Consider the following 72,089-nt stretch of genomic DNA (forward strand, 5'->3'; position numbering starts at 1 on the left):
CAATCTGGCTAATTCCATTTTTTTCTGGACCTCACTTTCAGTCATTTTTGCTAACCTTCCTGCCCTTACTGTAGCCTAGCCCGAGAAGTAGGGGGAAAAAACAGCTTGTGAATTTTCTTGCTGTAGCTTAACTACTCTGCCCTCAGGCAAAGAAAAAAAAAAACCTTCAGCTGCTCTCAGCTAAAAAATAAACAAACAAATAAATAAATTGTGTCCCTTAAAAAAACTCCTTGTTTTTTTGTTTTCAGGCTGAGCCCTTTTGCCTGCCTGTTCTTCCTCAGGCAGCAAAGAAAAGAAGAAAAGGGGGAAAATCCCTGGTTTTCAAGCAGCCAAAAGGAAAAAATGTGTCCTTTTAAAATCCTGAGGTCTGTGCTTCTGGTTCAAAATGACCCCACCGTGCTGCCACCATGTCAAGGTTTCCCCCCACACTTTGAACTCTGCAGTACAGATGTGGGGACCTGCATGAAAGACCTCCTAAGCTTTTATTCTACCAGCTTAGGTTAAAACTTCCACAAGTTTAAAATTCCTTTCCTTGACTTTGGACTGTATTGCTGCCACCACCAAGTGATTTACACAAAAATTCAGGGAAGGGTCACTTGGAATCCCCCCAAATATCCCCCAAGTCCCTTCACCCCCTTTCCTGGGGTGTCTTGACAATAATATACCAACCAATTGACTTAGCAATGTAAGCACAGACCAGACCCTTTGTCTTCAAGGCACTGAAATCAATCAGGTTCTTAAAAGAAGAACTTTTTTATAAAGAAAAGTAAAAGAATCACACCTGCAAAATCAGGATGGAAGGTAACTTTGCAGGGTAATAAAAAGATTTAAAACACAGAGGATTCCCCCCTGGGCTCAGCTTCACAGTACAAAAACAGGAATAAAACTACCCTGTAGTGTAGAAAAATTCACAAGCCAAAACAAAAGATAACCTAACACATTTCCTTGCCCTACTTACAATTTCTGTGCTTTTAGATGTATTTTTTTCATCAGGAGATGTTGTACCTACTTGGTCTTTCCCTCCGTCCGGAGAGGGAACAACAAAGAGAGAGCACAAACAAAACCTTCCCCTGACCCAGATTTGAAAATATCTTCTTTTCTCATTGGTCCTTCTGGTCAGTGCCAATTAGGTTATTTGAACTACTTAACCCCTTACAGGTAAGGTGATTTAGTACATTTAATACAGCTGCCAAGGAGGGATTTTATCCTACCCTTCCCTCTATATTTATGACAAGCTGTTTCAGCAGCTCAGAATAGGGAAGGTCCCTTAACTTTTTAAACTTATAAAAAAGCTGAAAAACCCAAGAAAATGCCATTCGACCCCTGCCACACGGAGAGAAGTGCTGAAATTGTGCCTTCCCTAATGATGCTACAGTCAGTTGGCGCCTCCTTTCACTACCAGTCTCACAGTCCTTGTGTTAGATCCACCTCCTAAAGATGACATTTGACAGGAAAGTATGGTGCTGGGTCTTCATAGCCTCTGGGGTGATGCCCCATGTCTGTATGCTCCAGGTCTGTTTGCCCCAGAGTGGAGGAATGTTCTCCTCAGACTCACCTGTGTACCAATGTGCAGGTAGTAATGCTGGGTTGCTAGACCACAGGAGCATCCCTAGAGCAGGCCAGATCCTGCCAAGCAAGGGTCCTAAGATGAGTATGGAGACCAGAGATCTGGGATGCAAGAGGAGACAGTGGTCACCCGCTAAAGCAGTGCTTCCCAAACTTGGGACGCTGCTTGTGTAGGAAAAGCCCCTGGCGGGCCGGCCGGTTTGTTTACTTGCCGCGTCCACAGGTCCAGCCGATCGCGGCTCCCAGACATGGGGCAGTTCGCTGCTCCAGGCCAATGGGAGCTGCTGGAAGCATGTCACCTGATACTGGAATCCATCTGGGACGCTGCTTGTGTAGGGGTCTCAGAAAGACAAAAGATTTCCACCTTGTGCCAAAGCTATAAAAGGGGGTGGAACAGAACAAAGGGGCTGCCAGTCATGAGAAAACCCCTAGTTTCCACCTAAGATATCTGCTGAAACTAACAAGGACTGTACCCAGGGGAAGGATTGGGCCCAGACTAGGAAGGAGTCTAGTCTGTGAAAGAAGCTTATTGGAACATCTCTGAGGGTGAGATTTTACCTGTAAACAGTTTCCTAATGTATTAGGCTTAGACTTAAATGTTTTTGCTTGGTGACTTACTTTGGTCTGTCTGTTATTACTTGAAACCACTTAAATCCTACTTTTTATTCTTAATAAAATCACTTTTGTTTATTATTGAACCCAGAGTAAGTGATTAATACCTGGGGGAGCAAACAGCTGTGCATATCTCTCTATCAGTGATGTAAAGAGCAAACAATTTCTGAGTTTACCCGGTATAAGCTTTATACAGAGTAAAACTGATTGATTTGGGGTTTGGATCCCACTGGGAACTGGGTGTCTGGAGATAGGTGACCTGCTAAGCAGTTGTTGGTTAAAGTCTGCAGCTTTGGGGGTGTGGACCAGACCTCGGTCTGTGTTGCAGCAGGCTAGCGTGTCTGGCTCAACAAGCCAGGGTAAATGGGCTCAGAGGTAAATTCAGTATGTCAGGTGACAGTCCCAAGGGGATCTGTGTGACCAAACCTGTCACAGTGACCTCCAACAGAAATCTTGTAAAGGAGCAGCAACCCCTGGTTTCACTGTGGAAAAGTGCAGTGCCATCCAGGTTATTGGGAATGCCAGCCTGAGTGACAAGTAGCTGTCCATATCTCAGAATACCCTCTTCCAAATAGGGCTCATGAACCCGGAGCTGCTTGCTCTCACTGATGTCATGTCCTACATAACATTTCCCAGTCTTGTCAGGCTGCAAAAAGCAGGGGAAACTAGTTCTTGGATTTGCCTGAGCATTTTGTCAGCTTGCAGTTACCCCAGCACCTCTGCAGCCTCCTTAACTTGAAGCTCATCCCACTCCTGCTCTCCTAACCTTCCCCTCCAAAACCAGCAATGGTGAATGTGGCCACTGAACCCATCCTTGAGCTTTAGACTTCTTTCTCCTTCCTCCTGTTCTCCATATTATCATTGCTCTAGCTTCTCCTAGTCCGCTTATAGCTTGGGAAAACCAAGTATGAGTGACGTGGCCTCCAGTCCATGGTACCCATCCCTAACTCCTCTTTCATAATATGTAATATTACTGTTTTCTTTTTTCACAGCAGTTTTCTTCCAAAGTGCAATACACTAGTTTGTGTTTTGAGATTCATTTTACCGTGTTTTAAATATCCATTCTTTTCTCCTAATGTGCTGCCTTCTGAGGTATAGCTAGACAGAATTTTCTAGTTCCACTGACTTCTGTCAATCAAGCCACTTGTGAAGTCTGAAAGCTAAAAGGAAAGTTAAAAGCGAAGTATTAGGTTCAAATGGAGATCAGTGAATGCCATATCTTGAATTCTTTTGGTATTATCCAGACATTAATATATAAAAAATAATAATAATAACAACAGCAATTTCATATTTGCCAACAGGCAGAGATGCTTATTTATGCAGGATTATTTAGTGTGCCACTTCCACTTTAATGGGCTCATATTTCATCAGTATACCATGGCTTCAAAGCTGTCATTTTTGGCACAGCTCTTGTCTTTGGTGTATAAATTTAGAGATAGTTTAATTGTTGGCCAAAAAGATAATGTTAGTGTCAACTGGGACTTTGATGTTTCAGTAGAACTTCCCCTTAGTAGAAATTCACCCTGACATAAGTGCACTGAAATCATTAGTTACATCTGAAGTAAATTTGGCCCCCAGTGTGTGCATTCTCTAAAATGGATAAAATGTTGCCTAAAAACCAATTTTTTTAAGTGCTTTTGTTGTGACTGTAGCTAAAAAGACCATTCCCTAAACTGCTTGAATACTGTGGGCCAAATTTATAGGATATTTCAGACCAAAGTTGTGGAAATCTCACAGAAATAGTTGAACTCACAGGTCTCTCACCTTTAAAGGTGGTAGAAGTCTCACCAGACCAACTCATGTTCTGCTGTACTCTCATGAGAGCAGCACTCATCAGTGTCATATTTGAACTCTAGACATTGGTTCTGCCTCAAACCCAAACCTTGAATCTGATCTTACTCTGGACCACACCCTTTTTTATTCAACCCAACACTGCCCTGAACTGATGGATCAAAGTGCTGTTAGAATAAATTGCCATGTTCTGTTTCAGAGGTGGCTGCATTATGGTAACAGGTGGAGTGTTCCTTTTGTATACTTCATTTGCCCTCTTGTGGATCACTTTGGTATCAAAGTTTTGCAGATTCACGTTTAAAATGTTAGCTGTTTTACATTGTTAAAATACAGCATCTGCTCAGAGAAGAGCAGCTGACTTGTTGAGCTGTGGATGAGATATGGTTGCTGGTATAGCTGGGTCCTGACCCACTGATAGCTTTGAAGATCAGTGTGTGTACATATAACACACACACACACACACAGGATAGGACACCACAAGCACATCGCTCCTATTCTCCAACCCCTCCATTGGCTCCCATTCTACTTCAACTGACAGATCAAGGCCATCAAGGCCAGATCTTCAAAGCCATCAGTGGGTCAGGACCAGACATGCCAAATGCCTGAAAAAAACCCTGCAGAAATTCGGCTTGTTTTTGGCTTGAGAGTTGCTTGTTGACTGTTTTTTTCTTGTATCTTGTTTGGCTTGTAGCTTGTTGCATGTTGTAGCTTGTTGCTTTTTTTTTTTAATCGTCTCCCAGGAAGCAGAAGAAAAGAGGGGACAAGCAAGGGCAAGGGGCAAGCAGAGGCAAGGGGGGAGGGAGTCAGGGGTGCACAGCGGGCCCATCACAGTCCCAGACTGTATGCAGGAGGCATCTAGTCACAGAGTGTTGGGGTTCTTAGGGATTGGGTTTTTTTGGCCTTGTTTTGAAATGGGATTAGTTTGATTTTTGGCTTATTGTGAAAGTTGGGGTGCTTATTTACCACATGAAAGTTGGCAACCATATCTCATCCACAAATTTGAGGAGACTACAGGTGAAGATGAAGGTAGAGGTAGTGACTATTCATGATCTTCTGTTTGATGATGACTGTTCCCTGAATGCCAAATTTGAGTCTGACATGCAGTGGAGTATGGATTACTTCTCTTCAGCTTGTGACAACATTTCAAGGACTTCCTCAAGTTATCCTAGGGCATTTCAACATTGATCCAGAGTTTAGAGAAGATCTCATTTCTGATTCTTCCACCTGGTGACACCTCACCCATACTGGAGTTACCGTCTATGAGCAGAAGAGAACTGCTGAGGCAGAGCAGTAGTGCCAGCATGTCTGCCGTTAACCAATTAAGCCATACCAGCATCACTTGTTCAGTGTGCCACAGAAAGTTCAAAGCTCAAATTGGCCTGATCAGCCACTCACGTGTTCACAGAAACCAAACCAACCAGTGATGTCATGGTCATCTTCAAACTCGAAGGATGAAAAATAATTAAGAAATTAGATTATTGATTTATTGGAGGCTGCTACTTGAAAAAAATAGATTAGTTAGGTGACTTAAGACTTGTTAGAGTGACCATGCTAGAATGTAGCTAACAATAATCTTTGTTATAGGATTTACCAATGGACCTGTTATTGTTTGTTTTTCCTCGTGGTGTCTTGCCAATGGTCCCTGAAAAAAGTGTATCCTTGTCTGAGATACTGTCAGAACTACATAACAACCAGTAAGGAGTCATAAAATGTCTGCATTGCAATTGTTTTTCAGAAAAAAAAATTACAGTTAAATTTTTGGTATTCTCATTAAATTTGTATTCCTCTTTCAACCATCTTTTTCAAGTAATTATTATTGCACTGAATGATATAATATGTAGCAGAACTGATCTAATACAATAGTGCATAATAACAGACTTCTCAGAAATTCTCAATAAAGGATTTTTTTTATTTGGTAATGGATAGTCTTAACTTTATGTGGAAACTGCTGACATAGCAGCCACAAAATATATTCACACTTCCTTTTGCTCAAAACTATCTAGGTGGCCAGCATATTTTTTTTGTACATTTCACTGATGCATACCTAACTTCTGGCCTCAACGTCATAAAAACAAGCAAAAAACACTCAAAATAGGAATGAAAAATGGGGGAATTGAAATAACAGATGTAGAGTTTCAGAACTTCGTCAGTGTATCATGAACTGAAGAAACAAAATGTTAAATGCAAAATGGAAACAAAAGAGAACTGGAGGAAATTCTGCCTTTTTAAATGAGAGAAAGCAGAGATTTTCCTAAAACAACTTGTGAGATCTTGACCGTATAAATTCTCTTTCAACTTTGGAGACTATTCAAAAATAGAAACTTACCAAAATTTAATTGCATACATTGCATCCTAAACGTTCAAAACATTTTAAAAGGAATTTCAGACTTAAAATAAAAACTTACTGGTGTCCAGCACAATGTACCTCCCTTGTGAAAATGCCACAGTATTTTACAGTAATGATTTTACAGAAATAACATGGTTGTAAGTTGTGGTGGTTTGGACCACAGATGTCTGTTATATATGGGGTCCACATATTCATCAATCTGGACTATATGAGGTATCAAACACCTACTTTGATCATACAGTAATGTGGCTGTATCTTTCTGGGATGACCAAAAAAAGCACGGTCATGGTTACAGGGCTGATTGCACCTCTGTCCCTTCTTGATCTCTGAGTGCCTTCCCCCACCCCAGGGATCAGGCCTTGTGCTTTACCTGGTTTGGGGTGAGATTTCCCAAATCTCCTACTCTTGGACTGGGATATGGATACAAGGCCCCATTTCTGCCAATCACTTATTACCACATAACTCCAACTAGACATCTTCATTTCTTCCCTTCAGGAGCTTGTCACTAGTGCTATAGTGACCAATAACCTTTTAAAAACAAGTTTGTTTATTAGCAAATGGAACAAATCATTAGAGAACTTATTTTAAAACAACAAACAGCCTTAATACGTATTTAGACTGATCTAATCTTACTCTTCACTAGAAACTATGATAGATGGGCTTCCCACTTGAATTACAGGAAGAAAACAGGTCCAATTTACATTCTTTGAGCAAGCCCTAGAATTTTTGGTGCCTAGCCAGGACACCATTTGCCTTCCACAGAGATTGTATCCACCAGTCTGTTTCCCCTCTCACAGGGAAATTCACATAAAACAGTACTTAGCTGTCTGCCATCAATTTGAGAACTCCATTTTTCATTTTGGATAATCTATTATAGCCCCCATATTTGAAAATGGGGCTTGGAATCCAAAAATAATTAGTAGATTTTATAAAGCAACTTCAGTTGCTTTTGGCATTCATAAATGAGTCTATTTCTGCTATAAACAAGATTTCTTTAGATAAGAAATTAGTGTGCTCTTTTTGGAGAGAGATGAATACTATGATTCTTTGGTCACATATAACATCCCAGTTTAAAACAATTTATTATTTTTATGTTTCATTTATTACTTTTGAGATTACCACTATGTTTAGGCTAGATATATCAAAAATTAAGCAGATGTGATAAAAAAATCAGCATTTATAGGCTAGAAACACAAACACGTACAATGAAATGATCACCTTGCCAAATTTTAACCTTCAGAGATGTGAAGTTAAAAGAACTGCATCTGTTTAATGCTTATGGCCTTGAAATATGTTCATGACTTGTAGCAAAGACAGTTATGTCATTTACTGTGAGGACAATAAAACAGCTGCAGTTAGTTACAAGGTGAGCAAAAGTATTCTACATGCAGCTCTGGTTGAATCAATAGGATAGCTAACACTGACTTGGATGCATAAGCTTTATAACTTCAGAAAACAGATGCTTCCTCAGTGTGTAGGCAAAAAATGAAATAAAAATCCAGGCAAATAATGGAAACTAAGATTACAGGTGACATTAATGTCAAAGCATTTAATGTGATATAGAGAGGGGAACCTATGGCTGGAACCTCATTTTGATCTTAATTACTAGCGTGTATTTCAAATCATTTTTCTCCATCCTATAATCACAAATCATTATGCTTTTTCAGTCCAGAGGCCTGTATAGACTACATCTTTTCACTGACACTGGGGATGATGTAGTCACTGAGCACTCTTGCCCTGACAGGGAACACAGCCTGCTCATTAAAATGTATTCATATAACAGTAACAAGAGCCTGACAAAGGGCAGGATAACAAGTAGCTGACAAATAGTAATAAACAACTGACAGAGGGCAGGATAATCAGAGTTAAAAGAATGAAATTCTTGTGCCTCGTTACTGCAGCCTGAATATGGCAGAAGCACGTATCAATAAAAAAGTCACAAAACCTCCAAACACCATCCGTCAATGGATCCCTGAAATACGCTGGCACCACTCTTGAAGATGGAGTTATTAACGATGGATTATTTGGATTTTGTCAGCTAAAGCCAGACTCTCAGCATTTTTTTAACATCATTTTTTGTGTGTAATTATACTTGGCAGTTCCCTAGCCATTCCATGGAACACTAGTGCATTATTCAAGGACCATGCTCTGCAGCTGAATGAGCTAGACCAGCAAGTACACAAAACAACACATTCTTTTTCTGACCTCTCTTTCTCTCTCTATCTCTCTAGCCTCACTTATCTGTGGGACAGACAGACATAATTGAATGCCAAAGTCACCATTTTGCACAATATATAGGGACCCAATCAGTCTCCCTTCCCACCTCACTTTGCAGATTGTAGGTGAAACAATGCTTAAAAAGCATTACATAGGTGGTGGGTACCATAGGCTGTGGGAGGCTGTGCCTCCCCAAACAGCCAGGCGTGGCCCTGCCCACACTCCATCCCTAGCCCCCTTCATTGCCACTCTGCGAGCCTGGCTCCAGTTCTCCAGTGCTGGCCCCGGCTGGTGCTGGGGCTGTGCCGCCCGCCCTCCCAGTGCTCCGGGGCTGGGACCGCATGCCGCCTGCCCTCCAGGGCTGGGGGGACTAGCCTGGGGTGGGGGCTGGTGGCTGCGGTCGGGGGGGACAACTTTGGGCTCCAGTGGGGGGGCAGAAAGGGCGGGACCTCTGGCAGAAGAGGTGGGGCTGGGGGCTAGCCCTCCCATGAAAGCAGCTGCTGGATTTCCAGACTGCTTCTATATAGTTTCCCCATATTGGTCAGGGGAAATGCTTCCACAGCAAAAAGGAATGAGTTGTAATGTTCAAAGGCAGGTGGGATTTTAAACAAAAGAAAAGCTACCCAAAGGAAAGCCAATCACCAGTTATTTTAAAAGGATGCCACATGAAGTTAAACTGAATTTTAGCCAAATTGCTTTGGTGATATAAGCCAGTTATGGTTTGGATTATGGTATTTTATGTGAGTGTGTTTATATTCTCTCACAAAATATTCACATACAGTTAGTTGGATCAAATTTAGTTCCTCACAACAACTTGAACACACTAAAAATAAGCAAATCACAAGTAAAAGTGACACCCAACATAATGTTAGTCTCCCATTATTAGCTCACTACCATCATGATACTCAACCATACCAACATCCTGAAAAAATTTCAGTAACACCAATTTCAGCTCTATATTTGCATTCTGAATACAAAAATCTGATCACCCATCTGATATATATTTCTAAAGAAAATATCAGCTCATGAACACTGTTTTACATAGCTAGTCATAACATGTTATATAATGAAATAATAAAGTCAGTAGGCTCTAGTGAGGGTTGTGCATGCTGAGTGATTTTCCGTTCTTTGATATGTGCATTGAAGGAAGTAGTGTGGCTGAATTAAAAGTGAATGTGTTCAAGAAGGTTCTAGTGTGTATGTGGTTGAGTGTCTTGATAGTGGTGGGGTAATGTTTGGAGACTGCCATTATGTTATTCCACACTTATCTTTCCAATAGCTTTTTGAATATTTCAGATGGCAGTTTTCCCTCCTCTGCACTCTGTTCCATCAGCATCACACAAGGTTCTGTCCTTGTCCTCACCCCCTCAAAACCCTCTATATTTTATTGCTGGGTTAGCTCATACATTCATCTACCATTTCTATGGAGATATACATGGCTTCCCTCCAACCTGTGGCAAGGTGGACGAAATTGTACCACCTGCTTGCCCATCCCTAGAACTGGCACTGATGCTCATCTACTAAAATTATCTTCCCACTTCAAGGAACAGATAATATCAATTCCTTCACTGGGTCCCCATTGACCACTTGCTCAAGTTTGCACTTCTTGGCCTCATTTTGAAGGCCCTGTACAACTCTGGCCTGGGCTATGCCTCAGCTCTGTGTCACCTTTAAGTCTTTGTCCCTCTCCTGTCCTCTTCTTTGTCCATGCTGCTTCTTAAGGATGGAATGATCCCAGGGTGCCAGACCTCTACTCTCTGCCTATTCAAATCCTTCATGCAGACACTCTTCTTCCAGAAGTTGAGCAAAAAACAACCCAGCTCAGTCAGTTAAAAACAAACATACTAGGGTGATCACTTAATCTGAGTCTCAGAGCTCATCTTGCCTTATGTGTGTGTCTATCTTGCAAGATACTCAGGGCAAAGGCTGTCTTTACTTGTCCTGCATAGTACCTAGAGTATGATCAGTGTTTGATCATTGATAAGGAAAATATATAATATTATTTGAATCTAGTGGAGAGTCCAGTATAAACTCCCACAAATTTGGAGGCTTCAAAATCTGGCTTCAGAAGTGAATTTTGCCACTTGTATTTATTTCATAATGCCCTGTTAAAAAAAATTGTCCATATAAAGGAAAGTTCTCAATGAAACCCAGGGCTCATAATAGAGAAGACACCTGCATCTTCAGAATAACAATAATTTATTTTAAGTCCTCACAAAGAGCCACCAAAATATTAATGAATATGATCCTTGGGTGGAGAGCATAATGTTCTGTTCTACATGAACATCCGCTAATATCTGTGAGCACTTTGGATGTTGGCTTGTGGCATGTTCAGCTTTACTGCTTGTTATAATAAATTAATGAAAAAGCTGACTTCATGACTGCGGTTCTTTTAATTTGGCCAACAGGGATGCGTTGCAGCTCTGTTGTGAACTCATTTTAAAGATTACCATCTTGTTAAAGCTGTCCCTGTAATGCCAGGGGTCACACTGTAAATACATAATAATGAATGAGACTGCCTTGCTAAGCTGGTGTACTGCCTTGAGTCAGTAAGCAGGGCTAGCTCTAAATGTACAGACACGTTTTCCTTCTGGTTTGTAGCATGTCCCCTTTCAGACCTAGGAGCTTTACGAGACTGATTTTGTAATAGAGAGGGGCCAGGAGGAGAGGAGCCAATCCAGCAAAGCACTTAAGCATGTGCTTAACTGCAAGCACGTGAATAGTCCCATCGAAGCCTGTGGGACTACTCCTATACTTAAAATTAAGTGTATGTTTAAATGCTTTGCTGGGTTGAGTCCTCAGTGACTAAGTCATATAATAGCAGTGAAAGAAAAGGAACACTCTTGGTTCTTGTTAAATCTTCTAATAAAGGCAAATAGGCCTAGATTGTGAGTTGTGTGAAGCACCTACAACCCCCAACAACATCAGCGGCTCCACTGGATGCTCACCACTCCTCAGGATCAGGCCAAAATTGGTATGTTGTAAACTCTGCTTTCCAATGCTTTTTCACTGATTCCAGTGGACTCAGTTAGAGTCATCCACATTAGTGGTGACCAGGACAGAACAGTTGAGAAACTGGGGGTAAGTTTGAGTAATTTTTTCCTGTTGTCCCACCTAAGTTTTTCTTTTCTTAATTTCCATTATATCCCTTCATTCCACCCAAATAATTTCTCTCCCTGCTTGGTGTTTACACCCTGCCAAATATTTGAAGACTATTATGATGCACAATGGCATCCCTTGGCCAAGTCCACTATGTACATATTTAATTGAGATGTTCAGGGTGGAGGAGAGGGCAAAGGAGGGGGGAGGAAAATATTGTCTGTTTCATCAAAAACATTTGTTAGTCTTTCCTCATAAGCCAGTCCCTACCAATTCCCTAAGTCTTTTAGTTTCTCCTTTCAGAACTCCCTTCAGTTTGCCAACATTTTTCTGTTAAGTGATGCCCAGAATTAAGCACAATACACCAGGTGCAGCTTAAACAGTTCTTTGTATATAGTTCTAGTTACCACCCTGGCCTCTGATGCAAGGCTTGTGCAAATACAGCCATAATGTGCACTGGATTTTTTTAATGCTATGATCTCATTGTGATTGCTAGGGTAATCCTCCTTTCCTTTTCCAAAGAGTGAAACCACTTTTGCTTTTTCTCCAGAGTTCAAATACCATACCCCTCTAAAATTCTCTTTGACTTTTAAAAAACAGTTGTCAGCATGCAGTCAGTTCATCAGCTGGTACAAAAATCTGGACGTTTAACAGGAAGGGAAGACCTTGTTTTACAACACTGATGAACTCCTCCTATTGGCCCCCATAAGGCTGCTATACTGGACCCAAACCTTTGGGTCTCATGTGTTCTTGGCTTACTGGAGCTGGGCAGAGTTCAGGCACTGTATCTGTCATTTTGGGTATCACACTTCAGGTACAGACTGGTATCTGACACCCCTCTTGGCAGTAGAGGTGTTATGGACCAATTGGCTTGAAACTACTGTTAGCTCTCCCAGGCCTCCCCAGTAGCTGCGGGAAGCGGCGCGGGCCGAGGAACGTACTGGTCACCGCTTCCAGCAGCTCCCATTGGCCTGGAGCAGCAAATCGCGGCCAGTGGGAACCGCGATCGGCCGGACCTGTGGACGGGGCAGGTAAACAAACCAGCCCTGCCCACCAGGGCCTTTCCCTACACAAGCGGCATCCCAAGTTTGGGAAACACTGCTGTACAGCATACTCATTGTTCTACCAGAGCAGAGTTATTCTTTGATTGTCCTATAATATCTTCAAAAGAAGGTATGAGAGACATATAACCAGTCTCTGCTAGCAAATGGATGACTGAATACACACTGAGGTTTAGAGTTATACCTACAGTTTAAAAAAAAAAAACGATTCTGAGTTCCATGTAGACAGAGTCTCAAACCTGTCCCAGCTTATAATGATAACTATTTATAAAGAATGGGTAAGAGAACACTTGGAAGATCTGAAAATATACATATCAATTGGTGCGGATAGGAATCCCAGGGTATTATGGGATTAGCTAATAAATTTACTTTATCAGTGACAATGATTCTGAAGAGACAAGGTGGATAAGGTAATGTCTTATCTTTCAGGGGTCCCAGATTCTTTAGTGAAACAGCAACATCAGTGCCATATTCAGTACTAGCCCACCTCGAACTGCTGTCATTCTGGCTCCCATACCTACCAAAATTAAACAGTCCAACTCCATAGTTAGCCACCTTCATTTACACAAGAAAAAGAAAAATCCTTTCTGTGCATCAGTATGTAATCCTTAGAGTCTATTGAAATATAAAGCTAATCAATATGAGTGATGTTGTGGTAGCCTCAATACTAACTTTTTTTCCATTTGACTTTTAATTGCAAATGTCCTGGCTTTTGCTTGCTTGCTTTTTTTTGCCTGCTTGCCGTTTCTCAGTGTTTTGACTGAGACCAGAAGAACAGTGTGGTTCCCGAGAGCAGAGGCAAACTGACAATCTGGAAGCTAGACAGGAATGTGAAAGTGGAGATGTGAAGCTGGCAGCAAACTTCTCTAAAAGGGGAACCCTTTTCAGATGTAAGAGAATCCATATGGGTACTTGTAAAGGGCTCCACTCACCTTAGGTGGGCAGGTCTGGTAATTAGCTCTCATTCTGCATAGCAACCCCTATCTTTGGTTGATTGCACTTTGGTCCCTATCTCTCTTTCTGACTCAGCCCTCCAGCCATGTCCCTATATGGTCCCCGCATTAGGGATATCAAAGTCCCATTGGGCAAGCTGTCTAAATGCTACCTCAGATGGTCTTCCATTTCACCTGTAGATCCTGTGCCACTTCCCAGTGTCTGGTAGGGGAACTCAGGACCACCCACAACTCCAGGTTTCAGCCCAGGAATGCTGTGACTGGTAATCCAGGTTTGCTCAGTCATTGTTTCTCTGGGCTTCTTCCGGTCTTACCTCTCTATCTCATATCTCTGGGTTTACTACTGGAACTTCCTCTGATCCCCATGGATAATTCACCCCTCTCAGCCTCTTGCCAGACTGGGCAGGATCTTAGGGCTTACTCTCCCCCTAGACTGCCTCCTTGTCCCTTACTAACTCTCTTTTCCTCTACAAGAGTAACTACAAGCTTCTTTGTTGCAGCCTCCTCCTGCTCTCACTTTCTGGCTTTATAATCCTATCCAAGCTCCTCCCCCAGCTGGACTTTGTCTGCAACTAGGCCTTATCAAGCCCTGGCTTCCCTCCAGGTGCAGCATATAAGGTTAAATGGCCCCTTCTGGCCCACATGAACCCACTCAGGTCTTGTGTGGAGTGAACACTCCCATCATAGTACTATAGCTTCATCTGAAAATATTAAAACTTTAGGCAATGACCACCTTAAGTACTACCACTCACCCCTATAGACAATAGACATGCATTTGAGCTGCAGAACTTGGATGTAAACCTGAGCCATCTTAACATTTGAGTGGATTCAGATGTAGAATTTTGGATGAGCCCATTACAAAGATAGGGTTCAGCTGTGAAGTTCACAGCCAGAATTGTATTCCCACACCTCTCAAAAAATTGGGAGCATTTGGATTCAGGCCCATTCAAAATACAGAGGTTATTTTAGGTATCCTTCTAATACACAGATTTGGAAAGGGTTTTCCCAACTCCATACACAGATTGTTCAGGAAGAGTCCTACCCTCCTATCCCTACCCTCAGTCTGAAAGTAGGAGTAAACTCCACCTTAATAGTCTTTAGTCTTTGGGAGACCTTCAGAATAATGGGAACATGTATAGTAGAAGGAGTTTTCTAGTGGTGGAACTTCTCTGGGAGATTTCTAAATTATTTGAAAAGCATTTATGGGGGTCAAGAGGGCATTTTCTTTTCAATGTGAACTTGCAGTAGCACAGACACCCGCTATCAAGCAAGGCGAACTCTCAGCAAGACAGGAAGACAGTACTAGGGAAGGGAATTAAACTCCTGCAGTGATCTGAAGTCTCCTAAGAAAGGACATACTTTTCTAACTATGCTGCAGAGACACTCACAACTGAAAAAACAAACATTTTTGGCTAAGTGAGAAATATACATAAACATCTGTATGAACTGAGAGAGGAATAACAGAAGCCTGCATTTTGAAAAGTGCATGTGCTGAATACATACTAAAACTAGTCTGAGAAGAAAGTTCTACAGAAGAGTCTTTAGCTTTGAAAGCACCACAGGAGGGCACTTTTTGCATGGAATTTCTAGCATAGATATTCAGCAGAAGAATCCTTTTGTAAAAAATAGATTGGGTGTGTTTACATAGAAAACAGTAGTAATAGGTACCAAACAGTGAGATAGGTGAGAAAATAAGTTTTAGTAATAATAAATATGCTATTTGATCCTGCAAATATTTACATACATGCTTAACTTTAAGTTTGTGACTAATTCCATTGGCTATTTGCAGCATCAGGGCTAAAGCAATCAGTAAATACACAAATAGGGCAACATACCCATAACTGGGTGGCTAATGCTGGACTCTTCAGTCCATATTTACCACCTGTATAGAAGGCTTTGATATGTTTTACTGCAGTGCTGAGGGCCCACATAGCACACTAATGTCAAGGGGAGTTACAGGTGCTCAGCAACCAAACCAAATCAAACCCAGCTTTTATTCTGGTGACTAAGTATGAATTCAGGAGCCTAACCTTAGGCACAGAGTTACAAAAATTGTAGACATACTTTGCATTGTTACTGGCAAGGAGATTGATAAGATGACTAATATGTCTTTTCCACTCCATTTATTTCTGTGTGTGTGTGTGTGTACATGCACCATTTGTTTTTCTCCTTGTCAACTGTGGTTGGTTGCCAACGTTGTTCGTGAATCAGACTCTGTTTTTAAAATCACATGAGATGGCTGTAAGTTCTTGAAAGAAGTCCAAATACACTGGTCACCTAACTTGGCCAGAACTTCTAGCTACAACATTAAATTTGGTAGCCAATAGGTGTGTCTAAGGGCATTTCTATTTAACTCCTCTTGTCTCTAGATAGAACCATGTCTAATCCTGAAGGAAATTATGTAGCTTGACGGACACTGGGTTCTATTGTTGAAAATAATTAGCTTCCCTAACTCTTATTAAGGAATAAAGTACAGAATGTCCAGAGTATGTTCTCCCTTGATTTAATAACTAATGGCCTTGCTCCCCACCTCCTGCATCTTGTGGAGCTCTGCTTCAAAGATCCTCTCAATGTGACAGGATTGAGGGGATACTGGAAGCATGGAGCAGGGGTAGAGGAGTAGCTAGTAGTTCTATAGGCCTAAACTGTATAGTATTTGCTCAAGAATCTCTGCTGCTGCTGCTAAAGCGTATAGTTTGGTGAGAAGTTCTTACATTCTTAGGGCTTGATGCTGCAATGTGCTGAGTGCTCTGACTCTAATCCAGCAAAATACTTCAGCACATGAGTAGTCCTATTGAAATCAGAGTGACGGCTCATATGCTTTTGCTGTACTGGGGCTAGAGTGCTCAGCGTCTTGCAGGATCAGCATCTTGCTTTTAGAGCAAAGCCCATTTACCTGTCCCATGTGTTGGTGCAGGGGGCAGGAATGTGAGAATAAATAGTGGTCATTATATAGTAAACATGAAACTGAAGGAGAGTCTCAAGAATTTTATTTTTTAATAAGTCTGGTTTGGGGTTTGTTTGTTTTTTTGTTAGCCTCTAGTATTCACAATACCTTCTTATGAGCTTGAAAATAACATTTGGTTTCCTGTCACCATTGTCTTTTCCTATTTGGCAGGCATTTTCCTCCCTTTCTTACAGAGCACAAGCTGACAAGGCTGTGTTAGATATTTACTGTTTGTGGTTATCAGCTCTGATGATGCCAAGAATGATGGAAGCAGAATTCTGGGACAAAAAATTGTTTGTTCATTTGTCCTTCCTCTGCTGTTTATGTGATTCTGCAGCAGCAGAATAAAAATGTGTAGGGTCATGAATTAACCAGTTGACATCCTAAGAGCTGCCACAAATGCCATTTTTTGTTACTGGGGCAAAATGCACACTGAATCCATATATCAATACCATTTTGAAGGTTAATTTTCCAAAGAATACTTGACGCTTCAAATATATGTTGCCATATCCTGCTGAAGCAGAATGCAGCGAAGAAGAGGTTAACAACAGTGCCTGTTATTCTTTCCCTTACCAGGCGGTGGATTTTTTTAAAACACTTCTTATTTATAGGTTTTATTATATTCAGTTTAGAAACTGAAAAACGTTCCTCACATTCAGTTTGGGGCTGAAACTGCCTGCCCCAATTTTGAATTTTCTTTTCTAATATTATATTGTGACTGTAACCTTAACAATGCAGCTGAAGCAAGTTTTCTGAAAATTAGTTGTGAAATTGTAGCTTCTTAGTAACAATCTTAAATGTCAGAATCACAGTTTGTTTTTTATATATGGAGTTGGTGTGTGTCTGTGTGTCTGTCTAAACATAAAGGTAGATATTAGATGCATTTTAAGAAAGTATATTTTTATAGAAAAAAACAAAAACATATTTTTTGATTATTTATCAAACAACAGAAGCCAAACTGCTAGCAATTCTTTCCATATAGAGTATTTTTTCCCTGCAGTCAGATCCATAGAGATACTACTTGCAAGCACTTGATTTATTATTTCAAGCAAGGTGATGAAATAATATGTTGATTGCTTTGATTGTGACAAGTACAATAAAAAGGCGGATCATGTATACTTGTATGGTTAGCAGAGGTAGAGAAGAGCAAGAAGTTAGATAATGACAAGCAACAACAGAACTGTAAGACAAAATGTAGACAAAAACATCTACCAAAATCTAAAGTTTCTATCATGCTGGCTCCTTACTGATGTTCAGAATGATGTCAGCCTGTAAGAATGAATTGCTTCACTTTCTAGGTAATTCGGTGATACGTAAGTTCACCAAATACAATGCCTTTATAATAGCTATTAATCTTGGTGGAAAAAGTGCACTATACACTCTGGAATGTACTGCATCTATTCTCTTTTGAAACCTCATCTTTGTTCCCAGTAATTACCATCTGTTTCTAATTTATGATAGTCTTATTCAGTGGCAAAGACTACCGAGCTTCTGTACTCAAGATGAGCTGAGATAGTTTATTATATTTTTATATACTAGAACCATATTTTTTAAAAGCCGTAAATATAAGTTACCTTGTTAAGGAGGATATACTGTACAAATATTAATGCCAGTTTAAACAAAAATAAGTGTAACAGACCTTTTATAAATCTCCATGCAAACACTACACACATTTTTCCTGCTTGTTGATATGTGCCAAGGTCACAAAAAGTGTATAGAACTAATAACATTATTAAAATAAAATCTGTACTGACACTTTCTCAATTCAGTTAGCACAGTAAAAGTGATCATAGGGTACATTAGAAATGTTTGATTTTAGCACTGCAGGAAAAAGTTAGTCACATAGAAAGATACTACAAGATTTGTCCCCAAATGATTTCCATGCCTTTGAGCTAATTGGCTGCTCCTTGAAACATAGATCTGATTGCTAAAAAGCGGAGTTGCAGTAGTTTCCCTAGAGACTTCTTTCTTTCTTCAGTGGCTTTGATTAAGGTTCATAAACTTGCAAAGATTTTCAAAAAGGATGAAGTAGCTTGATCAACAAGTGGCCTCTGACCAAGGACTCATTGCTCTACCTATGGCTCTATTTAGCTTGATTACGCTAATCCAAACTGGGGGGAAAAATTCATTTGAATATTTGAATGTTTCACTCTTCTCAGCCTCCACACCATCTCCTTTCAGGTCCAAAAAAGCAAGGGCTTTTGTAGTCACTGACTATTTGAGACAGTCTTTGAAGGTTAAAAAAACTATAATTACCCGATTCAAAGGACATGATATGTGATCCTGAACTGTATATGCAATAAATTATTATTCATGTTACTGAGATCACGGATATTAGCTTAACGGTTATTTGGGGTTAGGTGAAAGAATTTTCTCCCTTAAAGCTAGTTGGCCATTAGTGCTAAACAAAAATTACTTCCTCAAACCAACCAGCCAAGAAACACTATCATTCTGGCACTTCAGATGATTTGAGGACTGATCCAAATCCCACTGCAGTCAATGGAAAAAGTTGATGGTGAATTTCTCAATTGGCTCAGTTAAACATGTCTAATGCAAGTATCCCAGTGCTTCCACACATCCTATGTGGATTAACAAAAAGAAATAAGTGTAAACAGCTTGCACTGACATTTTAATATTCAATTTATGGAGGCTTGGAATGCTACCCCAACCACCTTTTCACCAATCTATGGGGGACCCTCGCCACGTAAATTTATCTCCTATGAACAAGGGTGAGAGGCTTGCTGGTCACTGAGCAACTGCCACATCCACACCACCACCCAATAGCTCTGGGGGAAAGCTCTCATCAACAGGCTCTGAGCCTTGTGGGCCCAAGCACCACAGACTGTGTCTCCCTCAGAGGAGTGGATTGGCAGTGCTCCCCATTCCCTAATTGGTCCAACTACACTACTTAAGCTAGGAGGGGACACCAGGAAGTTGTCTGTGCAACTAGATGGATTTCGGCTGGCTGCTATAACAGACTCTTCCTTTGTCTTGCTCTGGCTTCTGGTTCCTGCTCTGACCTTCAGTTTTGGTTCCTGGCTTCTGACTCTAGCTCTGACCATTGGCTTTGGCCTTACCCATTAGGCCCGACTCCAGCTCCATCCACTAGGCCAGACCACTTATACCCTGGTCCTTGATTGGTCCAAGTGTATACTTAAGCCTGGGGGCAACACCAGGAAGTTGTCTGTGCAACTAGTTGGATCCTCAGCTGTCTGCTATGACAGACTCTGCCCCTTTGCCTTGCTCTGACTCCTGTTCTGATCCTTGGTTATGACTCCTAGCTTCTGACCCTTGTTCCTGGCTTCTGACTCCAGTTTTGCCCCTTGGCTTCAGCCCTACCCACTAGGCATGACTCCAGCTCTATCCACTAGGCCTGAGAGCCTATGCCCTGGTTGGAACAGTTTGCACAGACCTCCCTGACCCCTCCATGATCAACACCCCAGCAGGGATATGGCGGGAGTGGGCATCCCATTGCCCAGTGAACCCCACTGGACTGGATTGCAGAAGCATGTTGTTCATTTCCAAGTAGAGAACCATGTTCTGCAGGCTCAGGTGACACAACTTCCGACAGAGAACCAAGTCCTCCGAGGAAAGGAGGCCCATCTACAAGCAGGAAATGAACACTCCAGGCTCAGATTGTTGCCCCACCAATGGAATGGGGCCTCATCAGCTTGGTTTCATCAGAACCCTGCTGGATCCCCTTGGAATTTCATCAAAATTGAAATGGTCCCGCAGAATATTTTGATGTTGACAAATTGGTCAACTCAAATTAAAAAAAAAATTCATCAAAATGTTAACAACCCTACAGACAAATTTAATTTTCTCAGGGATTTCTCTATGACACTCAGCACAATAATATCTGAATGCTTCATTAACATTAATTTATTTTATGTGACCAACTTCTGCTGGTGAAATAGACAAGCTTTCATACTTACACACAGCTCTTCAGGTCTGGGAAAGGTACTCTGAGTGTCACAGTTAATACAAGGTGAAACAGATTGCATAGCATAAGGAATCAACACATGTTGCAAGACACCCTCCAAGGTGAAGTGGGCAGTTAATACCTCCAAAGTCATAGGACAAAGGAGGGTAAGTTGGTTTAATAAAAGATATCACCTCACCCACCTTGTCCCCTTAATATCCTGGGACTAACACAGCTACAACAACACTGCAATCACAAATGTTAATTAATGTACCTTCATGACACCTTTGTGAGATGAGGGTGGTTGGTACTACCCCCTGTTACGGATGAGGAACTGAGGCACAGAAAAACTAAGATAAAAAGTATCCTCTAATTTTGGGTGTCCATTAACATCCCTAGGATCTGACTTAATACTTAGCATTATATAGCACTTTATACATTCAATGGCCAGCTCCCATTGATTTCAGTTGAATATTGAGCACTTATGCAAATCAGACCCCAAGGACTCAGGTGTGGCACCCAGAAAATGAGGAACACACAATTAGTGACCACCTCTGAAATATTTGGTTTAAGTTACTTCGCTCAGCATCACACAGGAACTCATTGGCAGAGGCAAGGATAGAATCCAATTCTATAGGGCAGCATTCAATTACCTTAACTCCTACACTGTCCTTTTTCTTCCAGCAGTACCCTGACTTACCCACTACACATCTTCCAACTTGCTCAACAAATGGGGCAGACATCCTTGGTTTTCACAGTGGATTTCACAGATATTTACTAACAGCAGAGGAATGGTGACACTTGGAAATCTTGGGTTCCACCCTGGGGTCTGGAAGGGAATATGCACTATTAGGTACAGACCCTTTTGTCCATTCCTTCCATGCTAGATCTTTTCTACACCATCCCACCCCCATGTCCTTGTTGCAGTCCTGTCTCTTCCCCACCCCTGGCTCCCTGTCCCATTCTTCTTGTCTGTCCAGGCCCAGTCTCCACTCCTCAGTATTCTCATCCCAGTCCCAATCTCCTTGTCCAGACAATCCCAGCCTCCTCTTCCCTCATAGCCCTCTGTCCCAGTTCCCTTGCCCAGGCCAGGCTCTTCTGCACAGCTTTCAGTCCCAGTCTCCTTGCCCAGCCAGTCCCAGTCCTCCCCAACTCCCAGTTTCTCTTGCTAGTCCCAGCCTCTCCAGGGCCATTGTCTCAATCTATTGCTTTCTCTTTTCACCCATTCTTGTTCCCCCTGCATTTGAGTCAGACATTGTAGGCCTCCACACTGCCTAGGGACCACCTTGGAGGTGCATTGAAACCACAGAAGACACTGGCTGTTTGCTCTCAGTTCCAGTGACCAGCTGCACCCTGGCCCAGAGCAGCAATTGCTCATGCTCAGTTGCTCTGTGGGACTGATTCATGTGCAGTCTGGTAAGCACTAGGAGTTATGAAGGAATACAGCATGCTCAGTGAGGACAGAATCTTCAGATATTTTAGATAATAAACTTAAGACATCTCTACTGAGCATGTGCAAGCTGAGATTTTTCAAAGATTATACCTTGGCAAATTTGAGCACATCCTGTTCCACAGGAACAGCAAAAGGCTCATCCCTGACCCAAAGGCCACCCCCTCTGCCAAATTTCAAGTTCCTATTCCAAAGCCTGGTGGTGCTAGATAATATTTTTCTTACACAATAAAACACTATATTTTCCCTAATCCTGTTCTCAGAAAGAGCTAAACAATTTTGGCTGAAATTTTCAAAAAAAATATTCAGAACAAGGCAGACACCTAGCATGGAAAATTTCAGCCTGAATTGTTAAAGTTTTCAGCAATTGAACAAGGATTTCATAATGGGAAGTGTCAAGCAACCATAATAGTAGGCAGTGCTATCAGCCCTGCTTATATCATACTCTCCCTTAGCTCCCAGTTCACTTCACTTCTGATATTCATTCAAGGCATTAATCCTAATGTTCAAAGATATCAAAAGATTGAAACCTTCTCTCCAGGCGTGCTCCACCAACCTAGATACATTATTCTGGGACAATGTAACTATTAAAGCCCAAGATGAAACACATATGGCAAAGATTGTCACTTATTTTTGTCATGGTCTAAATTTCTTGGCCAAGGTATAGTCAAGGTCCAGACTCCAAATAAAATTATTATTATTATTATAAGTAATAATAATAATAAGAAGAAGAAGTAAATAAAAAGATTTCTGGGTCCATTCAAAAACATCTGGTAGTCCATATTTGGCCCGCAGTCCACCTATTGACTACCCCTGACCTAAGGGATGGAGATAATCTGTTCTCAGTCAAGGGTAGTTTATCTGTGCAATTGGCTACCAGAAGATATTAGAGTGAGCCAAAATAATTTAGAGCATGTTGCAAGGCCCACCTATTTGCTGAAGATTTCCCATTATACCTGACATGTAGATACACAATATAAACTTAAGTAAAATAAAGCTGAGCAGACCCCTTAAACCAAGAGAATGCAAAAGTACCATCTTCTGTGGGAAGACATCAATATGCAGATCTAATTTACCTGATCAGCATTTAGACACTATGATGATGGGTGCTATAGCAAAACCTTTGCATGAAAGACAAATAAAGTAAATAGAGTAACTAGAAATGCACTTTGCTAATCTCATAGGACCAAGCTGTAATACCCTTACTAACACTGAGTAGTAACTTATACTTTATTGGGAATTGTTTAAGAACACTTTACCAAATGCCCCCCAAAAATCACAATCCCACTGTTAAGAAAGAAGGCCATATTGGTTAAAAAACTGACCTGGTTTAGAGGGGAAGTGACGACAGCTAGTATATATATATATATATATATATATATACACGCACAAATGGAAGAAAGGGGAAATGAATAGTAAAGAATATAAATCAGAAGTTAGGGATTGTACAGAATTGATAAGGGAAGGAAATGGATACAAGGAGAAATCTATGGCCAGCAGAGTTAAGGATAAAGGAGTTTTTTAAATATATTAGGAACAAAAAAAATCCTAACAATGGTATTGGTCCATTTCTAGATGGAAATGGTAGTATTATCCATAATAACGCAGAAAAGGCTATAAATCTTTCTGTTTTGTATTTTGGGAACAAAACCAGATGATGTAGTCATATCAGATGATAAGTCTTTCCATTCCACTAGTATCTCAGAAGGATGTTTTTTACACAGCAGATATTAAAGTTAAACATTTTAAAATCAATAGATCAGGATAACTTGCATCCAAGAGTTTTAAAGGAATTGTCTGAGGAGCTAGCTGAACAGTTAATGTTGATTTTCAATAAATCTTGGAACACCGTGGAATTTTAAGAAGACTTGAGGAAAGCCAATGTTGTGCCAATGTTTAAAAAGAGTAAATGACATCGATCCTGGGCAAGATAATGGAGCAGCTAATATGGACTTCAATTCATAAAGAATAAAAGGAGGTAATATAATTAATGGAAATTAACATGGGTTTATGGAAAACAGATCCTGTCAAATAAACTTGATATCTTTTTTTAAATGAGATTACAAGTTTGGTTGATAAAGCTAGTAATGTTGATGTAATATACTTGGACTTTTGTAAGGCCTTTGCCTTGGTATCACATGATAGTTTGATTAAAAAGCTAGAATGATATAACGTTACTATGACACACATTAGGTGGATTAAAAGCTCGATTATTGATAGTTCTCAAAATGCAGTTGTAAATCAAGAAACATCATCAAATGGGTGTATTTTCAGTGGGGTCCCACAGCAATCAGTTCTCGGCTCTACACTATTTAACATTTTTATCAAAGACATGGAAGAAAACATAAAATCAACACTGATAAAGACTGCAGATGACACAAAAATTGGGGGAAGAGGTAAATGATGAAGAGGACAGGTCACTGAAGTTAATCACATGTATGTTTGCAGAATGTGGGGCTTAGCACTGGAGAACAATAAGTTCTGCAGGAATGTATACCGTCATTCTTTCACTCACCCAGGGTGTGAATCCTGTGTTTAGAAACTCTGCATTGAAGGTAAGCCATACTTTTGAAAATTTTGAATAAACTGAATTAATAAAATCACAAGACTAAGAAGGTCAAGATTCTCTGTTATTTAAATTATAGGTTGGTGAAGTTAAGAATGTCTAAATAGTGCAGACTTGATGTATTTTTACACATTTCCACAAGCAGGAATTTTAGCTAATGTGCCTAACTGGCTTCATCTTTTGGTAGTTCGTGAAAAATGATATGTAGCTGGTTAACAGTAAGTGCCAGAATCAACATTCCTTCTTTTCCTAGAAGCTGAAGTTTTAAAGATTTTTCCAATCAAAATGATTTATGCAAGGATTTATATATCCTGCAAAAATTGGCTTTGCCTATAATATTACTCTGTCTTTTTGAAAATTTTATTTTTAAATAAAACCTTTCATAGAAACAGAAAGCAAACTTTCCTTCATGAACTCTATGAAGCTCTGTTTTTATCCTGTACTTATCTTTTCCTATTAGGAGAGATTTTCTTTAGTACTATTCGCAGGCATATCATAATTCTCATCACTAGAAAAGCTGATAATCCACGCAAATAAAACTACCCAATATGTAGTGCCTATTAATCCCTTGGTCAGTAAACGAGACCAAGTTAAAATAAATGTTTGCATTCACAGATCCAGGAAAGCTTATTTCAGTTATAATTGCTAATTTATTGTACTTGATTCTCCTCTCGCTTACATCAATTTAACTTCATTGACTTAAGTGGTGTTACTCCTGATTTACATTGGTGTGAATGAGATCAGACTCAGGCCCAGTGCCTCTGTTTGTTTATTTGTCCACAACCAAGTTCTTACATCTCTTTTGTAATACTCAAAGGGGGCATAAAGTCTAATGCACAGCGGCAGTAAGAGAAGCTGATCTTATGGAGTGGATTTTATATTCACCCTAGCTGTTTTTCAGGAGGAGTGAAAATAAGCACAGGCTGCTAAAAAACATCTGCAGTGGCCCTAGATTTTTATGTGGGTGAGTGAGTGGGTCTGGGTGAGGGAGCGAGACAGACTCATATGAAGTAGATAGTCTTTTCAATGCATAGTTCCAAAACACACCACTGTTCAAACTATGGAAAAGGGACTATAGAAAACATTTAGAATGTTCCTAATATCTGCTATTTCAACTTGCAAAGAAAACAAACTGTTCCCAAACTAAAGAGCATAGAATGTAGTTTGGTTAGTCAACTTAGATGGTTCTTTTTCATTAAGATATCAAACACTTCCATTTAGTTGTGGCTACTTATAACTTGGGAGCCTTTATTAACCCTCAGTAACACTACTACTGTGTCACTAATGTACTCCCCAGAACCACTGCCACATCCAAGAGATGGGAACCACTCTAAATGATGCTAAGCCATCTTCGTGGGAAGTCTCTGGCTCAATATACAGGTGATTTTTCTAATACACTCTTTATACTTACCTCAAAAGTATTACTATATGCAATACAAATGTTAATATTTATTATACCCTCCCTTGTCTTAATATGGTTTTACTAAAGTCTACGGTGCAGTACAGTACATCTGTTTACAGAATTCATTAGCTTCATGTCTCAGACTTATTGGTACTGGCTTTTCCATTTTGGCATGAATATATTAAGAACTGTACAAAGACATTTTAATTTCATATTTGATTAAATTAGCTTTTATATTAGAGTTTGGGTTTTTGTTCTTCACAGAAATAGAACACACCTCTTCCAGCTATTGTATAAACATAATATAAGAGACAGACTTGTTTAAAAAAGAAAAGGCAAGTCTCACACATACCAAATCTGCTCTAATAGGGCTTAGAGTATGTGAGAGCTGAAATGTCAACACATCCCATGTTCTGTTAAAGGCACATACAAAATATGTGACTGCATAACAGGATCAGAAACTGGGTTAGCTGAACATATAGTGGAGCATGGATTTTAATAATTGTCACAGAGATTCCTTCCCTTTGACCATATAAGTAAAAAGATTTATCCTTAGCTCAGCCTATCTGTGTTACACAGTATTCAAAGAGGCAGTGACAAAGAGGCAGTGTATGCCCTCCCATTGCATACAATTTTTATTTTAAGAACTCCATTTAAGAACTATGGGCCTATCCAGAGCCCACAGAAATCAAGTGGAGTCTTTCCCTCAACTTGTGTCATTGGATTAGGACATATATCACCAGCAACTATTAAATTAAGGTTCTGATAGTAGAGGACTCTTTAATCAAGCAGACAAGGGCAACAAGATTCTGGAGCTGGAAGCTGAAGCTAAACAAATTCAGATATGAAATAAGATACATTTTTTTTATTAATGAGGGTAATTATCCATTGGAACAACTGACCTAAAGACATGGTGGATTCTCCATCACTTGAAGTCTCTACAAAGATGTCCAGTCTTGATTTAAAAGATATGCTGTGACTCAGCCAGAAGTTATGGGCTTGATCCAGGTATCACTGGGAGAAATTCTATGGCCTGAGTTGTGTAGGAAGTCAGACTAGATTATCATAATGGTCACTTCTGGCCTTAAAAGCTACGAAAATCATCATAAAGAGTCTTGTGATGATGAATGTGGACAAGAATTTCCTCTGTGCCCCTGGCCACTAATATCATTCTTATGATGACTTGGAGTTCCAAGTAAATTCTTATATTAAATCCTCACAGGTTCTTGTGTTAATGTGTGTATTCTCAGCTTCTGGTAAAAGGTGTCCGGATTAGTGTATGTGGCACAACTAAATATTTTCTATATATTGCTCAAGTTAAGGCAGTAGTGCTTTTATAATCTCAACAGCATTCTTTGCACCCTTTTAAACAATGGCTTCTGTGAATTAATGGTCATTTACTATCTCAAATTATTTACCATGCACATATTTGTGGAGTTTTTCACATCCAGTTACTATAATAAGGTTCCATTTGGCTATCAGTTTAGGATTTTGTTTTATTTACCCTCCTCTCCCCCAGTTTGAGTCATTCCTCTGGAAGCAAAGCCAGTTAGAACACTACCATGTAATAAAGCAGAGCCCAGTACATGTTGTGAGACACCAACAGACAATTTAACTAATTTGTTTTGATCAAAGTAATGCAAAACAGGTGTGTTTGTGCACAGTTTCTTTAGCTCCTCCACTTTTACACAGTGTCTCATTTTTCATAACTATCCACAGTCTTCATAAAGCAACTCATGGTTACTGAAGGATTTATGACTTGAATATGGCAAAGCACATAACCATTTCCAGGAATCTCTGTAACTTTGGTTTGTTTGAGGTACTGGCATTTCATGCTAGTGTTTACTTCAATATTATCTAGGTCTGAATAATTTTTCAGTTAGTATATAGCATGGCATTTCCCAGTATTTCAGATCTTGCATTTTCCTTACTGTGATTTTAAACCTCCTTGCTTGTCATAGTCACAACTTAGTCTAATATCATGTTCCTCACTCCAGACCATGGCAGCAACAGTACAAGTTGTAGCACCATATATTCCTACTAACACCCATATTACTTTCATGTGGAACACTTCTGGTGTACTAAAGATACCACAGGAAACTATTTCCCAAGAGCATAACGAATGTCCTACGTGACAATTCCCGCATTTAAGATTATTTGCCAAAACATACAATGAATGTGTCAAAAATACTGAGGGCTGGGTTCTGCCTCTGAAACAAAGCCCTAAACTGAGGGTAGCACAGAGCAGTACCACAATGAGGGGCTCATGGAGCAACCTGGTGTATGTGAGAGGTGTACAGGCTGCAATGTCTGAAAGGCATGCCCTGCCCCAGGCAGTAGGCCAACATAGGAAGTTGGAGCCATGACCTGCCGCCTTTGAGTCATTATGACACACAAAATGAGTCTGTGGTACACTGGCACGTCTGTATATGTACAGAAACCCCTCAGCAGAATTTGAAACAGCAGACCAGGAAGTTACCTATGTGGTTGGGTGGAAGAACCGTCTGCAAATGCAGATGATCAAACAGTATATAACTTATCTACTGAATAGAGTGCAAAAAATACTTTAAAAGAATTTGATGAGAAATCTAATAAACCGGCTTGCATTAAGGATACAATACAGGACATTCACATCAATGTCGGTTTGGGACCCTGAATTTAGGCATTTATTTTTAAAAATCTTGTCCTGATCCTATAGTTTCTGTATGAACACTGCTGTCATTTCTTGTTTGTCCATCTGTAAAACCAGATCCATTGTAAATCAGTATCTCTCCATTGAAATATTCGGAGCTTGTCCATTTACACCAGTTTAGGATCTAACCCATAGTGTTCAAGCAGAAGAAAACATTTTCTCCACATTCGCATCCCAAGCATTTTCATGGCTTTCTATTACCAGTGCAGACTCTATAGTTCTCCTTTCTTGCTCTTAGCAGTGGCTGTAAATTGTGTCCCTCAAAACGTATGTCTTCATTGCAGATTTAGCTTGGGCACCTGGTTTAGCCTAATTTGGATGTAAGCAGCCATATTACAAAGCCATACCCAAGTTCCTATGTCCCACTGGTGCTGCACTCAGCTGTGTGTGTCATTAGGACTTCTGGGGGCATAGTCCATGGTTCTTTTGTGCTGCAGTATGCTGAGCCACTGTCTGATTCTTCCCCAGTGAACTGTGGGAGAACTTGTCTGTCCTTCTGGGCATGTAGGGGAAATGTGGTAAGGCATTGCCCACTGCCCAGTAGGTGGGTTACCAGCCCAAGTGAAAGCAGTACCCAGGCTTTAACCCCCACCCCCACCTGTGCCAGCTTGCCCAGATTGAAAACACCATTTAATTCAGGTAAGAGACTTTGTATATGTGTGGACTAAGGGGAGTGGAGGAATAAGGGGCAACATCCAAATAAGACTGCAGGCTATCCCTTCAGTGAAGACATACTCTAAGAGAAGAACTGTGAGAAGGCTGCAGATGGTTAGGGAGAGCTTTTATCCAAACTCAAGGAAACTACATTCCAACACAGAAACCACAATGTCATGCCATTGCCACAGCTGTCTTGAATAAATGTTCAGTCTACAATATCCATGTGCATTTACAAGCAATGCATCAGTGAGGTTCCTTCACACCTTTCCTTTGCATGGTATTGATGTGACATTATTTTTTGGCAGCAATTTTTCAGCTGGGCTGAGGCTTTCAGAATTGCGTCACTCAGGGCTGTGTTAGAGGGGTGTTTTTGGTACTTTGTAATGCTGAACTAGAGGTACGTATTTGGATATATATATACAGGCAGACATAGAACAACATGCCAAAAGATCACAAAATATATTTCATGGCAGTCTGAGATAGTTATGCAACCATCTAGGGAAATGGTAACTTCCAGTCGGTTGTAAATAATTGACCACAGTTCATTAACCACTACATACAGTAGTGTGTACATATGTCCAATAGCCTCCTTTCTCTGTCTCCTTCTCACAGAAATCCAGACAGCCACAAAGTCACTGAAATACTTAAGAATTCTTCCGTTTGCATCATAACTGGCTGCCTAGCCCGACAGACCAACATTTTTCTACACATACACATTTGCTGTTTAGAGGGAGAAGTTAAATAACTTTAATGCTTGCAAATGGTTTCAAAATGGCACTTCTGATTAAGGCACCAGACCTTCTTCTCGGTACTGCTTCTGATTCACTAACTCACTGAGTGATTTTAGGTAGGTCACTTCAGCTCTCTGTGCCTTAGTTTTCCCACTATCAAAACCGGGATAATAATGCACATCCACCATTGCATTTCAAGATCAACAGATGAAGAGTTCTATACAGGTATTATGTTATTTTTCCACAAGCAAAAATGCATTACAGGCAGTGACTTGAAAGCTTCTTTACATTGTCCTGCTAATCAGTTTGCCTCATCCAGGGATGACTACTTCTAGCAATACCCAACTATGAAATCCAGAGAATACATAAATGTATGCTGACATTTGAAAATATACACTGAAATTTTGCAATTGTGCCTATTGTTTAATAGTTGCCAACATAAAGAAAATTGTAAAAACACACTAAACCTTCCAGTAATTGGTGTTTGCCAGCTGGTGCCTTGCCTCTGCCAGGGACCAGCATTTCTAGATACATCTCCTTTTCTTGCTATTATGATGTAGAGTAGAGCTGGGAATACTACTGATGTATCTGTGAAAGGCAAATATATATCATAGAAGGAGATACATTAAACTTTAGGGAATGATCCTCTTTTAATGTTTGATGCACCTTGCTGTTACCAGAGGGTGCAAAACTGTTGCTAGACAAACATTTGGTTGGTATCATCTTATGAACAATTATATTTTAAAATACTCTGTAAAACACCTAGAAAATACCCTGTCACAATTTAAATTCATTTCTTTATCTGAAAAATTTTATATTTAAGAGGTTCTCATAAAAAAATACTGCTTTATACTACAACCCTGGCTCAAAAACATTATTATTAGATTTAATGTTTTTAACCATTACTGTAGTCTACTATAACATTTTTTTATAGTGGGTTGCTGTTCTATGTTAACTAGAGCGACTTCATGTAGTGTGCTAAGTTTAAAACATTTAGCTAATTTTCTATTTCAATTTTACTGGTATAATCCAAGAGGAACTCTGTTGGCTTCATTTGTACCAGTAGTAACTGAAATCAGAAACTACCCTGGAGTTTTAACAAATATGTAACATGTACATATCTTTTAAAGTAGTTAAAAATTCTTAACTGTTTCATAATCAGCATGTTACATATCTTTGTTTTATTACTATTAATTCCAAATGAAATATTTGTAACATTTAAGTGTTAGCAATAAAAGTTCATGGGTGAAATCTTGGCCCTGTTGAAACCAATGTAAGTTTTGCCATTGACTTCAACACCGTCAGGTTTTCACCCCATATAGCAAGCTGTACTTGATTGTAAGACAAAATACATAGCATTGTCATACAAGAAAAGAAATTGTGTTTATACTCTCCTAAACTAAAGCTATGGAAAACTATTTTTATTTTCTGAATTCACATGCACCATGTGTTTTGTGAATATTTACAAAATACATGAATTAGATTAATGGGAAAATTTGACCCTTTCTAAAATTCTACACTGATTTTAAAAGATCATTACATATTTTTCTTATTTGGCACAAGCTGAAATTTCACCAGCAAATAGTGAGATTTCAGTAATAGCAAATTTGTACAAAGCAGCCTGATGAATAGGTAGTATTGTCATCAAAGAATGATTTTGTCAGTCATGATCACACAATGAAATTACATGTGGCCAAAATTTTCAGAAGTATCCACTAATTTGGGGTGCCCGATTTGAGACTTCTTAAGGTCACAAATTCTAAAAATGAGGGCATCAAAAGTTAGTGGATGTGTGAAAACTTTTGCCTTTCTGACAAAGGAGAAAATTCAGATTGAAACCCAAAATTCATTCTGTTGTACAGACCCATGCACACCAAAATGCACACAGACACACAAAAGCAACAGAGAGTCCTGTGGCACCTTTAAGACTAACAGATGTATTGGAGCATAAGCTTTGGTGGGTGAATGCATGCATCCGACGAAGTGGGCATTCACCCACGAAAGCTTATGCTCCAATACATCTGTTAGTCTTAAAGATGCCACAGGACTCTCTGTTGCTTTTTAGGGATCCAGACTAACATGGCTACCCCTCTGATACAGACACACAAAGTGACCTCCCCCCAAGGTGAAAATGCATTTGTCCAGCTTTAGCTATAAGTATCCCCATTTTGCATGTGAATAAATGTTAACTGTTAGGACTCATATGTAATAACATTTTAAGTGAGATGTTTTATTAATGATCTTAACTGATACTTAATTAGGAGCACATTATGTAAACAATAAATACAAATTTGGATCTCCTGTGACTAATGCATCAACATGTTATTAAGCACAACATTTGTGACCACACATGGTCAGTGACTTCCTGAGTGATTTTTGCATGCAGCTGAGAAAAGAATTTGGCCTTGAGAGAATGCTGTATGTATCTGCAGACAGACTTTGGCCTCTAGTTCCATATGTAAGCAAAATATACTTTTGTTAACTGTACTCCTGACAGCTCCTTTCCTTTCTACCTCCCTCCTTTCTTCTCATTCCCTGGATTATGGGCTCTTTCCTCAAGCCACTTCTGGCTGTGTCTTCTGGACAGAGTTCAGAGACTGGGAAAAGAACCAGCTATGCTGGTTGGTTACAACTTTATTGTTCTATCCTTGGGTTTCATGTCCCCATTTTAGAGGCCTTCAAGTACATTGTAAGCATATGCACTGTGTGAATTAATGAAGTTGGGTGGGCAACCATCCAGTACTAATTTTGCCTAAGTATAATTGACCCTAACCCCTTTCCTACAATTTTGTAATAGAACTGCATCCTGTTGGCTATATGCCATGGCTTTCTTAAAAATATAAAGTCTGATTTCTACCCTTAAGGATTTGAAATCCCTACTAACCTTCAGTCATTAGTTGTCAGTTGTTTTTCTGCCATTACCCATATTAAACAAAATATTACGCTCATGCAGTTCAGCATTTGACAGGTATTTCTCACCTACTTTGTGCTCCTTTTGCTCCTTTGCAATGGCTGGAGTATCTTGTGAAATATGTAACCATGGAGTTGAAGTAATTTTTTAATATATTCAGGTCTGATATCTAAATTCCTGATTCTGCAGACACTTAATCCTAAGTATTGTGCTTACTACCATGAATTAACTTCAGTGGGATTACTCAAGCTAGTAAACATTTCGCTTAGCAGTGCTTGTAGACCCTAGGTTGGTGCCTAGACTCTGATACTTGGTTGAGGAGCACACAGTGCAACTTGAGGGATGTGGGAAAGTGGCTTTGGCCTCTATCCTTGGCTGTGCTATGGCCGCCTTGCTTCATTACACTGGTACAAAGCTGAACTAAAGCTGGCATAGCCAGCCATGAGCTAACCACCTTATTGTGGGAAGATCATCTGGTGATATAGAGCCAGTATAGTGGCACCTAAGCCCATCTGTGGCTGCTGCTGGGGACGTGACCTGGCTACACAGATGGCCTCTTAAGGAGATTAGCAAATGGCATACTTTAGCATACCTGTTAGGCTGCTCTACCTTATGCCAGGATACCTGACTGGCACACAGGTTGTTCACTATGGATTCAAGCCACCTTTTATCCCCTGAGTTGTAGACCTGTGCACTCATAAGCCAGGGTCAGGAACATTTAGCTCTTATTTGTGCTTCCCCAATCCTGGGCCAGCTGTGCACCAGGCCTGTCTCCCAGCTTCTCTTACTTATGTCAGCTGCCAATGGCCATCTGTTTTCTCCTCTGCCTTTTGAGCAATGTTTATCTGATCCTTGAAAAATACAGAAAACTACTGTTCAAATTGGATAACAGCTTTTCTGTACTTTAGGGTTTTCTAGCACCCCTTCCTACCATCCATTCAGAAGTATAGCCCCCTTCTACTGCCTGCTGCCAATGATCTACCTAGGGTCATCACCTTACAGAAGCAAATGTATGCCAAAGAGAATTTTAATGTTATTTGCACCTGGCTGTAAAATAAGTGGGTCTTAAATCTTCTTCTTTTTAGAGAAGTGATTTGTCTGCTGTGTCTCTGAATTCAACTTTAACAAGAACTTGGAAAGTGAAGCATCTTTTCCCAGAAGTGTTGTCTCAGATAGTCAGCAAAGATAATATCCTAAAGAGATTAACAGTGGTGATTTTATATTTATATCCCTGTATTGCACTACTCATTATCTTTCATATTGGTAAATGATGCTGTAGGTTTGAAAGGCGACAGACCTGAAGACATTAGAAACAGAAATATTCTTTTAAAAAGTTACAACATGGACAGTAACACAAACTTCCTCTCAACACTGCACAAACATTCTCAAACCAAAACCTAGAGGTATATATTGCCTCTAGGAGTGAGGGGGCAGTTTGGTTTCCATGCTCATTCATTCATTAGCCTAGCAGCGCCTATCACCAAGATGCCTGATTTTTGTGTGAGATATGTACATCTGTCCGCAAGGAATTGGACTAAGACCACAAACTAATTTCACACTAGCTAAACAACTGAAGTATGGATACTACTGATGAGGGCTGAACTGAAGCCAGTGATAGAGAGATTGTCATTCCTCTGAGTCACATAGTGCCAAATACAGTTATATACTTAATATTACCTAATATAGATCTATGTTAATATTGGTATTGCTCTTGTCATGAAATATTCTTAATATTGACCCTTTTCCTGAGATAAAAGTCTTCCATAGGACTAGTTATAGAAGAAGAGAAATAACAATAAAAAGGAGTAGTGTGGGTTCTAAACACAGAAACCAGAAACTCTGCAATAGACAGTGAAGTTAAAAAAAAAAATCTTAGAAGTTTGGGACTGAAAAGTCAGCAACAGTGCCTTATGGGACTGTCATCACTATGGCTAGGTTTCCTTTCTCTCCCTAGCACATGTGGTCCTAATTGCCCTCTTGGCTAGACCTTTATGCTGGAATCTGCATGAACTGGCTGTAGCATTAGCAGACTTTTACTCATCCACTGCTAACAGTTTTTCATGGAAAAATCTGTATCCATTCATGCTAGAAAAATGCTTATGTTAAAGCAGAAGAAAATTTTAGGAGAGAAAAGGAGATACCAGTAGCTTTTCCAGCTGCTAGTATCAGACATTCTACTACTGCATTATTGTATATTATATGAAAATTGGGGACAAAATTATAACAGTAATCTGATATCACTAGATAGTATCTAGATTTACACTCCATTATGAACATGTTGTGGACTGAGATTATATAGCATATAATGGTGAGTTCAGAAGTTGTCCCAAATTTCCTAGCACTCATACTGGCTACATGGGCATTATCACACCGGTAATATATGTACCTACACAACACCCCTGTGAGACAGGGAAGTACTATCATCCCCATGTTAAAGAGATGAGGAACTGAGGCACATTAAGACAAAGTGACTTGTCCCAGTTCGCACACAGTCTGTGGCAGAGCAATTAATTGAATTTGGGTCTAGAGATGGTTGGGAACTTTTTGACAAAAAAATTCTTGCCAAAATGCCAATCTGGGAAGGAAGGGAGGGAGGGAGAGACCAAAACCTATAGGACAGTGCTTCTCAAAGTCGGGTCGCTGCTTGTTCAGGGAAAGCCCCTGGCAGTCCGGGCCGGTTTGTTTACCTGCCGTGTCCACAGGTTCGGCCGATCGTGGCTCCCACTGGCCAAGGTTCGCCGCTCCAAGCCAGTGGGGGCTGTGGGAAGTGGCACAGGCCGAGGCATGTGCTGGCCGCCCTTCCCGCAGCCCCCATTGGCCTGGAGCGGCAAACCACGGCCAGTGGGAGCTGCGATCAGCCGAACCTGCGAATGCAGCAGGTAAACAAACCGGCCCAGACCGCCAGAGGCTTTCCCTGAACAAGCGGCGGACCGGCTGTGAGAAGCACTGCTGTAGGAGACCCAGCTTCAAGTCTCTGCTCTGCCCATTTTGGAGCAGGAACTAAGGCTGGATAGAAAATAAGAATTCTGTTTTGTGAAAAAATTCAAACTTTCAACATTTGTTTTTGTTTTGATGCAGAATGAAAACAAAACCTCTTGATTTTTTTTCAGGCAACAGGGCACTACCTGGATTGCATACATCCCAGGTGAGAATCCTGGGCTAGAAACTCTCTTGTGCTTGCTCCTGTTGGAGCTGTTCCACCTTCTATAAGCAATTCAGTATTCCAGGACCTAGAAAGATTGACTCTCTAGCTTAGTGGTGAGGACACTCTCCTGGAGTGTAGGAGAAACAGTTTGAAGAACCTGCTCTAAATCAGACAGAACAGGATCTTGAACTTGGGTCTTCTACATCCCATATGCAAGTCTTAACCACTAAGCTATTGACTATTCTGGGAGAAAGGGGTTGATCTTGCTGTCTCTGTGTTTTCAAAAATGTCAGCAGGTGTGGAATGAAAACAAATTTCTTTTCATGAAATGGAATTTGTGTCTTCCAACGAGCCCTCCCCAGTCCCAGACTAGCACCTTAACCACTGGACCACCCTTCTTCTCATTATGGGGTTAGGTGAAAAGAAGTAAATAGCAAAACTCAAAGAGGAAGCTGCAGCTCAGAATTTCTATAGCTCCTTTGTCAATGTGACTGGTCCAAGGATCAGCAGTGGCCTGTAATTTACAATATTGGACAAGTGTTAATTTGGATGACAGAGCCTGGGTCTTTATTGTAAATAAAATGGAGCATTTGGTACTGAGTAACTTTCACTTAGATTCAACTGTACCTTTTCACCATAATTGACTTTCCAAGCATCAAGAGTGGGTGTAAATAGTTGAAACTATGATATAACTCTTTACAGTACATAAAGCAGATAGACTTCCTACCTCTCTTTATGGAATTTCTGCTCTTTTGTCTGTTTAATAATTCACTCTTCACCACCTGACTTTAAAGTGTCTCAGTTAATAAAGGAATTCTGTTTAGACAGGGACCTTTAGGGTGGAAGAGATATTAAGTGCTCTCTTGATTTATGAATAAAAATGCCAACGTATGATTAATTGCAACCTGTTGTGACACCAAAAGGGAAAAAGAAATCTACTGTGTCTTTAAACAGTGTTGTCAACTCTCATGATTTTATTGCAAGTCATGCAATATTGGGTATGTTTCTGAAAGTCCCATGTCCTGAAATCTTGACCATCTTAGCTTTATGGTACACAGGGAAACTGAACAGACTGATGTAGCCTAAGAGACAATGCAGCCTAATCTGCCTGCTGTGACCAGCCTGCTCCATGGGTCTACACAGAAGATGGTAGAGCATGGCCATGGCTCCTCCTTGCCCCCTTTAGGAAGCTGAATGCTTCCAACAGTGCACTGAAGGAACCGTCCTTGCACTTTAAATTCAGGGTCTGATCTTGTACAGACCCATGGTGGGTTGCATATAAACATCTGTATAAGGGTGTGGCTTCTTGAGCACTCTTCTCTCAACTTCACATACCTTGATAAAAGTCAGTGATAGTCTGGCCTTAAGTACATTGAATATTAAAGTTGCATGGCTAAGCATTCAAAAGTTAGGAATGGCCAAAGATAAAGTTGCTGTTATAGCTGCCCTCTTGCGCATGCACAGTATGATACAATCTCTAATTACACAATCACCTACTGCTTCTTTTATACTACAGTTAAAAAAAAAAGTTTAGTTTTTTATAAACTAGACGTGTTTAAAACCTTGCAAGCTTTTTATTCTTACTTTATTTTATATTGCCCTTTAATTCTTTCTAAGATATGAAATGTAATGAATTCTTCATCACCCATGTGCTATGCAGTACATTCCTTTTCAAGCAGCATACAGTCTCTCTTGCAATTCAGGGAACAAGGGATTTAACTACAAAGCTAGCTTATCATAAACTTACGTGGCCTATGTTTGCCAGCAAAATTTCTATACTATTTCTTGTACTTTGTTTAATATAGTGTGTCTGCAAAAGAAAGCCCCTTTCCTGGAGAGTTGTGTATCTCCTGAGAAGTATCAAAGTGCTATATAATCTTTACAGCAACATAGTTTACTAGACTTTTTGCTACATAGTTATCTTAGCAATACATGCATCTGAAGAGAAGCCTTCCTTATCTATAAACTTTTTTGAGCTAAGGAAAAAATAAACAAATAAAAAGCCACTGAACATACTCAGTGTGCATCTCTAATGAACATGATGGCCCCTTTACAAGGAAAATATTTCAACAATTTAAATAACATTATTGAAAACACAAATTTGTAACTGACTTGCAAATGTCTGTTTGTTTAAGTTCAAGGAAAAAATGTCATGAAAGTAGAACAGTCCATTTACGGAGCAGCACCATACTAGCCAACAGAGACCTCAAGAAAGAAGTGACATCAAGACTAGGAAAGGCACCCGCATAATTAGCTGAACTCAACAAAGTGTAACTTTAGTGCCCTCGTAGCCACGATGGTGTCTGCTCTGCAGGCAGTTCCAACCAGGAAAAGGCACATAGAATCATAGAATCATAGAATATCAGAGTTGGAAGGGACCTCAAGAGGTCATCTAGTCCAACCCCCTGCTCAAAGCAGTCTGTAGCAGTGCATGGGATTCTTCCGTCCTAAGTGCAGGACTCTGCACTTGTCCTTGTTGAACCTCATCAGGTTTTTTTCGGCCCAATCTTCTAATTTGTCTAGGTCCCTCTGTATCCGATCCCTGCCCTCTAGTATATCTACCACGCCTCCTAGTTTAGTGTCATCTGCAAACTTGCTGAGAGTGCAGTCCACACCATCCTCCAGATCATTAATAAAGATATTAAACAAAACCGGCCCCAGGACCGACCCTTGGGGCACTCCGCTTGAAACCGGCTGCCAACTAGACATGGAGCCATTGATCACTACCCGTTGAGCCCGACGATCTAGCCAGCTTTCTATCCACCTTACAGTCCATTCATCCAGCCCATACTTCTTTAACTTGGCGGCAAGAATACTGTGGGAGACCGTATCAAAAGCTTTGCTAAAGTCAAGGAATAACACATCCACTGCTTTCCCCTCATCCACAGAGCCAGTTATCTCATCATAGAAGGCAATTAGGTTAGTCAGGCACGACTTCCCCTTCGTGAATCCATGCTGACTGTTCCTGATCACTTTCCTCTCCTCTAAATGTTTCATAATTGATTCCTTGAGGACCTGCTCCATGATTTTTCCAGGGACTGAGGTGAGGCTGACTGGCCTGTAGTTCCCCGGATCCTCCTTCTTCCCTTTTTTAAAGATGGGCACTACATTAGCCTTTTTCCAGTCATCTGGGACCTCCCCCGATCGCCATGAGTTTTCAAAAATAATGGCTAATGGCTCTGCAATCTCACCCGCCAACTCCTTTAGCACCCTCGGATGCAGCGCATCCGGCCCCATGGACTTGTGCACGTCCAGTTTTTCTAAATAGTCCCGAACCACTTCTTTCTCCACAGAGGGTTGGTCACCTTCTCCCCATGCTGTACTGCCCAGTGCAGCAGTCTGGGAGCTGACCTTGTTCGTGAAGACAGAGGCAAAAAAATCATTGAGTACATTAGCTTTTTCCACATCCTCGGTCACTAGGTTGCCTCCCTCATTCAGTAAGGGGCCCACACTTTCCTTGATTTTCTTCTTGTTGCTAACATACCTGAAGAAACCCTTCTTGTTACTCTTAACATCTCTTGCTAACTGCAACTCCAAGTGTGATTTGGCCTTCCTGATTTCACTCCTGCACGCCTGAGCAATATTTTTATACTCCTCCCTGGTCATTTGTCCAATCTTCCACTTCTTGTAAGCTTCTTTTTTGCGTTTAAGATCAGCAAGGATTTCACTGTTTAGCCAAGCTGGTCGCCTGCCATATTTACTATTCTTTCTACACATCGGGATGGTTTGTTCCTGCAACCTCAATAAGGATTCTTTAAAATACAGCCAGCTCTCCTGGACCCCTTTGCCCTTCATGTTATTCTCCCAGGGGATCCTGCCCATCTGTTCCCTGAGGGAGTCAAAGTCTGCTTTTCTGAAGTCCAGGGTCCGTATTCTGCTGCTCTCCTTTCTTCCTTGTGTCAGGATCCTGAACTCGACCATCTCATGGTCACTGCCTCCCAGGTTCCCATCCACTTTTGCTTCCCCTACTAGTTCTTCTCTGTTTGTGAGCAGCAGGTCAAGAAAAGCTTTGCCCCTAGTTGGTTGCAGGAACACAGCAGGGAAACTCCCTTCCACCCCAGGGGTACCTGGTCCAATCACTCCAGAGTGATCATATACCAGAATAGTACGGTGAATATAGGAAAGGGAAATATTTATTCACAGAGGGACGGAGAAAAAAACAGGTGGGAAGATGGGGCAAGCGGTAAAAGAGGGTTACATTCAACACGAGGCCCCATAGGCCCTTGGGTACCACAATACAAAAGGGCAGATGTGAAGCAATGCATCTGCATTCAGAGTTCAGGAGTCCTGGGCAAAGCTCCAGTCTGGCAGTGAGTCTTGGGTGCTCCTGGTTGTCTTTGCACCAGTAAACCAGTAAACTTTCCCCAACAAATCCCTCCAGTGCCTCTTCTGCTGCTCTCTGCAAATCCACACAGAGCAACACTAAGGCCATGGCTACACTCGAAACTTCAAAGCGCTGCAGGTACTCCACCTCCACTGTTTTTTCACACCCCTGAGCGAGAAAGTTGCAGTGCTTAGCTAGCTACAGCCTCCCTCCTTATTCCCAGTGCAAGGTCACAAGCCCCAGTATTCATGGCCCCATACAGCTCGGGGAAACAATGATACTGGGTCCAGCTTGGTTTGTCTTTCTTGGGTGCTTCCTCCCTGGCACAGTGCTCCTCCTGGCTCCTGCCCAGGGGCATTCCTGGTGGAGTGCCCTGTCCCTCCCAGGCTTGGAGCAGGTTCTCGGCTGCTTCACTATGTGAGGGACAGCTTGCTTTAGCGCTTTTGTCTCAAGCTCCGGACACACACACCCCGTCACTCTCCCTTTCTCCATGCCCCTGGAACAACCAAGACTTTCTCTTTCTGGAACAATCAGCACTTCCTCTGCCTCAGGATTTACAAGCTTTCAAAGGGGCCGTGATCTCTATCCCCCAAGGGAGTTACAAAAGTATGGAAATCAACATAGACAGTAGCAAAACAAAACTCATAATTTTCAGCTCAAATATAATCTCAGTGCAAACATATGCAAGAGCTGGCGAGTTATTCAAATGTTAGATAGAAAACTAGATGCCTTTGAAAATAAGTGTCTAGGAAAGATTCTTGGCATTTGATGGAGAGACTTTATCACCAACTAAGAAATCCAAGAAATTATCAATGAGCAGGTCATCTCCATTAGAATTAGAAGGAAGCACTGGACATATATGTATGCTGAATGCCAAAACAGACTCCCTACATGAAGATGTCAAGTAGATACCAAAGGGTGTGAAGAAACCAGGGCACCCAAGAGAAACATTAAGAAGAAAAAATAGCAGGGAGGACAGAACACTTGATCTCAACACCATAAAGCAGATGGAGGCAGCAGCTAATGACAGAGGGTGATGGAAAAGATTCATTTCCCCCCATGCACCAACATTGCACAAATGTTGCACCCTTTTGCACCAACCTGACACCGATATAAGGTTGTTTGCTGTGAAAAAAATGTTTGTGAAACACACAAGTTATAAATTTTACAATTCATAGCTACTAAATGGTTTTTTGAAAGATAAATTTTAAAAAGAGAGATACCTAGGCTGAGTTCTTGTAAGCTAGCTTTCTAGCCTACAGCAAAATTTTATGGCCAAATTTACTAACACTTTAATAATGGGATATATAATGGAAATGTTAAGCACAACCCAGAAACTATGCTGAACTGACTGCCTACTTAAATTGTATACTTTAAAGCTATAAATTACAGTTATATCACAACTATTATCCAGACCACGAAAACCATTTATTGACTGAAACTGTTGTACTTTAATACTGGAATCACTGTAAAAAAGCAGACGGTGATGCCACACTGCTCTAAAACACAGTATATTCACTAAATCTAGCCCCATGTATCTCCATCCCGGGAGATATCTTTATTAACTTAAGTATCAACAGCAACACGTAAACCTCATAAGCTTTCTTCTGAGTTTGGCTTTACCTATGAATTTTCTCTGAAGGACCCTCTCTGACCCTGCCCGTAGTTCCCTTTGCCTCAGAGAAACACTCATATTCTTTCATACTCCAGAGCTGGAGCTAATAAGACTCACCTGTCCTGTATCAGAGTGACTGAGCCAAAATAGTCTGGCTTTGTTACACAGGGTTCCAAGACTGGATATCTAAGTAGAGAGCAAAAGAAAGCTACACCCTATGCAAGCTTTAGAACCTGACACACTGGTTCAGAGATGAAGGGTTTGAATTTTGGGTCTGTGTGATCTGTGCTTGACATAATGTCTGAGAAGGAGGCAAAGGTGGCTGTAACTTTCTTTATCCCCCTACCCATCATGGAGCCAACCAGGGTCTAGTTTGGATTCTGGTGCAACTTAAAATAACATTAGGACTATTTTAATTTCCACCTGGCTGCAACAGGCCTAAACAGGACTATTTCAGCAGCTGGGGATTGCTGAAATGCAATAGCACTCCTGCCACATCCCCTCCCTCACCACCCACAGTCATTATGCCCTTATGTACCTCAGATGGCAAAATAAGCCAGCTTTCAATCTGCTTTGCACTTGTGGAGTGGTGTAAGGAAGACTTAGTGGGGCAGAAGTCTGGCTCAATAAATTTCAGTTTTGAAACAATTGAAATTTGACTGGGTGGTATTAAAAATAACAGTGATAATGTTTTCTTCAGTAAAATTTCCTGTGTTCCTTTGCCCTGTGAAGCAGACAGACTTGTTTGGAGTACCAGGTACCCATTTGAACTCATGAGTAACAAGATACAGAACATGTATTTTTTAATTAATATAAAAATGTTTCCCATGTCAACAAGCACCTCAGTCATAACAATAATTAAAGACCAAACCCATTTAATGTGAAGTTTAGGCTAGTAGTAATCCAACATGTGTTCTTCATAGTGGCTTTGGTATTTCAGTTCTGTCTCAGACACTTGATGTTTTTCAAGTTTAAATGTTATGTATATGCTGCTTTGAACAGTAAAGCCTTGTGAAGGCCTTGGAGCTCAATTGTGCCTGTAAAGCATAGCCCTGACCTGGGGGCAGCATGGAACGGCACTGCCCCAGGAAGAAGACAGGAAGACAATCTGCCTCAGCAAAGCAGAATGCCTATATGAACTCCTGATGCGCTGGCCATTATGTAGGCAGCTCAGAGTATTGGCCCCATCCTCCCAGCCTTCCCTAGCCACTTTGGCAAAACTTAATCAAAGAGTCATGCTTGTGCCTCTTGAGAAATAACGAGGTACCAGCCTGAACACAGGAACTGTAGCCCTGATTTGGGAAAGGACTTAAGTATGTGTAGTAAATAAGGTCTAGAGCCACACACTGAACAATGGAGACTAAAAAAAATTTGAATAATTGCTAATTAATTGAGCACCATGCCATCCATCCCGTGCACTGAATGAGGAAGAGATCCTGTGGAAAACAATAGCATGTGATCATGTCTCATAATCAGGAGCGGCTCTATGTTTTTTGCTGCCCCAAGCACGACAGGCACGTGGCATTCGGCGGCGCGCCTGCAGGTGGTCCGTTAGTCACGCAGATTCGGCGGCATGCCTGCGGGAGGTCCACCGATGCCACACCATCGGCGTCCCTGCCGCCGAATTGCTGCCAAAGCCGTGGGACTGGCGGACCTCCCGCAGGCAGGCGGCTGAAAGCCGCCTGCCTGCACCCTCACAGCAACCGGCACGCAGCCCCAGGCACACGCTTGCTGCACTGGTGCCTGGAGCCACCCCTGCTCATAATGCATACACATAAGGGAGTTGAATTAAGATTACTTAGGCAACCTTAATTCTGGCATTTCTTACCTTTTGAGTACATGACTTTTCAACCTTAATAATGTTCTTTTAAAGTAGCTTTTTGTGTGTAATTGTGTGTGTGTGTGTGTATACACCCCATGCATATTTCCCATAAATAGGCAAAAACCTATATCTTTTAAAGTATTTTAAAAAAAAATATAAGGAACTATAGGCAGCTGTTATTTTATATTATTATATAGATTAATTGGTACCTCTGGTATTAAAATATTTACATGGATGACATAGCTCTCACATAAAGCAGTGATGCTCTCTGAAATGTGTTTTGCGTACATTTCATCCATTTTGGGGTTCAACAAGGCTATTCTTAAGCAATAGCTTTATATTAAAACCATCTTTATGCACACTTAAACAGATTGAAAATATTTTAACAAAGGAGCACAATGGACCTGCTATGTAGTTTATGAAGAACAAATGTTGCCAGCAGACATATTTGGCAGAAATATCCCAGCTACTCAGCTAAGGTTGAAATACCAATACCAACCACAGGCATGTGTTCATATTCTTTCAGACACTTCCATGCAGAGCAAAGATTAAAAGGTTTCTTGGGTCATTCTTAGGCTGGGAGAGGAGGAAGCATGTGACTAATTGTATAATAAATCTCGCATTTATAAAAACAAATCAATATCAAGTCTAACTCCAGCATCATGACAACCTGACTCAGTCAATTACTATGAAGCAATCCAGTATTCCCATGTGCTACTGTATCTTCTCAAGTGGTAATGAGAAGCTGCAGCTCCATAGTGCAAATCAATAATAGTGCTCCATAGTTTAGTCTAAAGTACAGTGGTCACCATTAAAATATTTAGTATTGTTTCTTTGCAAGTAGATAATTTCAAAGGAAATACCAACAACACTGCATTATTATTATACATGTGGCTTGTGTTCTTAGATTCTGGGTTGTATCCTTTTTTGTATGTGGACATAGATTAGCATGCTAAAGGTGCAACAGGAATAATAATAATAATTAATAATTAATAACCTAGATCATCTTCTCCCACAGAGGGAGGGAATTCTGGGAGATAAAATCTTTGGAGGATCCTTTTGTAGAGATCTCTTTCTGTCATCCAGTTGGAGGATGGGGTTGCCTCCCAGAGAAAAGGCCATAATGCCTGCATCCAAAATTAGCAGATTCAGGGTTCAGTGAGAGGTCAAGGCCATCCACAATGAATCCCTATTCCTCAACACTAGCCAGCAACCTGACAATGCAGGTCCTTTGCAGTCAGGTTGTCAGTGACTCCTACTGGCCACAAGAGTTCCTGGAACCTGTTTGTGGGGGAAGGGCTGTACATAAAAAATAGTGCAGCCAGAGGTAGTATTACTTTTCTCTTGACTCTCCAAAGAACTGGAGTGTGGGTTGGCGGGAGGTACAGTAAATCTATCTCCATTGCCATATCTAGGCCCCAGGCCTATGAAGTCTCCACACCCTCTTCCCATGTAGACTCCAGACAACATGGAGAGGCCTCTAAATGCTCCAAACGGTGGGGTGACAATGCCACAGAGAGGGGGAGATCATGCACAGAGGACAGGACTCCTCTGTGAATGTATCTCACAGGTCTTGGAAAAACAATCTGGGCCAGTAATACGAATAATTATAAATAATGATTTGCAAAGATTTTAACTTTAACCACTGTAGTGTATATATGTGTCAGGGCTAGGTATAATCTGCCCTTAGTGTGAAATAAAACTAATATCAATATATATTTCAGTCAGACAATGAAAACAAAGTCCTTGTTTCCATTTGTAGTGTGAGTGGAATTGCTAACAGCCACACGATAGCTCAACTGAGGCGTTTCATACTCAGATGTGACACTGGGAATGTTCTGCATTCAAGGAAAAGTATTTCTTCTAGTTCCACTGATTATCTTAGACATGGGCAATAATGCTGCTCTGGCTTGACTGGCTTCCCAATATTGGAAGGCTAGTTCTTCTCTCAATCCTACAACATAGAAAATATCTATTGTATACTTTTCCTTTTCTTTCTGAGCTGTAATTCACTTCAGTCCTCCTGCAGTGCCTAGAGCAAACTGTGCCAAAATTATGGCTTTTTCCATACAAATTAGTATGTTATTCCACAGAAGCACACAACTTCTGGTTAGGGACGCCCTATGGCAGAGCATCAGCATATTTCCACTACTGTTCAATTTCAACTGGAAATTTAATGTGCCAGGGCAGGATCTTGATCCTTCAAACAAAGGAACATTTACAAATGGTTTGTGACACTGAATATTCCAGAGTGGCAAGACTAATTTAAATGTAAACTTAGCAGTCTAACTTCCCATTGACTTTAAAAACTCCAGCATATAAACTTAAAAATCCAGCTCTTTAGAACAATGCATATTTTTAACAAAAAGACAAACCAGAACGCCAATGTTTTGGTCAGATCTTTACAATAATATATTGATCTCAAAGTGATGTTGTTATTTGTAATATTTAGTAAATTGTTAGTTCAATGAGAAGTAGGTTTTGATTTTATGTTAGAGACCAGATTTTCCTACCAGGATATGGTCTTTGGATATTGACAGAACTCCACAGCCTCCTTTAGCAAGACTGCCAGTATAGATAAGAAAGTGCTTTTGGGCTATAATCTTTAATCACCTCTGAAGTAGAACAAAATACTGTATAGGTAAGGCACAAAATTTCAACACAAAATGAATATTTCTTTACCTCATTAAATGTAGAGGTTAGACAAAGAAATAAGAAAGAAACAAGTTGAATAAGAAGTTGAATGAGCCACGGGAAATTGGAGCATCACCACAGAATTATTATAATAAATATTATTAATTATATTTATTATAGTAGTAACTAAGGCAATGTACAAACACAGAGTAGTAAACAAAGAGTTTACAATCTAAATAGACAAGACAGACACAGGCTGGGGAAGGGGTAGAACACATGAGCAGAGAAAACAGTGTGATGGCAGCAAATGGCATGTTATTTCCACTTTCTTTTTTTAAGGATTGGTTTAGTTAGATGGGGATCAGCAAAATGGAAAATGACGGGAAAGAGGTGTGGGGAAAAAAGCAGGGGAAAAAAGGACACGAGTGGAGTGCATCTGCTACCCATAGGACAGTCAAAGAAGAGGCTGACATTTCGAGCTGTCATATATATCCAGTCAAAATGAACATCATATTTCCAGGAGCAACAAAAACAGAATGATAGTCCTGTGCCTTTTCCCCTTAAATCAAAATATAAAATCTTAAGGAAAGCATGGTTTTCTTTAACTCTTGTATTTTTATTTTATATCAATACTATTGGGGAAATACCACCTTAGAGAAATGTTCAGAATATTCACCAATGAAAGCTGCCATTATTTAAGTTAAATGTAAAAAATAAAATTACATGTGCAAATCACTCACCAGGTGGAGAATAGTGCATTTAATCTTTCAATCTTCATGATTTACTAGGCTATTGCTGCCTGATATGCAAACTATGTCCTCAGTTCAGCAGTCTTTACTTATGCAAGACTCCCAGTGATTTTAATGGGAGTTTTGCCTTTAAAAGGACTGCATGTATAGCCTTAGAGACATTTAAGGCTCAGGCCTGCTCAATACTCATGAGAGCAGTTCCACTCAGAGGTAAATGGGACCTCTTCCATGGGTAAAGAAAGTGGGATTTAGCTCTTGGACATCACTCACTTGCATTTGGTGCATTTGCTACCAAACTGAGTTCTACACTATTAAACACCAAATTCAAATATATTAAAAGTTTTATATTTGCCATGAGGAACTAATATATATATATTATCATGCAACAATACAGTTCTAAAGAAATTTTATAATATTCATTGTTGATAAGTACAAAGCAAAGCACATTAGAAAAATAATCCCAACTATACATACAAAATGACGGGGTCTAAATTATGTTATTACCACTCAAGAAAGAGATTTTGGAGTCATTGTGAATAGTTCTCTGAAAACATCTGCTCAATGTGCAGTGGCAGTCAAAAAAGCGAACAGAATGTTAGGAACCATTAGGAAAGGTACAGAAATACGACAGAAAATATCATAATGTTACTGTATAAATCAGTGGTTGAATATTCAGTGCAGTTCTGGTTGCCCCACCTGAAAAAGGATATATTATGATTGGAAAAAGTATAGAGAAGGGCAACAAAAGTGATTAGGGATATGCCACATCTACCATCCAAGAAGAGATTAAAAAGACTAGGACTGTTCATCTTAAAAATAGATGACAAAGGGGGGATATGATAGAGGTCTATAAAATCATGAATGGTGTGGAGAAAGTGAAAGAGAAGTGTTATTTACCTCTTCACATAACACAAGAACCAGGGGTTACTCAATGTACTTACTAGGAAGCAGGTTTAAAAGAAACATAAGGAAGTATTTCTTCACAGTCAACCAGTGGAACTCATTGTCAGGGGATATTGTAAAGGCCAGAAGTATAACTGGGTACAAAAAAGAATTAGATAAGTTAATGGAAGATAGATCCATCAATGGCTACTAGCTAAGATGGTCAGGGTGAACATAATTTTTTGATTGCCAGAAGCTTGGGACTGGATGACAGAGGATGGATAACATAATAATTGTGCTATTCTGTTCATTCCTTCTGAAGCATTTGGCATCAGTCACAGTCAGAAGACAGGATACTGGGCTACATGGACCACTGGCCATTTTTGTGTTCTTATATATATTCGCTTACATTGGATTTTCAGCCAGGTTACATTACTACTTGTCATGTTTCAAATCCTCAAAATACTGATCAGGAGACTCAGGGGAATGAAATATATGGAATGAAACAAGGATGGGTTTTAAGAGTAAAGTCATAAACCTTTATTAAATTTAATGAGGTGAGGGGCTAAACCCCTCCCTCATAAGTACCAGGCATTAATTTGGGTCCAATGCAGTATTAAATGGCCTCCATACCAAATAATCAATATTCCCCTTCATCTTAACTCCTAGGATTCATTCCTGCCTGGGGGGGGAGGAACCATTAACTCAGTCAGAATTTATGCTTAGTGGTTGTTTTTGTTGTTGGTTTTGTGTGTTTGTAATGGAGGTGGAGACACTCTTACTGGAAGTACTGACATTTCCTTTCTTGAAAGAATACTTACATTCATGTCTGCCCATCTGAGAAAACTGAGACATACATTTTATGGCTTTTGTTAATCGGAAAATAGTGAATAGTTACACTTACTTTGACATTTCAGGACTGTTTTGTTTCTAAATCTTTAATGTTTTATTGTGTTTGCATAGTTGGAATGTCTCAGAACTGCACCATTTTATGACATCAGGGTCCAAGTTTTTATTGAACTAAAATTCTCATTAAGGTCATAATGTCTGTAACTCTTTAGCAAATATGCAGCACCACCTTGAAAATACAATGTCTGGCTAACCTGACATCAAGTATGTTATCAGTAATTCACGTAGACCAAGTTTTCTGTGAAATTAGATGAAACTACAAAAAATAGCGTTTTTGTTACAGTGTTTAAGCCTTTTGAAATCAGCACTGTTTTAGGCTGGTGGAGGTCGAGATTCCGCACTAGTTTTACTTTCAGAAACTTTTTTCACACAGTAATACTACTAAAATGGCTCCAAGCACCACAGAACCTCGCTAGCACAGTTCCCACACTCTTTGTTTTTCCTTGCACCAGTCTTAGGGCACATTTGTTATTGTGGCTGATATCTGCTCAGAGCAGCAGGGAGGGGACCTTTAGCAAGCCAGTTATGGCTCCTTGATTTTTTTTGTTCAGTTCACTATAGGTACTGACCCTAGTATATGTTAGAGAAGCCTGAAGGTTGCTGTAATCTATGTCAGCTAGTAAGACTCCTCAAGGGAATATCCACCAGCCGGGGAGGTCTGGGGTATGGGGTGAGTCCTGCTTTGAGCAGGGGGTTGTACTAGATGACCTCCTGAGGTCTCTTCCAACTCAAATCTTCTATGATTCTATAGAGTATGCTGTATTATTGTAATTCCACCTTCTGCACCTGGGCTTTAGCTAGATGAGATATAGTCAACTATGACATCTCTTTGCCTACTGGAGAATCCTATATCCTGCGTGGGAAGATGAGAGAGGTTTCTGCTCCCTTTGTACTTCCTGAGTGACACAAAGGTCTCAGAGTAGGCAGTGAATCTGCCCCAGAGTCTGGTTGTGCTGCTTCTTCCCAGGCTTATCCACAGAGGTTCATATTTGTTTCTGATGGCCATTTAACATCTACAGTTTGTTATATTTGATGCACTCTTTTGATGTTATAACTATGAACTCTAAAATCCTTTAAGAGTGTTTTAAAGAAAACTGTACTGGGTCTTTAGAAAGTGATTTGAGATGCCTGAAGTTTTAAACTAAGATACTAGTGGCCTGATTCTGATCTCATGCCAGTGTAAATCAAGAATGATTCCAGTGAAATCAATTTGGTTATACTGGTGTAAAAACTGGTGCTGTATAAATGATATCCGGCTCAGGCCTCAATAACAGAGTAATTGTAAGGGAAACGTGATTATTAAAAGCAACAAGAAAAACTATGGGCCAGAATCATTTGCATCAAAACATTGTTCAAGCCTGAGGCCTTGTCAACACAGGGAAATCGACTGATTTAACTCTTCTGGAATACTTATTCTGGTATAACTAATTTTCTGGAATAATTTCTTTGTGGACATAATATTCTGGATTAGAAGTGATATTAGTTCAGAATAATAACTCTGCTTTGCAATCTGAAGTAATTATTCTGGATTAAAGTCACTGTTATTCCATAAGGGAGTGCCCACACAGGGACATCAGAGTAGTTATTCCAGACAATTTCCCCATGTAGACAAGCCCTTATACAATCCAGATTCTTCCCCCTTTCCATTAAGTGGGCCATTTTGCTTTTTTCTGGTTTTGTTTGTTCCTTCATTTGTAGGCAGGTCTTCACTCTCTCTCCTCTTTTTTGGTCTCTCAGTTGTTTTCGATCACATCCTTATTACCAATCTTTTAATTTATTTTTAATATAGAAAGAACAACCAAATACTTTTAATCTAAATGACTTTTATTGTCGAGTAAGAGAAGAAAATAAAACAATGGATAATAAAAGTCTCCTTGAGAGACTACACTGTGAGTATTCTGTATAACTTAATCTGCCTCAGATAAAAGGACAAACAGACAGGCAGATATCTAAGACATATAAAGCTTTGACCAAAAACAAGTCAGAGGAGTGAGAGAGCTATATATATCATGGACGTTTCCGCCTGTTACTGAACCTTCAGAAAAGATAATTAGGTGGTGACATACAACTAATCTTGGCCTATAGAGACAAAATGCATGGACAAGCACCACAAGGTACATTAACCATGCTTTTCTAACTTGGAATTGTTTGATTTTGAGCAGAAGAACCAGCAAAGACTTTTCCTGTGGCCAACTTTCTCTTTAGTGAGTTTACCACCCATTGGAATGTAAAGGCACTAGCCTTATTGCCATCGGAAATTAAATCCTCCACAAAACGGGTAGACTATGAGCAGTGGCAGTGCACATTTCTTCCTCCTTGTCAATGTGTCTTAATCCCAGTCTGGCAGGTGTGGGAGTCTAAAGTAGTCCTAGTCATATGTGTCAATGTAATCCTTGCCCTCTCTACTGAGAGTACCCGCAAGGTTTCCATGTACAAATTGTAATTATATAGGATTTTATAAGCCATTTGTGTTTTCTTTAGGCACTTGTCCACTGGGAACTGCACTAAGACCATTTCTTCTTCTTCTTCTTCTTCTTCTTCTTATCAGTGACTGGGATGTGGTCAGTTGTTCCTAGTGGTTAGAACCAGAGTCAGGCCCAGCAGTCATAGCTGGAGTCAGTACCAGGAATCAGAGCCAAGGGTCAGAGCCATAGTCAGAGGCCAGGAGCCAGAGTCAATTGTCAAGACCAGGTTACCTGGAGTGAGGCAAGGCTGGGGTAAGGCTGTGGTCAAAAAGCAAGAGGGGCTGGGAACAAGCACATGCAAGCGCTACCGCAGCCATGGGCGACTGTGTGAGTAGCTGTTGAACTGCTGCTGCTGGGCTTCAAAGTCGGTCTGCTGACTCACCCCCAATCAGGTGGGGTAGCCAGTCAGTCAGCCTACTACAGGCCAGCTGTACTCATTAGGTTGCCTGGACATGGGCTCTGCTACTGGTCCTGCTTCCAAACCAGCTCTGCTGTAGGCCATTATTCCTGACATGTCGTCTTCTTCTATTACTATTTAATTAATTAAATATTGCTGTAGTGTCTAGAGGCCTCAACCTGCCAAGAAGCCCCATTGTGCTGGGCACTGTACATACATAGAGTAAATGACATTTTCTGCCCCAGACCAATTTAAAAGACAAGACATAACAGGTGGGTGAAACAAGCAAACAATCAGGACGGTGGGGAGAGAGATGGGGTAACAATAGTAATGGATGTTTCAGTATAGCCTAGCTGTGAGCGCAGTTCATTATACGCTAGGCGTAATCACAGTCACTGCAATACTAATGTTTCCTATTTAAATGTATGACATGTATTTTAGACTTTTTTAGTTTTGTGTAAGTAATTTACTGCTGTCATTATAGGAAGTCAGACATCACTGAGACAACATCAGCACCATGCAGTGAAAATTTCCTGAGCTTTGTCTCTTGCTCTTGGGTTTGAGAGATGCCTGGCAGGGGGGGAAGGAGTACTTGTTCAGAACCTCCCACTATTCCCCTGTGATACTTTGGCTATGTTTACATCTGGAGCTAGGGGTGTGATTCCCAACTCAGGTAAGTACACCTCTGCTAGCTCTCATTAAGCTAGCATGCTAAAAATAGTAGTGTAGCCGCTATAGTATGGGTAGCAGTGGATGGGCTAGCCACCCTGAGTACATACGCGTGGGGTCCAGGTGGGTTTGTACTCAGGGTAGCTAGCCTGTACCACTACTTCCCATGCTATCATGACTACACTACTATTTTACCTGGCTAGCTTGATGAGAGCTAATGCAAATATGTCTACCTGATCTGGGAATCACACCTCTAACTTCAACTGTAGACATAGCCGTAAGTAAGATAATAGGGGCAGGAGAGAGAATTGTCAACCCTTTTTGGATGGAGGAAGACTACAGTGCTGCTCCTTTGAAATCATGGGGCTGTGTAAGGGGGAGAAATGGGAAGTTCTAGAGAATTATTCAGAGATACTGAAAGGTCCAGATGGTTTATTTTAGAGAGAAGATTGGGTAAGAGATGACATGATTAAAAAAAATAATTAATAGTATACAGTAGGGGGATAGAGATTTTGTCATAATACAGGAACAAAGAGATATACTTGGATTATAAGCCACTTGGGGCAGAGACCATCTTTTTATTCTGTATTTTCTTCAGTAATACAAATAATAAATATTAATAATTACAATAATGCAATTGAGAGGGTACCTTTAAAATAGATAAAAGAAAGACCGTCTCATGCTACACTAGCCTGAGGAACTCATTGCCACAAGATATCATGGAGGCCAAAAACTTAGCTGGATTCACAAAGGGACTGAATTGTATACAGATAAGATCACACATAGTCACACTAGTAAAGGTGTTTTTTTGTTTTTTCTTTTAAATGGAAGAGATATAAATCCTCATGCATCAGGGCATAAAACCCACACTTCTAAGTGACGACATTAGGAAGATACTTAGGCCCAGATTTTTAAAGTTATTTAGGCATCACTGTGCTCAGTGTGAAAACCCCAAACTGATTTAGGAGCCTACAGCTCATTTTCAAAAGGGATTTCGGCACTTAGGAGTCTAAATTTCATCAAGAGTCTGGGCCTTAACTTATATGCAGATGATTCCATAAATGCCTATAATAGAGATTTTTGTACTTTCTTTTGAAGCACCTGGTGCTGGACATTGTCCAAGACACAATACTAGACTAGGACACAAGACTAGAGGGACCATTGTTTTATTCCATTATGGCAATTCCTATGTTCCAATGTACCTAAAAAGATGCAAAAGCCATGAACATTTAAAATGGTAGGGTTGTTTGATGCAGCTTTACCTTAGTTGTATGTTTGGGGAAAACTAAAACCATTTGAAGATATTTGTCTTTACTTAAGTTTCATAAAACAAAACAAAAGAGAAAATCATAGATGACTTGTTGCATGCATGGTCTAATCCAAGAGCGTGATCTAAGAAAGGGACACAATTAGAAAAGCATCCACCCTCCCCGCTAGCAAATACTAGGATAGCTCATCAGCTGGTGTAAATCAGCATAGCTCCATTAAGTTTAAGAAAGCTGTGCTGATTTGCAGGAGCTGACGATCTGGCCCAGTGCTTTTACCCAATATCTGGAAATCTAATTCATCTTGATTCATAGCACAGACTTTTCCAGAAATGTTAATTTTCTTGACAGTTTTCTAGCTCTTCAGTGTGACTAAAAATAAGGAGAAAGTCATACATTTTATAAAGTTGAAGCATGATCATTGATTTGGCTTCATAATAATGTCTGCTCTTGTAATTTAAGAAAAACAAATACAGATGAATCTCTTCCCTAGGCTGCCAGCTTGAGATTTCATGAACAAACTGAAATATAAATATACCTGATTTAACCTCTCAATTGCCTGTTGTGAAGATTTATAGATACCATTTCTTGTGCTGCTGTTACAGTTGCTGTTACGTTGTTCTGAAATTTGTTTTTATACGCTGTCTGCATCCATGAGAGAGGGGTTAGATTTTGGAGTTTTCCCATAGTAACAGTCTGCAAAAGTCACAGCAGAGAATCAGAGATGGAAAAGCAGTTAAACATGTGCTTTGGTTTTCCACAGCCTGTGTAAACTAGACGTTTTGTAAACCTTTAATTTTTCAATAAGAACTGTTTTCCCAGCAGACAGACTGTCTGTCTTCATAAAGGAAAAGAAAAAGAAAAGCTAATCTAAGTACTCTGACAATTTTAGTTTAACTTCAGCTAGTGGATGGAGTAATTTACTGAAAACCTTGTAAAACTTCTAGAGTTGATAAGGGCCAGTGTTCTTCTAATGAATGTCATCAATTTCTGTTTCTGACTGTCAGCAGGCTCCTAGCAAAATTACCTCATGCTGGGAATAATAGTGTCCATTTGGGAGTGATGGTGTCTGGAAGCAACATCATTTCAACTCTATATGCAATGGACAAGTGAATATCAAATGCTCATTTTAAAGACTGTATTTATCATCTCTTTGCTCAGCAATCTGGAAATTCCTGTAATCATTCATCATAGTGATGTTGGTTAATCCAATTTATCCTTCACAGGTTCACCAGGCTCTGATCTATTTGGTGGAGGCTTTCTTAAAGTGCTTTTTAAAGGGTTTTGGTGTGATTGTGTGCATAACATGTGAATCCTTGCGTTGGTAATGTTGTAACAGTTGGCAGAAATTAATTGAATTGCCACATGAATTTCAGTAGGGTTTCTCAGTGAATTGACGCAAACCTTAAATGTGATAATACTCTGTGCTACATTCCGCTCATGTGAAATACCAATAGCATATTCCTAATGAATGTCAACAGGATAGTGTCTTACTATACAGAATGCATATTAGTTGAGCATTTTTCTATTGAGTCATGAATTGGAAGAGTGATGGATTTTTTTTTCGCCATGTTCATTTTGTTTTTCTGAAGTTAGTCACAGACTATTTCTGTTTGAACTTACTCTAGAGTTTACCAGATGTTCCATTTGGATTCCATGTTACCGCATCATGTTCACAGATGGGCTTTCCACTGAACACTTATTTTGAATTCTAATGAAATCCATTTATAAAGTTAGTGTTTAAGAGTTTACTAGAAGGTGCTGCTTTCCCTTACTGCCTGTCATTAATGGTTAAATCATCATAATAGATTAGTGAATGGAAGTCACTGTAGAGATTAGGTTAATTTGCAAGAAATCAGAAGTTCTTCCTTCTTTCCTGTTTCTGCACTTCCATTTTTTGTATATTTGAGTGTTTTTATAATGATACCCTATTCTAGGCTGCCATGTTGTTAATATTGAATGGTTTTTCATCTAAGCCAGTATTCATCAATAATGTGCCTTGACAAATTAGAGAACTGGTCTGAAATCAACAAGATGAAATTCAATAAAAACAAGTGCAAAATACTTCACTTAGGAAGGAACTATCAAATGGACAAATACGAAATGGGGAATAACTGACTAGGTGGTACTACTGCTGAAAAAGACCTGTGGATCACAAATTGAAAAGCCAGCAGTGTGATGTAGATGCAAAAAAGCATATAATTCTGGGGTGTATTAACAGGAGTATTGTATGTAAGACACAGGAGGTAATTATCCCACTCTCTGGGCACTGTAATTACAAGAGTAATTAAATTCTGGAATAGGCTTCCAAGGGAGACTGTGGAATCCCAGTCATAGGAGATTTTCAAGACCAGGTTAGACAAATATTGGTCGGGGTGATCTTGGCTTATTGGGTCCTGCATTAGTGCAGGAGGCTGGACTTGATAACCTCTGAAGGTGCTTTCCAGCCCTACATTTTTCTGATTCTATGAGTCAATGAATATTGTGTGATTGTTCACCCGTGCCATGTGGTATTGCATCTGGTCCCTAATTGGCTAACTGAAGCTTTGTAAGGAGACTAATGAAATTCCAGTACGAATTTTGGGACAAATAAATATTCATAGTAAAATTCATGAAACAACTGGGATTCACAAAACAGTATAACTAACATCTGATAGTCACCTAAAAATCGCAAATAATGAAAGCTCTGACTCCGTGAATCATAGTGAACAGAACTCAGCCCTTTCATTTCTTAAAATATTTATACATCTGTTTGTTTGTTTGTTTGTTTTCTTACTCCGTTACTAACTGTAATGGATACATAACTATATGCCAGGAGTTCCAAAACTGGGGTTTGTGAACATGTGCCGGGGGGGTTACAACCACCCTTACTCACCCCATGTTGCTAGGAGAGGTCCAAGCTAAATGGTAGGTAGGTAGGAGGTGGGTCCCACAGTGGTCTTGATATGGAAAAGTTTGAAAACTTCTGTTATATGTACAGCTGTTTGGAAACTTTTTGTGGTTTTCCCATTGGAAAATGCCAATTTGAAATAGTCAAAATTGAATTGTTCCATGGGAATAGGTGGATTTTGGTGAAACTTCCAACTCCCCAGATTTCCAAGTTCCCTGATTCCATGGCAGCCTGCCTGGTGGGGAGCTTAGGAGTTGGGACTCCCAGAACTTCTATCTTCCGAGCTCTGCAGCAGGTCACTTGGTGGGAAACCACACGATTGCATGGCCATGGAGCCGGAGTTCCCAGGGAGCCAGATGAGCATACTTTATTTCAGAAACACCAAAACATTCCTGCAACAGAAGCAACAATTTTGGCTTTTTGTCCCAATTTGTAATGAAAATTTTCCCAAATCTGAATATCACTGTCCCAGGCAGATATAGTTATAAGCTTTGCTGTCTGCATAGCATTGACTGAGCCCCCATACTCTTGTCACAGCATATACTGGCCTCATGTGAAATCTAGGAAGGCTCCTCTCCGGCAGATTCTTCTTTAGATGTTCCAAAGTCTTGGGCAGGAAACAAGAAGAAAAGTCCCAAGGACTTTCAGGTGTCTCTCCTCTTTTGCAACTGGAAACTGATGGTTCCATAGCACGTTCCTCAGATGAAAACTCATGGAAAGCAAGAAGGCCTCACCAGGAGGATGAAAGTGAATTAACATCAGAGTTGTGCTGCATTCCCTCGAGGTAACACACATATTCAGAGTTCGATGCTAGACTTTTTTGTGAGAGCGCAGTTGAGTACATATTTCAGAATCTGCGCCCATTCTGTAAAATGTTTATTACTATTATTTTAGGAGCCAGTTTTTGGAAATTATGATGCAGTTAATATATAAAATAGATGATAAAAATATGGTTAAAGTTTAAATCACTGAAGTTTGATTTCTCAATGCAACAAGGATTTCCCATAACGAATTGATGATTATGGACATTGAACAAATAAACTCCAAGCATTAGCCATTTTAGAGCTCCACCAGGCATAAGAGAAACATATACATTTGGCAGTCATACATTCTGGCGACACAGACACATCTTAGAATCCAGGTGGAACCTGGTAATTCCCCTGCCAGATTGGAACAATGGTATCTAGCCCAGAATTCTGTCTATGATATGGACAATAACAGGTGCTCCAGATGTGGATCTTTATATGTACATTTGTGATGTTGATACTTACCATTGTTAGAATTCTATGTTGTACCAAGTCTGTTTGGGACCTTTGTACTTAGTTAAGTAAAAAGGCCCCAAGGAGGGGGTATGTTGGGTGTTCTGCTCCTACCGGTACTTGGCTTTTGGTACCACACCTGGGGAGATATGTGCAATTCCAGAACCAGAAGGCATGTGAAGGGGCCTGCAACTATTCCTGCTGCTTTTGTCTTCTGGCCGCCCTGCTAGTATTGCTCTCTTGACTGCCTGTAATTGGTTGTCCTTTACCATAGCTTCTTTACTTTCCATAAGCTTTGCTGTTGAAATTGGGAGATGGATTTGATGGCCTGACACTGTTTTCTCAATGCTAATGCTGACTATATATATGCTGTGCTCAGGGTATCTGCTAACACCAGTAATTGTCCTGGACAATATCTCATCTCTACCTGTTAGTGCTATAGCTGCATCAACACAGAATCATACAAATGTAGGGCTGGAAGGGGCCTCAAGGAATCATCTAGTCCAGCCCCCTGCACTGAGGCAGGACCAAGTATTCATCCCTGACAGAAGTTTGTCCAACCTGTTCTTAAAAACCTCCAATGATGGGGATTACATAACCTCTCTTGGAAGGCATTTCCAGAGCTTAACTATCCTGATGAGTTGCAATCTCATAGGAGCACCAAGAAGGGGCTTTGCTGTGACTGCCTCTAGGAGTTTATGATCTGTTTGCACTATTGCTGGGTGACCCTATGTGCACTGATGGAATCACTCTACTCCAAAAACAACAGCCAGAAGCTTTTATTTCTATTTGGGCATACCCGAGTTCAGTTTCTGACACAGCAGTATGGGCATAAATAACCAGCTACTGCTGCAAACAGCTATACCCATTCCTTTTTCCAATACATCACAGTGGAGTGCCAGTAGTTCTCCTGGCTGGTAGTACTTCAGGACAGGGCATCCGTTATCATTTGTTTCAGTGAGTCAAATGCTTGCTGTTGAGAATCTGCCCAGTCCCACACAACACCCTGCCTTGTGAGCTGATATGTGGGTTCTGTTACTGCAGCCCAGTGTGGATCAAACTTGGACAGAAAACTTATCAGTCCTCTGAAGCTCTGTACTCCTTGTCTCTGACTGCCTTGATCTTGTTAGGATCTCCTTTCAGATCCACTGCTGTGAGGAGATGTCCAATGTTTGTCACCTAATGCTGGCTGCGTAGCATTTTTTTCTGGGTTGAGTTTTTTGTTCTTGTCTCTGCATCACTGTAAAAAGCGTGTACTTTTCTATATTGGTCTTCTTCAGCTTCTTTATCATTGCTCGCTCCACCTACAATGAAGATATCATCTGCAATTATTTTCACCCCAGGCAGTCCTTTCAGCGCTCGGATGAGTCTTCTCTGGTACACCTGTGGTGCTGGGCTTATGTGCATTGGCATGAACAGCAATTTGTGGTGACTAAATGTTGTTCCAAAGGTTTTCAGCATTCTGGACCCTTTATCCAGGCTTAAGTGCCAAAACGCATTCCTCACATCATAGACTGTAAAGATTCTGGATTTGGAAAGTCCTGGCAAGATGTCATCAATTGTAGGCAGCAGATTGTGCCACCTTTTCAATGGCTTTGAAAAGCCTGGTTCAGTGGTTTTGGTTCTATACAGGTGTGTAATTTGCCTGATACCTTCTTTATCACCACCATGCTGCTTACGCAGTCTGTACTGGCCTCTACAAGTTTTATGGTACCCCTGCTCTGCAGACATTTGATCTTTCCATAATGGATTACATAGCACCAAAGGAATTTCCTTCATAGTAAGCACACAAGTTGCACTGTGGGGTCTACTTCCATTTGTAGCTTTCCTTTGAGGCACCCATCACCTTCGAAAACCCACATATGCTTTTAAAATTGTCTCCACTGACTTCTCCTTTTTCTTTTTGCACTGCAGCTATAAAACTCTGACACTGCCCCCTAATCAGATGCAGGGCTTTTATGGCTGTATCCCCCAAAAGGGGTCTGTGGTGCTTACCATCCACCACCCAAATTGTATTTAGTATGGTCTGTTGTTTTTAGGGCTAGTTACTGTAAGGTCACCCTTTACTATCAACTGCATTATGCTCTCATTGCTCATTATTAGATTGTGCCTTCTCTTTGTAATGGGTATGTTTGAGTCCAATTCACCCCGAATACCCAGGAAGCCCCACTATCCAGCTGAAAATTGCACAGGACATTTCCCCTATTAAAACTCTTGTGTGCATGGAGGTTGGTATTGTCCCATGTTGCTTTCCTGTCCTGACAGCCTGAACCGGACATGCTCTTGGACTCAAAGAGAGAGTCATAATATCACCGCTGTCTGATGTGCCCTCTCCCTCCTGTACTAGTCTGACTGAGCCTTTCTAAGACCTTCCTCTGCTCTTATACACACTGCTAAAACGGTTCAACTTGCCACATTCCTTGCAATGCTGTCCTAGTACACACAGAATGAGAGGCTAGCAAGGTGGGGGAAAGCTACCTCTATCTCCCCTTCCTGAACCTCGGTGTGCTGAGTGTTGCCCTGGAACTGCTGAGAATCTGGCTTCATAGGGAATAACTGTCTTCATGGTCCTGTGCCTGGTCTGCTGTTAGTGATCACAGTTCTCTCAGCAAACAGAGAGAGAATCACAATTAGACAGTGTTCTAAATTACACTATTTAATCAGTTGTTGTTGCTGCTAATTCAAAAGCCTGCAGGCTACCCAATCTTCTCCCTTTAGTAAATAGTTTTTAATCTTTTCCATACAAAAGAGCACTAGGGCTGGAGCATCATCTGTTAGTTAATTTTCTATTCTTAAACGCTACTTAACTAACCTTTATTTCCAGACATCGTGCTGACACAGCTGATGCAGTTTCCAGATCTGCCTCCTTTTGTCTGTTTCAGAGTAGCAGCTGTATTAGTCTGTATCCGCAAAAAGAACAGGAGTACTTAAATATAAGGAGATATACCCATTTCATAAAACTGGAAGGGAAGGGTCATTGAGTCTAGCCCCCTGCCTTCGCTAGCAGGACCAAGTACTGATTTGCCCCAGATCTCTAAGAGGCCCCCTCAAGGATTGAACTCACAACCCTAGGTTTAGCAATCTAATGCTCAAACCGCTGACCTATGCCTCCCCACTTGTCGCACCTTAGAGACTAACAAATTTATTTGAGCATAAGCTTTCATGGGCTACAGCCCACTTCATCGGATGCTTATGCTCAAATAAATTTGTCAGTCTCTAAGGTTCCACAAGTACTCCTGTTCTTTTTGTGGATACAGAATAATACGGCTGCTACTCTGAAACCTGTCATTATGCAAAGCACTGAATTTAGCTGTATGGAGTGGAAATCCATCAACTTCATGAAAAAACTCTCACATGCATCCGATGAAGTGGGCTGTAGCCCATGAAAGCTTATACTCAAATAAATTTGTTAGTCTCTAAGGTGCCACAAGTACTCCTGTTCTTTTGTCTGTTGTAGTTCTTCCTTATTGCTAGTTAAACATCCCTAAAAATCCCATGAAGTGTATCAGGTAAGGGTCTTGCTCCAAAGAGCCCATCCAAACTGTGCACAAGGTTGTTGCATCTCATCACAACTGTGAATGGAGGCTACATGCAGCAAAAGTATAAGCATCAACATTGTCTTCCTTTACCTTCCAGTGGATAGTGTTAAAAGGGGCAGGGTATATGCAGGGGATGAACATGTTTGGGGAGACAAAGATTTAAATGCATTACTCATCATGCTAATTAGGCACTCAGCTAGACCTTCCTCTGTTAGGCTTTACTCTTGTTACTAAGGAGGAGCAACTTGTCCCTCATCCATTCTGATTTATGTAGGCTTGGATCCCTCTGTACTTCCTGCTTTCACTTTTTCACCTTGCAGTTACATAACATTGCACTGTCCTATGCAGTGTCAAACCCAAGGACAATACATCCTTTTCAAAGCTATGTTCTGTTTTAATATATATGAGCTAAGCAAGGGCAAACTGGTACAGATCAAATAAGCACTAACTTAAACCTTTGCCTATAACTCAAACCTTGTGAGCTTTAGCACAGGTTCAGAAATACTTGGCTGTCTTCTATTTTTAATTTCCACAACCTATGTACTTTTTTTATATTGGTCAACACTATTAAAATCCTGCCGTTCATAGTATGTTTGACTTGGCTGGATCCAGGGAGCAACAGAAGCCTTGTGTTTGGGATATTATCATAAGATTTTTCTAAACCAAAGTTTTAGATAAGCATCTGATATTTTGGAATCTTAGCGAAACGGTTTCTCAGCCTTTTGAAGACTGTGCCCATTGCTTGTATACACTGTAGCTATTCACACTGATCATCAAAAATAATATCACAGTGATTCTTATTAGATGGTTTTAATTAAAACATACAATATATTTCAAAGGCTCTATTCTTCTCAAATGCCCCATACTAGTGTATGGAACCGTTGTCCAACCCTATTTAATTGATCCCTGATAAATTTAGACAACAGACTGAAAGACCATCAGAACCTTAAGAAAATAGATACATCAAATAAATGACTATTCTGTACCCATGTAACACTCTAATTCCACAGGACCAATTAACAGCCACAGAAACATTTCTTGACTTTCAGAGTTAATTCCTCGTCAAAGACCCAGAGTAGCCATTACACATAAAGACACATTACATAATTCATCCAATTTAGGCTTTTATAAACTTGTGTGTTTGGCCCTGCACAAAACTAAATTTTGTTTCAGGGTACAAGCACACAGCTGTTATTGAAGATCATGGGGTTTGTGCACATGTACCTGCCCCAGAATTTGGCACAGTTCTTTCAGACTGGGGGGAGGGGTGAAATGTGTATATACAAGCAGGAATGCATATTTGTTATATACCAACCCCTCACATTCCCTCCACTCTGTTTCTCTTTCTCTCTCTCTCTATCACTCACTCACACACACACACACTTTCTGTCATCCCATCAAATACATGCATGTAACCCTCACCGTTATGAGCCAATTAAATGGAGGTGGGTGTCATAGCCAACTTCTGTGGTCTTAAGGTAGATCTACTTCTTGGGCACTATCTGGTGAATAGATGCTCTTAAGCTGATGAATTCTCAGTCCCCCAAAATGTTCCCCAGGGAACTAATGCCCAGAGTTCCTACCTGACATCCATATATTTACATATTGCCCTGGCAATAGCAGATTTAGTTTCTACTCTACCTGAGACAGAGTTTCCTACAATGTTCAAGCAGATAGCAGGGCAGGTTACATCCACATTCAACTATCTTTAAACAGGGATGGCAATATTGGTTTTAAAAATGTTCTTCAAACAATTGGAAAAGTCTGAAAATCTCTTCCAACTATTATTTTGGAAATCAGCACCTCGTAGCTTCAGTGTCAGAATAGCATGAATCACGGTATAAGCAGTCATGCAATTCCCATAAGTTTCCAGAATTACTGGAAATATAAACATGTAGTACCATGTGCAGAAGGTCAGCTAGTTGTCAACTTGGGTCACTTAATTTGGGTTCACTTGATTTGAATCCAATCCTATTCACACTGAGTTCAATGGAGGTTTTACTGTTGACTCAGATGTCAGTAGGCTCAGGCTTTCAGTGAATTGTTAAAGCCGTTTGACTCATTCTTTGTACAACATGCTGTATATGTAACCCACTAAGGCCTCAATATTACAAATATTTCAGAAGAGTATGTGGGGTTGGCAATTGGGCTATGCATGAGGCATATCTTAAAGGGCCAGAAAATCTTAGAACTCCAAGACATTCCAGGCTGTCTCATGATGCAAGCACACAACCAACAAATGGGAGAGCCAGTGCACATTATTTTTTGAGTTAATAGAAGCTAATCTTTTGGATGAAGTAAGGGATAGCCAATGTTTGGCAGAATATCACTGGAGCTGGCGATTGCTAATGCCAGCAGTTTGAGCAACCCAAAGTTCATTCCAGTTTGGGGTAATTCAGAGCTTTCCAGTATATTGTTAGGATTATGTGATGTCAGAATTTAATTAGATAACTGCGTATCCAAGAGCATACCTCACTCTGGGATATTTAATACACATTATGTAATTGTATATAACCAGCAATGAGCAGTTACTGTTTTACAGGAAAACAGCGTTGTTAAACACCCTGATATAAGATATTATGAATGTGGGAAGTTCTGCATTTCTAATCTGAATAACAATGAACACCAATGTACCACAGATTACTGATCCAATACTGCAGTAAAGTAGTAATTCTACCCCCTATCTTAATGTAGATTTACATCAATAAAGTTTATGGTTATCATGCATATTATATCTTTGTTATATTTCTGTTATTAGATTATGATGTACCATTATTGCAGATATCTTGTAAACCCATAAACCTGGCAAACAGCTACAAAGCCAACTGCACAGAGCCAGAGACCAAGCATCTAATAAGCTTTCAAAAATAAAACTGTATACAAGACCCAAAGCCTTTGCCCCCCTTTTTCCACCCAAAATGCTTATCAGCATTATGAGTATTATGATGAAAACAAAACCAAGTACAACAGCACAGGGGCATCTAGCACCCGCAAATGTTTAGTTAGGCTTTAATCTTGCCAGAGTCTAGGTTACCAGGACAACAATTCCCTCCTATTTAGTGATGCAGTTTCTCAATAGTCTATCTTTGCAATAGTCTCCATAGTTTCGCCACAGCTCAAGGGTATGTTAAGGAATATTCAGTATGAAAACATCCAGTCTGGACTTGCTCTCTTATGGACTTTGGTCATAATGGAAGCTTGTAGTCAGAGGCTGGTAGATCCAACAGAGAAACTCCACAGAGGGCACAGTCTACATAGTTTGTTTAAAATGAAGGACAATTTGTGTAAGTCTATGCCTTCTGATACTCACTCTCCTTTCCCCAGTACTTAATGTTATTAAAATGCATTTATTATATTTTGATTAGCTTCATGTTTTGTGGTTGTGGCAGGCTCATAATGAATCTAGAATTTGGGGAAAAGATACATTCAAAGAATTATAGATATGTTGAGCTGGAGGGAACCTCGAGAAGTCATTAAGTGTAGTACCCTGCTCTCAGCCAGAACCAAGTAAACCTAGACCATGCCTGACAAGTGTTTGTCCAACCTGTTTTTAAAAACTTCCAGTGATGGGGATTCTACAGTCTCCCTTGGAAGTCTAGTCCAGAATTTAACTCACCTTATAGTTAGAGAATTTTTCCTAATATCTGACCTAAATCTCACTTGCTGCAGATTAAGCCAATTACTTCTTCTCCTACCTTCAGTGGACATGGGAAACAATTGATCATAGTCCTCTTTATAACAGCCCATGACACATAGTCTTCTTCTCTCAAAACTAAACAGGCTCAGTTTTCTTTAGTCTTTCCTCTTGGTTTTCTAAACCTTTTATCATTTTTGTTGCTGTCCTCTGGACTCTTTCCAATTTATCAACATCTTTCCTAAAGTATGGCACCCAGAATTGGACACAGTACTCTACCTGAGGTCTCACCAATGCTGAAGAAAATGGGACAATAACCTACCATGTCTTACATACAAAACTCCTGTTTATACACTCCAGAATGTTAGCCTTCTTTGCAACTGTTTCATATTGTTGACTCATATTCAATTTGTGATCCACTATAACCCCTAGATCTTTTTCAGCGGTACTACCACCTAGCAAATGATCCCCCATTTTGTAGTCATGCGTTCAATTTTTCCTTCCTAAAAGAAGTAGATTGCACTTGTCTTTATTGAATTTCTTCTTGTTAATTTCAGACCATTTTTCCAATTTGCCACGGTCATTTTGAATTCTAATCCTGTCCTCCAAAGTGCTTGTAACCTCTCCCAGTGTGATGTCATCTGCAAATTTTATAAGCATCCTCTCCATTCCAGTATCCAAGTCAGGGGTCGGCAACCTTTCAGAAGTAGTGTGCCGAGTCTTCATTTATTCACTCTAATTTAAGGTTTCGCGTGCCAGTAATACATTTTAATGTTTTTTAGAAGGTCTCTCTCTATAAATCTATATATTATATAAATAAACTAGTGTTGTATTGTAAAATAAACAAGGTTTTCAAAATGTTTAAGAAGCTTCATTTAAAATTAAATTAAAATGTTGATCTTACGCCGCCGGCCCACTCAGCCCGCTGCTGGTCTGAGGTTCTTTTCACCTAGGCCGGCAGTGGGCGGAGCGGGGCCTGTGGCTGGCAAGAGTCTGGCAGCCAGAACCCCAAACTGGCAGCAAGCTGTGCGGGGCCGGCGGCCGGGACCCCAGACCGGCAGTGGGCTGAGTGGCTCAGCCCACTGCCACTCAGAGGTTCCATCCGCTGGCTCCTGCCAGCCGGGATCCCGCCTGCCGGATCCGCTCAGCCCGCTGCCAGTCTGGGGTCCCAGCCCTGCCCATATACAGTGGGTACCTACCTTCTCCCTGGTTCTGGCCTATTTTCTTCCTCTCTCTGCACTGAGCTGAGGATGGGAGTGCACTGAGAACAGGGCTGGGGGTGAAGGGTCTGGCCAGGAGCTAGAATGAGGGAGGGAGCTCAGGGTTGGGGTAGGAGGTTTGGGTGTGGGGCACTTACCTGGGCAGTTCCCATTTGATGCAAGGGGTGCAGGTGGGAATGTGGAGGGGGTGCAGGAGCTCCTGTTTGATGCTCAGGGTGGGGATGGGGATGTTGAGGGTGCATGGGGTGTGGGGGCGCTGGGGATGTGGGGGGGTGCAAGAGTCAGGGCAGAGGGCTGGGGGCATGTGAGGGGGTGCAGGTGTCAGGGCAGGGGAGGGGGGTGGGTATGTGTGGGGGTGCCAGTGTCAGGGCTGGGGTCATGGCGGGTGGTGAAAGAGTCAAGCAAACGGCTGGGTGTGTATGAGGGAGGTACAGGGCTCAGGGCAGAGGGCTGTGTGTGGGGGGGTCAGGGCTCAGGGCAGAGGGCTGGGTGACTGCCCCCCTCAGAAACCTCCAACACCCCCCCCCGCTCCTTGTCCTCTGACTACCCCCTCCTGGGACCCCACCCCCTAACTGCCCCCCTAGGACCCCACCCCCTATCTAAGCCTCCCTGCTCCTTGTCCCCTGACTGCCCCCTAGGACTCTACCCCCTACCTGTCCCCTGACTGCCCTGACCCTTATCCACACCCCCACCCCCAGACAGACCCCCGGGACTCCCATGACTATCCAACCACACCCTGCCCCCTGACAAGACCCCCAGAAATCCTGACCCATAAACCCCCCCCCCGCTCCCTGCCTGCCCCAACCCCTCTCCACACCCCTGCCTCCTGACAGGACCCCCAGAACTCCCGACTCATCCAACCCCCCAGCTCCTTGTCCCTGACCACCCCCTCCAGATACTCCCCACTCTAACTGCCCCCCAGGACCCTCCTTGCTCCCTGCCCTGACTGCCCTGACCCCTATCCTACCCCCGCCCCCGACAGACCCCGGGACTCCCATGTCCCATCCAACCCTCCCTGCTCCCTGACTGCCCCCTCCAGAGACCCCCTCCCCACCCCTAACCACCCCACCTGGGATCTCACCCCATCCAACCCACCCTGCCCTCTGTCCCCTGACTGCCCCCCCCTTATCCAACCCCCCCCCCAGCCTCCTTACCATGAGGCTCCAAGCAGAGCCAGATACGCAGTCCCGCCCCTCAGAGCACTGCGCGCGTGGCAGCAGGGCTCCGGTTGAGTGGGGAGCGTGTCTGTCTCCCCGTGGAGACAAACATTGCCCCGCGGGAGCGCGCAGCCCCGACCCCTGGAGCGCTGCGCCCGCGGCGGCAGGGCTCCAGGGAAGGGGGGAAGGTGGGGGAGGGGCCAGTGGCTTGCTGCACTCGGCCGGGTGCTCCGACCCGGAGGCGCGGTCCCCACAGCTTGCCGCGCCGGGAGAGTGGGGCTATTTGCCCACCCCATGCGCACGCCTATGCTTCTGCTCCCTGCCCCCGCGGGGGAAGCGGAGGGCAGAGGAAAGCGGGCTGGGCTAGGCAGGATTTTTAATGGCATGCTGGAGACCCGGCGGGCAGCAGCGTGCCATTAAAAATCAGCTCGCGTGCCATCTTTGGCACACGTGCCATAGGTTGCCGACCCCTGATCTAATACTAATACAAAGCAAAAACAGTGCAAAAAACTTTCTGTGAATGGTAAATAGTAATTCACGAATGTTCCATAATTCAAACCAGACATTTCCAAAAATAGCACACTGCAAATAACATTTTTGTGTAAATTCCATTGCTATCAAACAGTATCAGTAAGCTCTAGTTTTTCTGTAGGTACATTACAAATAACCAGACGATTCAGATTTTCTTGTTTCATAGACCTGTGGAGATTTTTTTTTTTAACCTGCACTCAGGAAAATGGACAACTTTGTCAACTGACCAAAAATTCACCCACATCATTCATCACAAATTACAGCTGAAGCTTCCATTGCCTCCTGAGTGATTGGGTTTGTGCATTAAATAGTTCTCAAATGCTGGAAGCTGATGCTTTCTGGTACTTACAGGTTGTGCTCCATTGCAGCTGCTGGAGGAATTGCAGGTTTTTTCTCTCAGATTTTCCAATGACAAATACAGGTGTAGAAACACATCACACACCATATCTGCCATTGCTTGCTTGACTATTAAAACTAAAATACAAAGTTCCTTTAAAATCAGTATTTGCCAAAAAATGAACTAAAGCAATAATGAAATACCCACCATAAATCCAAGAAAAAGTAATTACCAGTATGAGAAAGCAGAACTAATTAACACTTCTTTTCCCAAGCACTGCCCTTATCAAAGCCCTTCCCCACACTGACCACTTTAAGCTTAAATAAAACAAAACAAAAACAAAAAACATTCATTAGAATATTAGCAGCTTGAAAGACTCAGGAATCATTTTCCTTCACATGGAGTCAAGATTTGTCCATTTATACAAACAGTGGAGCTTGAAAAGTTCCCCAAAAGTTGTTGGGGAAATAGGACAAGAGGTTGCCAGGACCCTGTTCCCCTTGCCGGACAGGGAGGGGGTTGGGGGGGGGGGAGATCACATGTTGCTCCTATGGTAGCTGAGAAGGGCCCAGTGTCCCTGGGCAGGGCTGGGTCTGTGTGACAGCTACTCCCCTCTTTCCCCTGCTCACATTGAGTGTGGCAGGGAGGAGTGCTGGGTCCCTGGGTGGCCCTGCCGGAGCCAAGCTTGTTGCCACAGGACCTTCCCTCTCCCTCCCACCAGTTGCTGGGGAGGGGGGGTCCGGTGGTACCATTGCAGCACTGGAGCGGGCCTGTGTGCCCCAGGCAGCTCTATCACAGCCAGGTATGTTGCCTCAGCCCCCACTCTTCCCCCTGTGAGAAGGAGGAGATGCTGGGGTCATGCCCTGGTTGCCACAGGAGCACATTGCTTCTTGTGTCTTGCTACACACCCTCCACATGTGGCTTCTGGTGACGGGAGTGGAAGGGCTCATGGGGCTTTGGCCAGGATAAGACTAGCAGTGCCTGCTCCAGGAGCTAGTCTGGGAGAGCCAGGCAAAACACCCACTCCCTTTCCTTCCTGCCCTCAGAGTCAGGCAGTAAGAGTCAGGGCATAGGTGGTAGTAATAGGGTTGCCCTCCCACTGACACTGGATGGACCCAGTCCTGCCCTAATGGAGAGACTGAAGGTCCTGTGGCAACAAGCTTGGCTCCGGCAGGGCCACCCAGGGACCCAGCACTGTGAGGTTTCTTTGGGCAGCTTTGCAGGGGAATTGTGAGCTTGGGTTCACAGCCCTGTGTGGAAAGATATGTGCTCAAGCTCCACAGGAATGGAGATCGGGCAAGGACCAATGGCCTGCAACTGATGCAGAGGGAGAGTCAGAAGATGAATGGAGCATCTGGGCAGGAGCCAGGATCTCAGTGGGGACAGTTCACTTTGTGGATGGTGGTGACCAGAGAAGTGCATTCCTCTGGGATGAGGTCTTGAACACTTTATACAGGAGATCTGTGGGATGGATTCAGAGTTTGATTTTGAAGATAGTGAGGGTCCAAATCTCATTGATACGGACAAGGATGATGAGGAGATGAATGGCCCTGGGCCTAAACCTCGTTTCTATAACTCACCAAGAGCCCAAAAGAATACAGTAGTAGGGTTCACCGACAGCTCGCAGATAAAGAAGGGGGGATTGCAAACCTCAGCACTCAGGGACAAGGGTGGTGGCCCAGGTTGCACCTCCCTCTAATATCCCCTTTCACTGGATATGGGGTAACCTGAAAAAATTGTTGGCATTGGTAGCCTGTAGGTTGGACAGCCTGCCTGACATGAGTGCCCCCACCCCCTCAGATGAGGAAGTAACATTGTCACAGGTTTGGGATGGGACTGATATCCTGCAACAGAATACAAAGCAATTAGGGAGGAACACCCACCCCCGTAACCAGATGGCACCATTCCTAATGAAACACAGGCAGGAGAAATGGTATCCAGTTCTCTTGGAGCTTACGGGGGACCCAATTGCAGGAAGTATCTGTCTAAAGGGGTTTAAGGAAAAGATTTAGAAGGGGGAATTTGTGGATTTGTTTACCTTGCAGTGCAGGGAAGAGCAGATAGAGTATGGCTAAAAGCCCAAAACAGAAGATGACAAATCCTGCAGACCTAAGGTGCCTCAAACTCTTGAGAACTGGTCCACAGCCTTTATAATTTAAGCGAGTATAATTTGTGTGAGGAACCCTGAGAAGTGTTTTCCTTGTTCCAGTATGAAGATTTAATAGCAAGGGCTTATGCCACATACGGTGGGGCATAACATGGTTACGATATGACAGAGAATTTAGACAGAGGTGACAAAGGAGCCTGATTTACCCTGGAGTAGAATAGACCAGGTACTTTGGCTGGAGTGTATGACTTTGTATAGCCCCACCAGCTCGCATTCACAGGCAGCAGGTTGCCAGTGCCAAAACCGCAATTTCAAAATACAGATATAAATGTGTTCTTTGCATTTAAAATGGGAAATATTTTTGCTCCCAATGCAGGTACAAACACCATTGTAGGAGGTGCAGGGGTCAGCCTAGTATGCTTTCCTGTTTATGGGGCAAAAGGTAGTTCCAACAGAGCAGTAGGAAAGGGGATATACAAGATCCCAGTGTTTCAGGAGATTTCATAACATGCTCTTTGGCATACAAAGTTCCAGCCAAGAGTATATTTTGCCCTGCAACCAAAGTGAAACCCCACTAAAGGGGAGGCAGGAACCATGGGAAAGGCTCCTTCTCCAATTAAGATACAGGTGTTGTGTATCAATACACAATAAACAATACAATTTGTTATTGGACCCTCCACCCCAGGAAAAAAGGCGCAGCTTATTTATAGAATGGATTTTTGGCTGATTTTCAAATCCCATGCAAGGACATGAGGTGCCACTCCTGGGCAGAGAATTTGAAGTCCATTAAAGGCTTCGAGCATCTGGTAAAGGGAAAGATCACCTTAGAGGTGGCAGCAGGAATAGTTGCAGGCCCCTTCACATGCCTTCTGGTTCTGGAATTGCACATATCTCCCTAGGTGTGGTACCAAAAAAGGTAAAGGGGGAATGCAGGCTTATCTATCACCTATCCTATGCTTGAGGCTCATCAATAAATGATTATACTGACCCACAGCTGTATTCAGTGAGCTACTCACCATTTGATGCTGTGGTAGCCATGATGTGTGGCCCGGGGGCAATGTTGGCAAAATTCAACATCAAGTCTGCATTCCGGTTGCTTCCAGAATGTCCCAGGAACTTTAACTACAGTTTACAGTTTGAAGGCCACTATTATTTTGAAAAATCCATGCCCATGAGGTGCTCCATGTCATGTGCTGCTTTTGAAAGATTCAGCTCCTTATTGGAGAGGGTGATTGTGTGGCCTGTGTCATGCAGTGCACTATTTCGATGACTTCTTATTTTCAGGAAGTTTGGGGACAGACAACAGTGAGTATATGCTTCATGCATTACAGAACCTAGCCAAATGTCTCCGGGTCCCCCTTGCCATGAATAAAAACAAAAGGCCCTGCCCAAATTTTAACATGTCTGAGCACTAAGCTGGACACAGTTTGGGATGTTTTGAGGTTACCTACAGAGAAATTGGAATTGGTCAATGTACTGATATGCGCTCTCAAAAAGGGCAAAGAAAATTACACTGAGGGCTCTACAGGTAGTCTTGGGGCACCTAAACTTTGAATGGCAGGTGGTGGCTTCTGGTTGGGCATTTTGTGCCTGCTTGGCCTCTTCCTTGTCTGGA

This window comes from Chrysemys picta, chromosome 3, assembly GCF_011386835.1.
Source record: "Chrysemys picta bellii isolate R12L10 chromosome 3, ASM1138683v2, whole genome shotgun sequence".
Taxonomy (NCBI): Eukaryota; Metazoa; Chordata; order Testudines; family Emydidae; genus Chrysemys; species Chrysemys picta.